The following is a 72,089-nucleotide window of genomic DNA, read 5'->3' as shown; positions in this document are numbered from 1 at the left end:
TTGGTCTCTGGTTAGTCCAGAATTTATTTATACAGGAATCCAACCTGTAAATGCCACGGGTTTAACATAAAATTATAATAAATTGTCATAAATCAGCTAATGGTGCAATGTTGGGTAATGATTAACTGAAAAGCTGAAATAATAGAACTTAAAAAATGATCGCATTAGGGTATAAAAAAACCCCACCGAAACCTTTCTTTTCAAACATAAAGGACTACGGATGAGCCCTCACAGACAGTAACAGAAACTTCAGGTTCGTTGTCTGGCAGCTGGAACTGTTCTTCTTACATACTACATGGAACTAATGGTTTTCCAAAAATAATCAGTCTCTGTGACCTTGAGTAACAAATATGTAGCTTTCGAGGGTGGTAAAAGTCCTTAACTTTTCAGGCTTCTTCTATCTAATTCAGTAATGACCTGCTAGTGCCTTTCAAAGGATAAATATAACATAAAAATCAATACCGAGTTACAGAAATTTTTGGTACCTTTCCCATTATCGATTAAACTCTTCTTAGAATTTAAGGCAATGAAACATTTATTACTTTTTCAAACTTTTTTTTTTTCCCCCGGAAAAATTCTTACTCCAGTTTTGCTGTCCTGTCCTTACATTGACTGATTTCACTTTGCTTCAGGCAATTCTGTATTTCAAGGAGTCTGTGATGTGAGACACGCACCAAGATGTTCCCCACTTAAATTTGCTCTATCTATTTTACTACATCTCCTAAAAGGACAATCGTTTAAAAAGACCGCTGTACTTGATCTGCGTATTCGTCGTTCTCACCCATCCAGGAACCCTGACCCCTGCCCCTACTGGGGAGAAGGATTAAGCACGCAAATTGTTCAAAGTTGATTTCTTATTCTGGAAGCACACAACTACTTCTTTCTCACCGAAGCTGACGATAACATTAAAATAGAGTTAAACACCTTTTCTGAATGGAGATATTTCTCCGGACTGGGGCTATTACACCCAGTACTTTGTCCTGGGTAGTATTTTTTTTTTTTTGCATTTGCCTGTCCTGAAAACACAAAGAAGAAATGCACCGTCAGCGGAAACTAAAATCCCTTCCTGCCCTTCAACTAAAAGATGGGAAAAGCACAAGAGCAAATACAAAAGTAATGACTAGACATCTTCTGATTTACAGATATTCATTCATCTTAAATCAGGTTTCAGTTATAAATAAAATAGCAGTAAACTATTCCTTCATTGTTTTTTTTATGAGGCTTTTAAGCTATCAGATGGCAACATGCATCAATAGTTCTGTTTAGTTGCAAAATCCAGGTGCCGTGTATGCACGACTCATAAAGACTTCTTATGATATCTGCTCTAATTTTTATACTTCACCTTTTAAATACTTCTACAAAAATCAGTTTACGTTGACAAAAAACCCCACTCAGAGCTCAGGCTATGTTTTGCGCTTTACATACTCATTTTTGGGTTTATATGAAACAGTACCAAGGATCCGTACAAATTTCAAATGAGAGGCACCACATCTACCGCTACCCCAGCACACCCGCCTGTACGCTCCAAGCAATTTCACGCTGAGATTTTTGTAGCAGATCCCAGCAAATTGATGCATTGGCTTTAAACTCCAGCTACATTCCACAGAAAAGACGCAGCCACGTATCAGCGCTGGGTGAAAGGAGCTTACAAATCGTCTGGAAAGAATTGACATATCTTGCAGAATTTAAAGGCAATTTTCTTAAAAATCAAAGTACGAATCCTTCCTCATTGCATTACTAGGCACATAGCAAGCATCAAAATAAAAGCTGCTTTAAGATGGGTTGAAAAGTTTTCCCTGTGCAAGTTAATACAAGAACAAAAGTATTGCTTGATATAGGCAGAATTTGTAGCAACTGTTTGAGGCTTGTGCTTGGGGAGGAACAGAGTAAATTACGCACGCACGGCTGCGGTGAGAGGTCTTTCTCAGGGAGAAAAGGCGACTGGAGCAAGGGACTGACTGTTTCTCCTTCGTTTCATAGTCATCAACTCATAAAATCATAGAATGGTTCGGGTTGGAAGGGACCTTAAAGATCATCTAGTTCCAACCCCCCTGCCCTGGGCAGGGACACCTCCCACTAGACCAGGCTGCTCAAAGCCCCATCCAGCCTGGCCTTGAACACTTCCAGGGATGGGGCATCCACAGCTTCTCTGGACAACCTGTTCCAGTGCCTCACCACCCTCACAGGAAAGAATTTCTTCCTCATATCCAATCTAAATCTACCCTCTTTCAGTTTGAGGCCATTACCCCGTGTCCTATCATTACACTCCCTGATAAAGAGTCCCTCCCCATCTTTCCTGTAGGCCCCCTTTAGGTACTGGAAGGCCGCTATAAGGTCTCCCCAGTCTTCTCTTCTCCAGGCTGAATCATCATCATCCTCTCACCAGCAGCGCTCAGCACCCCTCCACCAACACTCCCAAGGCAAACGGTGAAAAGCACACCCCAGTGACACCCCACCGCCTGCTCTCCTCAGCCGACTGACATCTGTGGGGCGACTGGGAAAACGTTGCCGAGTGGTGGGAAGTACCACCGGAGTCAGCCATGGTCAGCAGCTCCCCAGGTCTCCGGCAGCCCAGATGTGACCCCTGCGCTGGTAAGTCACACAGAAACTCTTGTGCCAGTGGCCACTGCACAAGATTTTCTGGCAAAAGCTGCCCTTGAGCTACTAAAAACCCCAGTGAATGGTCAGGTCACTTTTATTCCCATTATTTGCACTTAATTATGGGAAGGATAAAAAAGATGTCCTTGGGCACTGGTGAATGACTTCTACTGAAGAAAATAAGGAGAAAGTATCCTGTCTTCTCTGGACCCCAATTCATTGTCTTGGTAACTGCTGGAGTAAACCACCTCTTTAGATGTGGTCACAGTCCAGTCAATGTGTAGGTGTGTGTCCACATCCCTATACCTTCTTCCTGCTCTCTGTGATGAAGTTGAAGTGTTTGAAAATGTTATTAATTGCAAACAAGACCCAATCAGACCCATAGACATATAGAGACCCGGTCAACAACCCACTATATAACATTTATCCTGGAGGAGCTACGTAAACATCACTTGGCTGATTTAAAATGACTAATCATGGCTTGCAAGAGCAATGTTCTTATCAAAAAATGTTTCTTACCAGCAATTCAGTTTTGCGTTTTTAACTGCCTTTGGGGTCTTTTACATAAGCACTGCTCATTAGCCCCTTCAGGAACAGTGGTAAGAGAATAAATGTTATTTTGAAACTAAAATGATCATGCAAGGAAACAAGCACTCTGGCTCAAAACTTAATCTGGAGCTGATGGGTCATCATGGTTATTATGTAATAGATCTATCATACAATATAAATAATACAAGTCACACCATGGAGTCTGGAATGCACAATAATTACGAGGATTTTACATATTCATCCACCTACTCACATTTTGATTCTAGAGTAGTCTGTGAACTTCTTGCATGCTAATAATAAACCCCCCACCAGAAAAAAAAGTCAGACTACAATTAAGACAATTATTCATTACGTTACAGATTAAATCCTAAAAAGCAGAAAATACCATTTAATTAAAAATAAAGAGTCAGGAAAATAAAACTCAGCTATTTGACATATTACAACTTTATGAAGCACTATAGTGTAAATTCCTCTTTTAAGAAAGAGAGGTAATGGAAAAATAATAAACTTCAAGTACAATATTCCTGATGTCCTCACACTGCTCCACATATAGAAAAAATAAAAGGCACATAGTAATAAAGAGAAGCTCTAGTAGATCCAACAGACCTTCTATCTAAGCTGTTTTCCAAAGCCCAGTTAGAGGACAGAAATATGCCGCTAAGTCCAACAACTTAAACGCTAAATGGTTTGAAAAATAGAATTATTTTTGTCTTCTTCTTGATCTTGAGAGAGAGAGAAAAGATTGAAAAGGTGAAAACTAGAAATTTTAAAATCCGTGCCTGCAAGTAATAATTTTAATCCACAACTCTAAGTACTGTGAAACTTGTATTAAAATAATTAAAGTTAACAATTGCAATCCCATTAGGTGGAAAAGTGATCCCTAGGGAGGGAGAAAGAGGAAAAGCAAAGAATTTATGGCCAGAAAACCAGCTGTAGCCCCTTGGAGGAGGGGAATAAATCCTGTATATTGCCTGTGCTCCTTAGGGTGTATATACATCTACCTCCATTTGGTAACTACGTTGTCCCTCGGGCAGTGCTGAGTCATGACTTTCCTCACCAGTTAGAAGGCTGACAGCAACAGCGAGGCTGGTGGCAGTGAAAAACATCCACCCCTGCCCCGCTGGGACGAGTAACTTCCTAATGAAGAGCTTTACCTTCCATCCCAGAAACACGGATGTATCTTTGAAACCCGTTTTGGATGTAGCTGTAAAGAATCAAATGCCACTGGCTGTAACTCATTTATTGACCGTCTAGGAGTGCCACCGGGGCTCTTCCTAAATCATGAATAAAGAGCGGTGGAGTCTCCCCTATCGCCAAATGGGTGAGCAGCAATCAGGGGAAACGCGTGTGCATCGCGTGAAGGAGTAGGGCAGAACAGCTAAGTTCATCTTTCGTATAATACTGGATATAATATCCAGATAATACAGGATCCTGACTATATGCAGGAACAAAAAGCAGCAGGCTGACAATCCTGTTTGAGTTTTGTGACCTTTTCCAGATGCATCCTCAGTAATGGCACTTTGGCTCCCACTGGAGCTAATCCTGCAAAAGCCGATCTCCGTATATTGGACTGCCCCAAAGAAATGCCTCTCTGCCTGACAGCATCTCTTCCATAGAATCACAGAATCATAGAATGGTTCGGGTTGGAAGGGACCTTAAAGATCACCTCGTTCCACAGGCAGGGACACCTCCCACTGGACCTGGGGAGAGCAACGAACAGCAGCTGTTACAAAAGGCAGAGCCCTTTTCCCACCCCTTATTTCTCAGAAGCCATCGGACCTTCTTTATGTGCAGAAACAAACCCAGAAAAACAGCAGGGAGAAAGGCTGGACCACATGAAACCCATTTCTATTTGTCCTTCCTCCTGCCAACGGAGCGCAGGAGGGAAGACACAGGAGCAGATTTGGGATAACCGGAGGAATATATTCCCTTGGATTTTTTGAACCACTCTTGTAATTGAGACGGAAAAGCTGCTGGCAAGGAAGAAGGGGGTCTGGGCTGGAGGGCAGCCAGCCTTGTGTCTCGTAGCCCAGAGCCCTGGAGCTCGGCTGTCCCCACGGGCCCCACTGCAGCTGGACGGGGGTGACCACCTGCCCCATCACACCTACCTTCTCCCCCCACACCTCGGGGAGGGGTGAGTGGGTGGTAGGTTACTCCAACACAGAGATACCAGCATGGCCAGGCTCTTTGCCTAGAAATAAATGATTGCCAGTCTTGTACGAAGGGTGCATGACATAGGAAGCATTAAAGAGGGGTTGTTAAACTCAACCTGTTGAAGGGGGAGATTCTTCCTCCCTTTGCCTGCCCTCTATGTAAAGGGACCAGGCGCTTGACAAAATATGGAAGGAAAACTCAGAAAATCCAGCTTCATTTTGCCAGAAAGCTGTAATTCGGGGTCAGTTAAGCCAGAACGGGGAAAATGAAGCTGTGGCTCTGAAAGGGGTAGAGAAGGGAGGAGGGAGGGAAAGTGGAAGTGATGAAAGCACCGCCTCCACTCTCACGCTTTTAATGATATCCAGCTGTTTTTTACCACTGAGAATATTACTTTCCTCCCTCTGAAAGTTAAGGTAATGCATTCTATTAAACAGGAAAGAGAGTCTGAAGTGACTAATAGCCACTCTTGTGCAGAGAGGTTTCGGCACGGTATTTTTATTCTTCTCCTTCCTACTCCATCAGTAAAACAGCAGAGAAAGCCATGTTGAGTAGCGTTACACAATTAATACCATTGACGCACTGGCATTTTCCATTAAAATCCTTTTGCCGAGATTTAATTATAAAACATGGTGGACTCCTTTTACACGCTGAAATAAATTTTAATTAAAACTTTTGTCATGTTTTAAGTCAATCTGCTTTACACAATTTACTTGATAAATTCGATAAGTATGTGCAATTACGGTACTCTGCATTTTTAAATTGGTTTTATTTTTGTCAGGAAGCCCTTGGTGGGTTTCCAAATGTCACTCGGGCAAAGCTGACAGGATGTGAATGGCTGAGTGGGAGCTGCCCTGGGCTGCCGTCCTGGTTAAGGACTTGCTCTTTGATCAAACTACGCGTGTCTGTCTAGGACCTGTCACTTGAGAGTGATGGCCCTGAGTGAAAGCATCCCAGACTCCTGGTGTGACCCCAGGTGAATTATGTAGTCCTATTACGAGCACAGTGACTCACTGTCTTTGAAGGTCCAGAATTAATCCTCAAAGTCCCCGAAGTCCCCACAAAAGTACCACCTTGTGCTGCACACAGAATCACAGAATCACAGAACGGTGGGGTTTGGAAGGGGCCTCTGGAGATCATCTAGTCCCACCCCCCTGCCAGAGCAGGGTCACCCAGAGCAGGTTGCACAGGAACGCATCCAGGCGGGTTTTGAATGTCTCCAGAGACGGAGACTCCACCACCTCTCTGGGCAGCCTGTGCCAGTGCTCTGCCATCCTCAGTGTAAAGAAGTTCCTTCTCATGTTTAGGTGGAACTTCCTATGCTCAAGTTTGTGCCCATTACCTCTTGTCCTGTCACGGCACCACTGAAAAGAGCCTGGCCCCATCATGGGGCACGAGCTTAGGGCAAGCTGCCGGTCCCCCTGCTGTGGTGCCCAGACACGAAGGGGTGGGGGAGGCAGCCCCAGCGGGCAAGGAGTCGATGGGGGACGGGTCATACCCTGCCTGCCGGCTGCTTCCCACCGCGTCCACCTCCTCCTGCTGCTCTCTGGAAGGTCAGACGGCAGCCGATGCAGAGGGAGAGGGGCACCCATAGCCCCACTGTCATCTCTGCTGGGGCACTGAAACCGTGTGGCTTCAGCTCATCTGCTTAGTTTTTAGGGGAAGCAAGGAGAACGGCACACCGTTAGATGTAACGAATAACCGAGGTGAGATTCTTTTTATTTTTTTTTGTGTTGCAGTTGTTTATAAACTACATAATCGTTTACAATTTTCTCTCAAGTAACTTGTGGCATTAATTTAATGCCAACCTAAGTGGTACTAGGAAAGGATGAAAATGTCAAAGAGGCAGAACAAATGTATGTTTGTTTAAAATGAACATAATAAATAACATAATAAATATCTGTGCAAATGGTCTTTGAGTAGAAAAGATGCCTCACTTAAATAATAAGAGTCCCATGCATAGGGCCACCAATGTCTAGTTACTTGGCTGATCAAACAGGAGTCTTATTTTTACAGTTAGGACCATATTTCCTTAACGTCTGCTCTGGTAGGAAAATGACAGTTGTGACAATTCTGACATTTTGTTCTTTGGAAAATTTCCACCATATGGGATGCTAGCAAAGGTCAATCTAAGGAACAAAGGGCACTGGTGAATCAATCAATCTTACCTGTGCATATATCCAAGTGAAGTGATATCATCACTTGAGGGCTTTTTTTTAAAATTCTTGCCCTTAATTCTTTTCTCATATTCTTTAAAATTTTGTCTTCATTGAAGAACGCTTACTTTCAAATAGACTATATTTATTCTGCTTGGTTTAAATTAGAAGCATTATGTGACTTGGCCTGAAAAACAAGCTATTAAAATTGTTCTGATAACAGTCTGGTTTAGCTCAAGCCCAAGACGCCAAGGTTATGTCTGCAAAAGCATTTCTTAATGCAGAGAAGGAAGACAGCAGCAAAGCAATTTTGCTGTGGTAATAGAGAGGTTTTAGATCAGTCCCCGCCTAAAATGCCAATGAAGCCAGTAAAAGCACAGCATTGCCACTACGTCTAATGTATATGGGCGCTAAGATCTCAACCAAGCAAAGTGTCCTTATACCCCTATATATATATATATCTCCTTATACCCAGGGGTAGCACAGCTGGGCTGGCAAAGGATTACACCAGTGGCCTGACTTCAGCACTGAAGTTGGGGTGGGGAGGGAGTATTTGAATTTATACAAATGCAAACATACAGTGCATCCAATACTTTTCTTTTGTCCTCTCCTGAATGCTGTTTTCCAGAAGCAGCACTCTGTTCTTGTCGTGCCACAAGCATCCATAAAACCCCCTATAAGATACTACCCTGAATCCCAACAAACACCCAATGCATGGACTTCAGGGTGACTCTCATTTAGCCCGTCCCTCTCTATAGTGTTTTCTCTTGGACTGTAGTCACATGGCTGCCTGTCAAGATGCGAGAAGAAGGATGAGCTCTAGAAAGGTGGATAAGGAGTGTATGCTCTGAAGAATGTATCTGTAAAGTATGATGTTGTCTGGCATCTAGACGTGTGATTACATGTGCCCTAAGACTGTCAGAAATTATCTCACTACAGAAGCAGGGCGAGGGGACAGATGGAGAAACCCAGCTTCTTGTTCCTGTTCTGAAATGGGAATGCTTGGAGTCCAGACTCAAAGTGATGGAGCAGATAAGCAAACCCAAAATAATAAACCAACAGCTCTTAGCAGCCTTCTGAATAGATATAAAATGTTCGAGGCTTTTTTTCATGGCCAGAGGAGAGAGAGAGGTATGTTACACCACTACACACAGCATGGGGAATAAGCAGGAAGAACTACAGATCTGTGTGTGGTCACAGGGCCATGACCTCATTGCAATTGCAGAGACGTGGTGGGGTAGCTTGCATGACTGGAATGCTGTAGTGAATGGCTATGTACTTTTAAGGAAAGACATCCCTGGAAAGGTGATGGAACAGCTCATTCTGGATGTCATCTCTGAGCATGTAGAGGAAAAGGTTATCAGGAGTGGTCAACATGGATTCACCAAGGGGAAATCATGCTTGACCAATCTGATAGCCTTCTGTGATGACATGGCTGACTGGGTAGATGACAGGAGAGCAGTGAACATCGTCCACATTGAATTCATCAAGATTTTTGACACTGTCTCCCATAACATCCTCATAGGTAAGCTTGGGAAGTGCGGGTTAGATGAGTGGACAGGGAGGTGGATTGAGAATGGAATGAATGGCAGAGCTCAGAGGGTTGTGATCAGTGGTGCAGAGTCCAGTAGGAGTCCTGTAACTAGTGGTGCTCCCCAGGGGTCAGTACTGGGTCCAGTCTTGTTCAACATATCCGTCAACAACCTGGATGAGGGGACAGAGTGTACCATCAGCAAGTTTGCTGATGACACAAAACTGTGAGGAGTGCTGACACACCAGAAGGCTGTGCCACCATACAGAGAGACCTGGACAGGCTGGAGAGTTGGGGGGAGAGGAACATAATGAAGATCAACAAGGGCAAGTGTAGGGTCCTGCACCTGGGGAGGAATAACCCCATGCACCAGTACAGGTTAGGGGTTGACCTGCTGGAGAGCGGCTCTGCAGAGAGGGACCTGGGGATCCTGGTGGTCAACAAGTTGAGCATGAGGCAGTAATGGGAGGATGGGGCCAGACTCTTTTCAGTGGTGCCCAGCGACGGGACAAGGGGCAGTGGGCACAAACTGGAACACAGGAAATGCCATCTGAACATGAGGAAAATTTCTTTACTTTGAGGGTGGCAGAGACTGGAACAGGCTGCCCAGAGAGGTGGTGGAGTCTCCATCCCTGGAGACATTCAAAACCCGCCTGGATGCACCAACCTGCTCTAGGTGACCCTGCTCTGGCAAGGGGGTTGGACTAGATGGTCTCCAAAGGTCTTTTCCAACCCCTGTCATTCTGTGATTCTTTATCTTGGAGGTGCCTGTGAAAAGGTCATAGTTCCGTAATTTCAAGCCTCACAATAATGAGAACCCATGCCCTATGCACTACAAAACCTCTAAATTTAAAATAAAAGAAAAAAAAAAAGAGACATGGATTATACTTACATCTGGTTTCGTCACTACGGAACATCAGTTCATTTCAAACTCTGGGCAGTGTCCAAGATTAAATATCCATAGAAAGAAACAAATTACCTAATTATACTTTATGACTACTTTGTGGATATGGACTATTAGGTCTGTGTGTAATGTCGGTACGGGAACTTCATGACTTTTTGGGTGAAAATTCATAATGTTAGCCATCTCAGAGGAACTTCTGTAAACAAGAATTACCACACCTCTTGGTTTTTATTTTATTATGAAAGAGCTCACCGTCTTTCCTCATATGTGTTTAGCACTACACATTCACTGCAAACTCGTTTGGCAGTACTGCGTTACAGCCTGTCAATGAACTGCTCATACGCTGATGTTATCTTTGTTTCTATTGTAAGGTAGTACAGCTGTGACTCATGATTTTGCAAAAATATTTAAATTGTGATTTCAACATTTTCATTTTGAGCGTACTGTGCCAAGTGCTGCTGTGACAGCTTCAACAGATGCTACTTTGACAAGCAAGTGGGAATAACTGATTTCTTTTCTTTTTAAATGAAGCTATAACAAAGCCTTCCAACAATTTCAGATCTTCAAGGATATTCTGGAAACCAGTATCATCCTGCTGTTATGACCTTCAACCACTTTGTTGCTTGTTATATTGATTTACTATTGTATTACACTGGGTTCCGAACTGCTTAAATTCTGGGGTTTTTTTTCTACCTTTCCTAAGTGCTGACCTCAGACACCAAATAATAAGACTGTACCTGCACGTTCCAATATACAACGTGCCTCATTTGCACATCAATTGGGACCGGAGATTTCACATAGTCATGAATAAACAAATAACCTACTTCAAGATTAGCAAATAAAATCTTTCAGCGCTATTATAACATGTTTAATTTAATTAATTAGTTCAATTAATATGAATTTGACTTATTACTTAACATTACTTAACGTTTAGAAGTTTGACAAACCTTGCATCATATGAGCTTGTTGGTTGGTGTAATATCAGCAGTCAAACAGGAGGACCGGTACCAAGCAAAGAAATGGTGGCGCGATCTGAAATCTGTTGGTGGCTACGACAGCCCTTGATGACTCTTGAGTCGGAAGTTCATCACTGAGCTGATGCCCAAACCAGGGTAAGGTGCAGTTTGTTTTCTTTAAGATTTATGTAGGTCACAGATGAGAGCCATTGTGCTGAACATGAAGAGGTTTGTACCTTGTGGAAGACTAACTAGAGCCCAAATAAGAATAGCTTGTGTTGGTAACACAAACCTATTCCCTGGGGGGAAGTGTCTTAAAGAGACCTAATAATATGTGTCTTAAAGTTTAACTGAGACACAACTACCATTATGTAGAAAACAATATTGAAATTACCATCTCGTATTTTGCTTCATGATGAAGACAGGGTTCTTGCATGTTCCAGGTAAGTCACCCCCCCGCCCCTTTTCCCCTTCCTCCTTAAAACAAAAGCAAAAAACTTGGAGAATATCTGACGCCTCCAGTATTTGTAGTGTGAGAGCTCTTGAAGCTTTTCTTCTTGTTAAAGCGGTTTCTTCTGCTGAGGAGTCAATTCTTCAGAATCGTACAATTGAAGAATCAATTCTCCCTGAAAAATCAAGGCTGACAAGCAGCACTGGCACATTGATTTCCAGAAAACGCTCTCCACCAAAGACTTGGAGTTAGAGTCTAGTTATAAGCAGAGAGAGATTAGAAGCCATTTACATAGTTTTTCAAGTAAAAATTGGAAGTTTTCCTTCATAATGTGGCAGCACTCGGCTTCAGTGTTTGTGGAAGAAGGTGATGTTGATACTGAAACATCACACAGGGGAGGGCATCACTACTTGTGTTATGCATCCTCTCAGGTGTAAGCTGAATCCTGTTGTTGGACATGGAGTAGTAATACAGAAGGGATTTCTGTGCTCATGAACGTTGATGAATCCCGAGTCCCTCTGTACCAGGCAGTAAGCTCTAGGGCAGGTTGTCAGTAATCTGTTCATCTGCAAGACAAGATAGGCAAGAGAGACAGAGAGGACTGATGTAGTGGGGAAACCTAGCGAAAAATCAGTAGCTGAAGTGATACACTCCGAACTCCTGAAGCTGCTTCTGAAGTAGCATAGGAAATGCGGGTGCTGTTGGGCATGCTGACTAACCCATCCTCTTGCCAAAACAAACAGAAGACAACTCCAGCAGCTTTAGAGCTGGGAGGCAAAACGCTTGTTCTAGACGGTGACAACTGATCCCCAAAGCTGTCCTGTCTGCAAGCTCTTTTCCAGTTGCACAAAAGCCCACAAGGGTGTTGGGCAGTGGGGAGCGAGAGCTGCTGGCTCTTCAGTTCACAGAGCTCTCCATCCCTGCAGAACTGAAAAGTAACGACACAGGAGATCCTTCCAACTGGAGCGAGTGTACTTTCAAGGATAATCAGAGAAGGAACCCTCACATCAGCAGCCCATGGATTCAAAGGAAAAAATGCTACAGACAAAAAGAAGCAATTCCCAAACCAGTATCTTCCCATTACAAAAATTTTACTAACCCATATTTTTAGGTTTTGCTAACTACAATATAACTGTGGTCTCTTAGGAAGCGCGTTATCCCATGCTTGTCTTTTGGGCTGCTTTGAAGAACCTGGTGGCATAATTCCTTGTGAAAAATGGGGTGTTAGACTAAAGCAATCGCATATCCAGAAAAACAGTTATTTTGCTTAAAATCCCACTAGCAACTACTTAAAAGATTCTCTCTCCAAAACTAAAACAAAGGAGATAATAAGCCCACACAATGGGCTGGATGAGCGTACGATCTGCTGGATCAAGCACTGTCTGGGTGGGCGGTCCCAAAGAGTGGTGGTCAATGGAGTTAAATCCAGCTGGCGGCTGGTCACAAGTGGTGTTCCTCAGGGCTCAGTGTTGGGACCATTTCTGTTTAACGTCTTTATTGATGACCTTGATAAGGACATAGAGTGTATCATCAGCAAGTTTGCAGATGACACGAAGCTAAGCGGGAGTGTTGATCTGCATGAGGATAGGGAGGCTCTACAGAGAGACTTAGACAGATTGGACTGATGGGCCAACGCTAACGGAATGAGCTTCAACAAGGCCAAGCACCAGGTCCTGCACTTGGGCCACAACAACCCCATGCATTGCCACAGGCTTGGGGAAGTGTGGCTGGAGAGCTGCCTGGCAGAAAAGGACCTGGGGGTTCTAATTGACAAGCGGCTGAACATGAGCCAGCAGTGTGCCCAGGTGGCCAAGAAAGCCAATGCCATCCTGGTTTGTGTTAGAAATAGTGTGACCAGCAGAAGGAGGGAGGTGATTGTCCCCCTGTACTCAGCACTGGTGAGGCCACACCTTGAGTATTGTGTCCAGTTCTGGGCACCTCAATATGAGAGAGATATCGAGGTGCTGGAGCGAGTCCAGAGGAGGGCAACGAAGCTGGTGAAGGGTCTGGAGAATAAATCTTATGAGGAGCGATTGAAGGAGCTGGGACTGTTTAGTTTGAGGAAGAGGAGGCTGAGGGGAGACCTCATCACTCTCTACAACTACTTGAAAGGCCATTGTAGAGAGGTTGGTGCTGGTCTCTTCTCACAGGTAATTAGCGATAGAACAAGAGGGAATGGCTTCAAGCTGCAGCAGGGTAGGTTTAGGCTGGACATTAGGAAAAAATTCTTCACAGAAAGAGTGGTCAGACACTGGAATAGGCTGCCCGGGGAGGTGGTGGAGTCACCATCCCTGGATGTGTTTAGGAGTCGTTTAGATGTGGTGTTAAGGGATATGGTGTAAGGGAGAACTTTGTAGAGTGGAGTTGATGGTTGGACTCGATGATCCCAAGGGTCTTTTCCAACCTAAATGATTCTATGATTCAATAGGGCTGACTCTTCCAAAACAAATGCGTACATAGGGTGACACAGTAATAATTCCAGTGAATAATGTTGAAATACATCATGGGTGAAAACTGACTCATATAAAGTGAACTGGTTTTGTCCAAATAAACCAGCATTTCCTTTTCCCTGGCCTTTATTATTAGGTGGCTCGAGCCTTCAGCCTGTGCTGGAGACAAGCTGTGACTGACCTAATCACAGACCGGCGGAGGCAGGAGGGCACCTCTGATGGTGTCTCGTCCAAGCCCCTGCTCAGAGCAGGGTCAGCAAAAGCAGGGTTCCAAGTATCTTGAGCCCCATCAGGTTTTGAGTATCTTGAGGGATGGAAACTCCACAGCCTCTCTGAGCAACCTGCTCCCATGTGTGACTACCTTCAGGGTAAAAAATTGTTTTCTTTTGTTGGAATGGAATTTCCTGTGTTTCAGTTTGTGCCCGTTGCCTCTCGTCCTGTCACTGGGCACCACTGAGAAGGGTCTGGCTCCATCGCCTTCACGCCCTGCATCAGGTGTTTATACCCGAGCTCCCTCCAAGCTGAGCAGTCCCAGATCTCACAGCTTCTCCCATATGACGGATGCTCCAGTCCTTTAACCATCTTTGTAGCCTGTCACAGGACTCACTCTGGTATGTCTGTGTCCCTCTCGCACTGGACCCAGCGCTCCAGATGTGTCTCACCAGGGCTGATTAGAGGGGAAGGATCTCCTCCCTTGACCTGCTGGTGATGCTCTGCTTGACGCAGGCCAGGGTGCTCTTGGCCTTCTTTTGTGCAATTGCTGCCTCATGGTCAACTTGGTGCCCACAGGATACCCAGGACCTTTCCTGCAATGCCGCTTCCCAGCAGGCTGCCCCCCAGCATGTCCCGGTGCATGGGGTTGATCCTCCCCAGATGCAGGACTTGGCACTTCCTCGTTGAACCTCAAGAGGTTCCTGCCAGCACATTTCTCCAGCCTGTCGAGATCCCCTCTGGACAGCACAGGAAAATCAGTCCAGCAATGTTCCTGTGTCATTTCCGGGCTTTAAAGGGATGCTACTCATTTGCCTGCCTTATCTCCAGGACTGATGACTACTACTTACATAAATGCCAGTCAATTACAATAATTAAAAAAAAACCCAACATACTGGGTTTGTGTTACAGCTCTTAATGGGATGGCATTCCAACAGCTACAGATCTAGGATTCTTCAGATGGACAGATTACGGCTTGGAGCTGATACGGATATTAAGAAGCTTGTTTGTATAAAGTTCCAGTAATAGACTAGACATTGTACTAGCTTACATTGAACAAAAATTCTTTATACATGTAAATTTCCGGTACTAATTACATTAATAAGGTTCTCATCTTATAATATTCCAGCTTGATGAATCACGAAATTTGAGTACGCTCTTGTGCTGCGCAGCTACACGCAAGGCTATAATTTTGCCGTGTGAAAGGGAGACTCAAGAGTCTCAGGAGCAGAAGGAGAAGTCTGATACTGAGTAATAACATGTTACCTAAGGTTTCTGTGCTGATATGATATTTAAATGAGGGTTTCTGACTCACACAACTGATTTCGATAGAGGACTAAAGGCTTTGTATGACTACGGATGAAGGCTGTATCCTAGGTATAATCAGGCAGCACCAGATGTGCACAACACAATGGGGAGCGATGTGGAAACGGAACAAACAAGCGCCCGGCAGGCACACTGCACACAGGTACCCTCCGCATAGGCACGTGTCCCCACGCTTCTTTCTTAAAACAACAGAAATACCTTACGCTCCTGCCTAGAGCCCCCAGCCACATTTTTTATCCCATGAACATTTCTTCCCCCAACTCATGGCAGCTTTTTAACCCGTAGCAATTACCAGACCATGGTATAAGAGCAGAAACCGTTTGGCCTGTTGGCCCCACCAAGCAACATTGATCAAGACCTTTGGATCAAACCTGTATTACAACCGTGTTCCTTTTCACCATTTTACTTCTGTTTTCCTGCTTTCTTCTGAATAGGGAGGGACCTGTGGAAACGTAATTTCTAATCCAGTCCTTGAAACCGAATATATCACTGAAAAGCAGAACACAATGATCTGAAAGGTCCTTTCCAACCCAGACAATTCTACAATTCTATGTACTCGAGCCGTATGTCTGAGCAAGTTAAAGCACGTCTGTGACACTTAACGAGGGCGTTCTGTTGTTTAATATGCATCAGTGTATACTAATGCCTCATGTAAAAAACATGAATGAAAATGTGTCTGAAAGATACTGTGCAAGAATAAACTGACAGCTTACGTTAATTTATTTATGGTATTTTAATACCAAGTTAATGCATTTCTCAAGTAAGAATTTATAAATCTGGTAATTTATAGAAAAAATAAATCACAGCTTCACAAAAAGCTAACTTTCAACATTTTGTCCCCTCCCCCCCAACATGCAGTTTACAATATATTTCAACTATGTTGGTAGAAAGTTAACAGTGATGTGAAATTCTTAAAAAATATTTGCAACAGCAATTGAAAATAAAATAACGATTTTTACTCAGTGAAAAAGTAATAGGAACTGTGTTTCCCAGTAAAAGATAAGTCAGAAAAGCAGCAAAAAATTCCACCTCCTTCTTATTATGTGCTACCTTTCCCCCGCCGCATACATCACTGGCAAAGGCAACACTTCAACATTAATCGTTCCCAGGTTCAGTGCTTCAGTGTTTTTGGCAAGAAGTCGTACTCAGAAGTCCCGTGTTGGAGGTGTGTGCTGCCCTCACCCTGTGTGCTCCAAAGGCTGCTGGTATTCCTCTTCCTTGGGGTAAAGTGGGATCAGCAACAGCTCCAAGTAAAGGTAAGGAGTATGAAGATTTTTCTATGGGTTTGTGTTCTTTTTTCACCCTTTCTTCACCTCTCCAATACAAACTGGAAAACCCAGAAATTTTAGTTGTCACACCTCACATTTGAGTATTTATAGGAGATACGGGATTTGAATGATGATGTTGTATTTTCACCTGCGCACAGAAATCTCCTCTGTTGAATTTATACATGCAACCACAGGACAAAAAATGTTCCTCCTCTAACTTCTTAATTAAAAGTCACATTTTCAAAGGTCATTGCACTTGACAATAAAAAGGCAATTAATATGCATTCAATATTAAATACATTGTACAGACCTGAACTTCTGTGCAATCCATTGCTTCAGACACACACATATTTAACACCTTTTTAAAAACTAAGCCTCTAATCATAGTTTAATGAAGAAAACCAAACTTTGCTAAAGACTACTTTTTTAAAGACAAAAATCTTTAAAAACAAGTGCACCCAAAAAACTGCTCCCTTTAACTCCTAGTGCATTTAAACGCATCTTTGAAATTCTCCGTGTTGTTCCCACATTTAACCTCGCTATTATTCTATACTGATCTAGTGACACTATACAAGCACACATTTTCTCCGACCCAACCAACAAGGCTGTCATTTGTCATGCTGTTGGTACAAACAGGAAAGCTGAAGATAAGATTATTGCCTCACTCCTTTACCTGTGGAGGACAAAAAGTTTCAAAGTGGACGCAACTCAGTTGTCACATAAATTGGCTGTGAATTACAGTGGCCCATTTCAGATGCCAAGTGCTTACTCTTCCAAGTCAGGGTTTTGGGTTGTCCCAGCATATTTTGTGACAACTTGCTGTTAAAACTATGGACATGGAAACTGAAAGGGAGATTTTGGTCCCTGAGATATACTAAATGAGATCAAGAACTAAAGCATTAGTATTTAATTTGGAGTGGACCCTCTTTAAGGAAAACTAAGGTAGCTTCAACTTTCAAAATGTTAACAAATATCCTTATGCAGGATGACAGAATACATGCAGTATTGGTCAAGAAAAGTGCATTGTACACAGTAGTTTTAAGAGTTATCAGTTGCTGAGGACCAAGAAGCTGTCCTGTCAATAGCATGCTGTATCAAGTTTGTCCTTCCAAACTAACACAAAAGCACAAGAACATGAAACACGGCCTTAGCCAAAACACCTGTCATCTCTCTCACAGGACTTAGTGTCTTGAATACTTATAATGGGCAAACTGACTACATAACCAAACGTTTTAACTTTGTAACTGTACTCTGTGGACCACATCAGCAACCTCTTCATTGCCAAACTGGTGGCAATGTGTGCTACTGATGATAATAGATTTTGAGCTAGTGTTTAAAAGGTTTGTACCAATGAATGTGTTTCAGACCAGTGGCCACTACAGTAAAAGATCTTTGGCAACCATAGACATATCAAAGGTAATTCACAGCAGCTGGAAGAATTGTAAGATGTTTACAAAGTTCTATAGTGCATTATTAACTTCCTACAGTGTGTTGTATAAAGTACCAAAACCTTGAAAGGGTAGCTAAACATCTGACATAATTACCTCAGAAATTGCAGCGTTTTGTCATACCAACTTTCTCAAACAAAGCTAGGGCTTGTGAAATTTAAGAGGATGATGTGAGATGGTCCATGCAAGGGCCTCCAGTGCAGTTGGAGTTGATGGGGAAGGGAGCAGAGTAATGAAGGGCTGAAGAGTCAGGGACTGGCAACAGACAGGTTCAAGAAAGGATTTAGTCACACAAGTAGTATGATCACATTGGTGGTGGAATCTCTTCAGACAACAAAACAAAACGAAACAAAAAAAAAAAAATCAGCTGCATCCAGAGAGTCCACTAAGTAGTCTCATTTACCAGCACCTTAAATGAGAAAAAACGTGCATTAGTAACATAGACTTTACTCTAAACCATTAATAACACTCTACTCCACAACTGAGCTATGAGAAGAATTCAGTATAACCATCTTTTGTTTTCAATTAATACAGTTATAAATTAGATGTATCTTGTGACACCAGATAAGCCAGCACTTAAGTGTGTGGGTAGGAGAGAATAGACCACACTATTAAGATGGGTAAATTTTTAACAAGTAGAAGAATTGAAGGAAGGTACTCTAAGCTTATCTTTTTCTGAATATGAGCTCAGCTTTCAGAAATCTGGGAAATATTATTGCAACTAACTTGCAGAACTGCATAGTGATCCCTGTATTGGTATGCAATTTGGCAGCAACTATCACAACACAAGAAACTAAAATAGAAAAAGAGAATCTTAAAAAAAACCCCAAAGGATATTTAAGCAGGAAGAATACAGTAATACTATCAGCACTGACACCTTACTCTGTGAAAATAAAGTCAGAGAATTTTATACCCCAGATGTCACATAAGATCCCATATATAGCCAATCCCCACTTATACCTCACTTGAGAGGTGCCAATAGAAGAATGCAAAGTCATTTCTTTAAATTTGAGTCTAGTAAAATATAGTATCACTTTCAGTTAACTTCCACCCCCCAAAAAAGTACAGCTACAGAATATATTGAAGTCTCTCAGATGTCTACTTCCAGAAGTACTGTGAAAAACCTAACAGAATCTTAGCGTAAGGACTCCAGCTGCTTTGATAGTGAAATAAACCAAAACATTGTCCCTTTCTCCCCTGGGATGCAAGAAGAATGAAGATCATAGAATAAGGTACAAGTAATTGACCTGATTTTGAGAAAATTATGAAATGATATAATGAAATACAGTATTGTTGTTCACATTCAGTCATCAGGTGCTGCATGAAAAGGCAATTAGTTTAGCAGTTCCATAAATGGGTTTTTGCCACGTTAGTGTTCTCTATTCTGCCACAGCAGATTTTTCCTTCGCATTTCAGTAGTTGTAAAATCATGGCCCTGCCTTACAGAGACATGTTCAACAACAGCACTGTTGCCGTGCAAGACTTACTGCTGCTTCAGCACATGAAGAATGAATTCAATCCTCAGTAGATTCAGTCCTCAAACCTACTATACTGATGACTGCGTTGGGGTTCCAGTATTTCATTAAAAGATAAAATGTAACAAATTAATTAATGGAGTTCTTGTACTGAATTACAAGGAAAGTCTGGTCAGCTAGTTCCGGCTTTTAAAAGCAAAAGGATAAGGGGGAAGCAGCCCTACTCCAATCAGCAACTCAAATTCTGTATATCATGTTCTACCCTAACACACAGCTGAGTAAAACTACAATCCGTACATATAATCACTGATGCTATTTGTTTTTAGACATCATCATTTTTAAAACAAATAAAAGCTGGAAATTTCTTGTAACTTCTCCTGTCCCCAAGCATATCATGTAAATGACATACCAACATACTGGTATCTAAAGTAACTATACTGGTATATATAGTATATATATACATTATAGTAACAGTAACTATATCAATAGTTACTGTTATCCGAAAACAACGGTAAAAATGGGTTCTGAAGGCCAAAGTGAGTTGAGATGAGTATGTTTTTCACTTGTGTGTCAGAAAGGTACCGGCAAGCTTAGGGAAAGGAGAAAAAAACCATAATTTTTTTAATGAGTTCCAGCAGTGCAAGTTTAGATATTTATATGCAGGTTACTGATTAGTTGTTTTTAAAAAGCAATAAAGCCAGAATTTAAGTTGCTTATCTACCCACTTAACATCGATCTTCATATTATTTCAGGTATCATCCATGTGGTGAAGAACCTGACCTGGAATTAATATTCAAATTGCTTAGTTCAGCTTGTTAAAAATTTACCCACTTATTTGCAGCTGGTTTTATTTTATTCTTCATCATCAAGATTGTTCTCATTCACAGATACATTCCAGAGTTAGTAAATCAATGTCAATCCATTCGTTCAGTTTGATTTTTGCCTAGCATTTGTTTAGTTGGATTTTCATTCTCCTACAAGCTCAGACAGTCTCTTCCATGCAAGGAAAATTACAATTGAATAGTTAATGCAGGCTGAATGAGTATAAACAAAATAGAAACACATCATCACAGGAGTATGCTAGAGTCCTCAATTGTCTGTTTAATTAATACCCCCGCCCATCCCGCCAAAACCAAAACAAAGAAAGAAAACGGCAACAACCACCCCCAAAAAGCTTACTAAGCAGCAATAACAGCTATACTGTAAAATATCTTCTTTGAAATGAAATTATGAAACACAGCAACAAAGAACAAATGACGTCACCATATACTTCTTTTTCTTACCATAAGAATATCTTAATGAAATGTCTTACTTCTGGCATAAGTAACTAACACCGTCATGCATACTAAGAACTTTCTTTTAAAATAGAATATACATTAATAGGTTGAAGATGCATCTTCATTGCATATGCACACAGTCCCTTTCCCCAGTCTTGCAGACAGGCCTTTTAGGGTCTCTTCTCTTTATACAAAATTAATTCACTTATCCATCAAGAGCAAAGTACAAAAAGAATATTCTACAGATTTAGTAGATGAAGTTTTCTAACCATGTAATAGTTCCAAGGGGACCAGAAAAATGAAAGGGGTGCATGAAGCCTTTCAGGGACAGAAGAAAAGTCTTCACTTTATTTAAACAAGATCCTCAAAATAATTATAAACGTTGTGAGAAGAAATACAGGACGAAGGATGGAACCTTATTCTAACTGCAAGGCACACTGTAATGTAGGCAATGCAAAACTCTGCTAGGCTGCTCCAACCCAGATCCATCTTATAAACTGTGTAAAGTCTGCATAGCTAGACAAGGGAAGGGGAGAGTTCAAGGTTTCATGTGCATCTAACAACTATGAATTTCATGGCACATGAGGATGAATTTGAGATGGCATTCACTTGGTTCCCTTAGGTACCATATGTCTAATTCACACCCTCAAACACTCGTGTGCATGAACAACAAAAAGCATCAGTCATTTTTGCTAAAAATAAACAGATGGAATAAAAAAAACCCCAACACTTAGACTAGTGTAGAGAGATTTTAAAGTGATCTAGTTCAAATAATAACTAACCTGAGACGTACTTTGCTCCGATTAACATTATCATGCTACTCATAATAAAAAAACCCAAAGGCAGACTACAGAAGATACTAGGGTCACCTGATGTCATCCAGGGGAGGGTGTTTCCAGTCAAGCAAATCAAAAGAGAAATATATATATAAATTGCAATATATTTGTTAAAAATCATATGAACAGCAAAAAGTAACAAATGTAGTGACATTTGCAGAAAAACTAAAAAAGATTATGCATAACCCCCACATAATTCAAAACAGGTTCTCAATATAAGAGTTCAAATCCAAAATCCACTATTAGCACTATCTAGGTTGAGCCTATTTCTAGCATTCTTCAATCTTAAATACTCCAAGCAGGCAGAAGACAAAGTTTCAAAGCAAGAGCTAAGGAAAATAACATTTCCCCCTGCAGTGTTAAACCAGAGGGTAAGTTTTGATAAACATATCCCTTTTCACATGAACTGAAGAACAAGATCTAGTTTTATTTTCTGTTAGGCAAAATTTTCTATCCTTCAAAAGGAAATAAAGATAAATTAAGTAAGAAACACATCAAGCACTTGGGATTTTAGGATACATAACAGAAAGTTTAGATGTAAGGCTACCAAGTCATAATGGACAACACTGAAGTGAAATTTGTTACTCATGCTAAGTTACCTATTTCCCTTCTGAATAGTCTTGACAGAATTGTTTGTATAACGCTGGTGTTAAATAAATTATGTACGCTAGCATATAGGATGGTAAAAGGAAAATTTTAGCTTTAGCTTTCAAGAACAAAATAAGAGACTTCAGGCAGCTTGAGGGCTGCAACTGTTGCCTGTGGGAGGAATTAACATTATGAGGATTCTTTACTTAATACTTTTCATTCTAATAGGTTTTCCAACAAATGAGAAATCAAATGAAGATAAAGCCCATAAATGATGTATTGTAGGGTGTCAGGACTAAGAACTTACCCTGAAATTGTGCTGAAATATAAATTCAAATTATAGATCATAGAAGACTGCAGGTTTTATTTAATTCAAACCTGACAGATGAAAAAGCCCTCTACTTCAAAAGAGAGATCTTGTTCAGTCCCCCAAAAGTGTTTATATATTCCCTGTGTGTGAACAACATGTCTATGCAATTCTTCACTTTATGATAACTTCTTGCTCTTAGCCCTTGTGGGTCAAACAGATTTTGATGTGGCTGTCAATCTCTCCTTCCTATGCAGCAAATAATAAAGGCAAGATATAGCAAGAAAAATCACAGGATGAAACTTTTCTCCTTTGCAACATGAGGTTATTGTATAAGAAAGTTTACGAAATCCCTGCACTGTCTTAGAATTGTGCTGTATCTCTTCTAGGTAAGACTAATCTGCAGTTAGTCTTGATTTCGTGTCTTCTGTTTTCAGAGCCCTACAAGATATTGCTTGTGTTCTCCTTTCAAGAGGAAGACCTATCTATCTGTTTTCCTGCTTTGTTTCCACAGTGGTTTTAAGTAGTAGTTTTTAAGTCATTGGAATAGTCCAGAGAGGAACAGAAAAAGGTCACCAAACTCAAGATTAACTACCTAGGGAAACTGGCTAATTAATAATATTGACCTGCATTAATTTCTGATTTACCGTTTGAAGGAGCTTCAGATGTCTCCCAGCCCATAGATTTCATTACAGCTTTCTTCCATCTAGCATAGCGAAATTCACTTTCTGAAATCAAGAAATCAGCAAACAGAAAGGCCTATCAATGCATATGAATACAAGTATTCAAGAAGCAAAGACAAAAATATTAGCTTTCCACTCTTTTGCACAGTATAGTTTGTCTGCACAGAACAAGCATTATAAAATGCTGTTTTGCATACACAAAAAGAAGTCCAAGCAACCCCAAAACAAAACAACCCAAAACTCCACAGTTATGCACAGTAAGGAGAAATAAACCTTAAAGACAATTTTCTGCATGTTCACCAATAAGAAATTTACAAGTAGGGCAAAATGAAACAATTGTTATCACGTAGAAGCCCTTCAGTGTTGAAAATACAGTCTTGAAGTAGGGATTATAGCAGTAATTTTAATCAAAATGCTAACACAAAATTCTGTACCAAAAAAAAGAAATAATTGAAAAGAAAAAAATGCTTTTCTAATTATGTCAAGTACATGCTTTCCATCTCTAGAAGCACTTAAGAACTGATGAAAAGATAGTTAGCTAAAAAACAATAATTAATGTAGGCTTTTTAAAGCCAAAAGAAAAGTCTTCCAAAAACAGTCAGCCTGTCCTTTCTACGTTTGTGAAAACTCACAAATGCACAGGACCTTTAGGAAACATCTTTCTCAACAAAACCTTTCTCTGATTTTACTTGCTATAAATCAAAAGCTACTAACTGCAATGCCCAGTGCCAAGCTTCTTTCAAAAAGAAGAAAAAGAAACCCAACACATTCCCCTGTGGAGTTATGTTGTTTTAATCATTTTCCAATCTTACTAGTCAATACATGGACAAAACGGCAAGTGAAATGCATTTTTATCGAAACCAAACACTCCAAAGCTGATCTTCAATGTTTGTGAGGATATTTATATGTAGCTGCTTTTATATCAGTATGTTAAGTCTGAAAGGAAGAAAAAAACCCATCTGTTGGACATAAAATATTAAGTTTGCAACTTCTTAGATAATATGAAAGGGTTTTACCCTCTGGGTTGATCTGTGGTTCAAATCGTTCACATGTCACTGCTGTCAAGTCTCCAGGATTCAGACTCCAAATTCCAACTCCTTCTGCAGCTCCTGCTGCCATAGCAGCTCCTAGAGCTGTTGTTTCAGGCATTGATGGCTTTACTAAGTAAATCACAGAGAAGGCAGTCATTATGATTTTTAATGAAAGTCACCTTGACATCAGAACTAAAGATTTACATATATAGCTAGAATGATATATATTTTCTACAACTGCTATATGCTTCCTTTAAGTTTACCAACTGCAAACCTCATTTTATTGTCATTCATATGGTTATGAGGCTAACTTCACCAATGAGTCTTCCAAGTCTTTGAAATACCTCAGATCACTACTTCCTACAAGACTGAATCGTGCAATTGCCCATTTTCATACCCCGTGCAGGGCTGCTGTCCTCAACCATCCATTTCCTTAGAGTAGTCCTATTTTTTTAAAACTATTGCTTTGTCTTCTCTCTCCCTCCTCAAAGCAGTGATCACTAGCTAAGTTATCAGTCTTATTCCCATGCTGTAGATACTGTGTTATTAAACGCATTTATATTTAGAAAAGACATCTTAAAAGAGGCTACACATCTGCTAATTATGCATCTGCACTGACAGTATGAGCCTTGTGTATTATGTATTATTAAAGGCAAGCTATAATATCTCTAGAGTTAAAAACTTTCCACTGAAGTGTCTCACGTTTATGCATGAGACAACACAATGTTTTTCTAAATGATTTTCTAGAAGCTGCATATTAGGCAAGATTATTTGTTACTCCATGACATGCTGCATCCTTAAGAATGTTAATGTATAGCTTACAATACTCAGCAACTTGGGATCTGCTACAGGAGTTAAAACATGTCTTCAGAAGGATGCACCTTTTTCACTGACACTGAAATGTTCCAGGTTTCAAGTGAGGTCCTTAAAGAGCTTTAGTGTATCCTTCAAAAGCTAAAAAACCTTTTTATCATTCTAGGGGGCTTCTGTGAAAGAAGTGTTACGCGATCATTTCTAAAATGGCTGCATTGCTGTTGGATCAGAATACTGGTGTTGTAAACTTTCACTTGCTTTAGAGAGGAACAACCTCATTTGGGTTTGTTTTTCATATCATGCATGCCAAGAAAACTGGTTGCACAATTCCCACTTTTGTTGTAACTTCTATTCCCTTCTTCATTGCTGCTGTCAGAGGAAACTGAAGGGACAATGTGTTTTGTGGGTCTTCTTTTACATTGTAAATTAAATCAAAGGTCTCTGCAGGCAAAGGGAACAGAAAAAAGGGTATCTGCTTTTTGCTGAAATGCAAGTGCAAAACATGAGCAGTGGAGGTGTAAAGTTCTGATTTATCTCTCAGCAAGATTCTCAGGGCCAATATGTTGCAGAACAGAATTAATTTCACTGATTTTAAAATTGTTAGATCTTTAGAAATTGATATGACAGCTTTAAAGTCCAATACCATCACAGTGCTGTAATATTTCGACACAAGCAATAAGTCACTGATTTCTATGGAAGTGAACCTCAAAACTGGATGCAAGATCGAAAACCTTTTTGTGAAAAAAATCCCAACATTCTCAAGTAGTAGCAAAAGACCAGCAACAACAACAAAGCAAGCAATCCAAATTGCCCTCATTAGCCATTACAAACCAACATTGTTTTCAGCTTTAAAAACAAAATAGGAGTTGTAATTTCATCTTACCTACTGGAATACAGAGAATGTCTGATTGGAGTTGCATGAGGACTTTGTTGTTGGTCATTCCTCCGTCTACTTGTAACTGATTTAGTGGTATTCCACAGTCCTTGTTTATGGCATCTAAAATCTTAAGTAAGAGTAATATATGTTATGATTTAATGTAGGGAAATCCATGATACCCTCTGAGTGTAAAGTACTGGTAATTCAGCACCTCTCCCCCCTGTATATCAAGAGGGCAAAACAGAGGTAGTGACAATACAGTTTTGTTTAATACACAGCAAATGCATTCTATTTATTACAGAAATCCTACTGTAGGAAGTGCTTCTCCTCTGATGCTCTCTATTTAGCCTGTGTGTTGCTTATATGGCCTGAGAAGAAGAATTTTGGAGAAAAGCTGATGACAGCTACAACATTTATCAAAGCTAAACAAAGGAAGAAGTAATACTTAGTAATACTTAGCTCATTACAGTTTGTCTAGATACTTTCTCTAATTTGATGCATTAAAGAACTGAAAAATTAAAACATTTTAACTGGCAATCTGGAAGACACCTCAATAGCAACTGCTGAACATTGAACTCCTTTGAAAAAGCAGCCTCTTAAAATATTTTCACTTAGCTGTTGAAAATTGAGATTTTTACATTACACAAGACAGATTGCAAAAATAAACTATTAGTGCAATTTCTTGTAAAATTATGTTTCCTTCTTTTGAGCACAGTGGATAGCTGAAAATAAATGAAAAGTGTTGAAGTGTTTGCAAGGGATAATTAACTAAGAGTGGAGCATTTAATTCACCAATACCTATCAATATGCTTTTTAGAGAATTTCCTAAAAATGTAAAATTTACCTCAAACCTTAGCTACTGATAACACCGCAGCATTATCCTACAAGCACCTTTTAATTGCAGAATAGTGGGTTTTCTAGAGTTTTGTAAAAGCAGTCAATTAAATGCCTCATTTACATTTTTTAAGGATAGTGCATAATTTTTGTTGACGAAGTTAGGAATTAGCTAGTGCAGACTGATATTCTCTTTATATTTTTTCAGTTTATTTGAATAAAAAAGAGGTGTACTATCCTCAGCTTTAAATGACAAAGCAACATAGACCACATAAAAGACCAAAACTACAACACATTCTGTGCTGTTCTGTAGTTCATAAAGTACTCAGTTATACAATCCTTATAGGGAAAAGTCAACATGTTTTTGTTTAAAAAAGAACCAAAAAATTGTAGGTTTGTAAAGTAGTAAAAACTATATAGACATGAGTTGTCCAGTAATTCTACCAGTGCCCAGAAAGTAAGTCAGCAAGGTCCCTTACCAGAAAATCTTTAAAGGAACTAAAAGAACTGCCACGGGATAAAGAGTGGTTAAAAACTGGAAGGTAAGAGTAAAAGGCCAATTTTCAAGGTGGCAACATCTGTCCACGGGCCTGCACTGTTCCATTCATTAGAAATAACCTGGAAAAGAGGGTTCATAGCACAGCAGCAAAGTTTGCTGGCAGTACTAAGCTAGTACTGCTCCCCACCACTTACTTCCTTCACGTGTATCATTTTACATTTGTCTATTCAGATTTCACCTGCCTTTTTTACCATTCAGAACTTCAGCAGTGCCTTGTGATCTCAGCTTTACATACACATATTGTTGGAGGCTCTGGCCTTGTTTACCACTGTGCAAGAGCATGTTGGATCATACTATGTACTCAGCAGAGATCAAAAAATTGAAAAGAATTCTAGAAATCAGGAAGGGATGAAGGAGCAAAACAAATAATGACCATTCTGCTGCTCTCTCTATTGTACTGACATTGGATGAAGAGCAAGGTAATCAAGTATGAAAGTTTTGCTGAATGACAGCATTGTGCAGCTCTTACTTATTTTTCCATAATGCCTTCTGGAAGGAAAAAACATAAGAAGTGTCATCTGTCTGGACAAGGAAGAAGCTTTTTGGATAATCAGGAAGAGTGACTTAGAAGGATTGGATGGCACAATAAAAACAAGCAAAAACTCCAGTGCATGTGAAATTACTGAAGGATACAAAAGAGTTCCATTTTAACTGGAATTAAAACAAATGAACTTTGTTTCTGACAAGCCAGAACTAACAATGTATCTTTGAAAAATGTACATATATTTTATCTGTGTCACTAGGACTTAATCTGTTAATTTAATTGTGTCCAGAGACCTAATCAGGCACTCCTGTCATTGTGATAAAAGCACGTTGACTAAAGTATGAGGAAGTATTAGATCTGTTCAAACAGTCAACTTCACCCTCACTCAGTCTGAGAGTTTTATTTCCTTCTCTTCTACTCCCAGCCACATAACCTGTCTCTTGTTCTGATGTTGGCTACACTCCTCTGCGAGGCAGCTGAGGTCATTAATCCAGCAGAAAAATAGCCCAGCAAAAAGAGGGATAATTTTCTGCTGGAAAGTTCATTGAGCTGTCACATGAGAGGGAATGGATGGGAGGAGGGACAAGGAAAGAGAGGAGCAGACAACGAACTAGACCATCAGTTCAGTTCCCTGTAACTTTACCCTGACTTCTAGTACCAGAATTAGAGATATGTGCTACTTCCAAGCTCCTTCACAGCTTTCTCAGGACTCAGAGGCTGTTAGCACCATTTCAAAAGCAGACATCTGGGTGAAATTTCTGGCTGTCTTTTTCCAAATGAGTACTTCATACTCTATTCTGTGTCACCACAGAATCAGCAAGCTGCTTTCCTCCTCTCATACAGTTCTAGCTGGCTGTTATTTTAAAACTCAGTATGTTTAAATAACAGCAGTTTAAAAACATGCAATCAAATTAAGGTTTGACTGTTACCCTTTGGGGTCTTGGGATTTCTTTTTCTCCTGTATTTGTATGGAACAGAGAGAGCATCAATTAATAGTAGGTGGTGATGTAAAGACTCTAATGCTCAGAACATGCTGATATCAGCCCCTTTGATTTGGTTGGAAGATTCATTTCCTGTGTAAGAATTTAGTTTTGCTGTTGCAGAGTGCCAGTTAAGGCAATACAAGATGTAATCGGCAGGAAGTGAATCCAGATTTCTCTTGGTATGTTTGCAGCTGTCTTGCTTTATCTCATTTTTGCTTTTGTGTACTGAAAACAACATAAGCCATCTCCATCACAACAGACAACATAAAATGTAGTCTCCTACACTAATGCAACTTTTTAGCTATGGCACTGACCTTGTCATTTTAATGTTTCTACATTCTGCCTCTCAAAATAGTTACAAAATACGTATGCCTTATTTTAAGTGCTGATAAAAAGCAGCATTTCTACCCCAAAATAATGTACTGCCCAATGACATCATTGTACCTAAGCCCACAGGAACAATTTTTCAACATTAGCACCAGGTAAAGAGAAGAACAGCATCCAAGTACAATTTAAAGCATATGATTAACCTTCGTTATATCTTTTCAATCCTCTCTCTTCCTGAAGAGCTACAGTCCCTGTTATCATATTAATTTACAATGAATTTAGGAGCCAATTTGCCTTTACCTCTCGTGTTTGAAAGCAGACGGCTTCTAGTGCAGCAAAGGCGATGTGGTTTTTATTTGTAAACTGAGTAAGGCCACAGATAATACTGTTGAAGAAAAAAAAACCAAAACAGTTAGGACATAGACATACTTCTTTACCAGACATACATCGTTACTTCAGACCTAGGCCTTCTAATTCAAAGATCATTCAGTTCCATTATATGAGGACTGCTTTTTAATATTAAAAAGCTTGTTTCTCTTTAATCTAAGCTTTCATCCCTGTTTTCCTGACATGCTTTACGTGTCCAATCAATACGATTGCCATAAATTATAATTTTATTGCAAATCTGCATGCAAATGAGCGCATATTCCCTCTTACACACACAAACACACAAATTTTAGTCTTCCTTTAAGAAAAGGAAATGTATGATTGAGGATGATTTTTCTTTAAAAAATAATATCACCTATCAATAAAGTCTTAAAAAATTCTCCAGTGCTTTCGGTACTTAAGGAAAAGCCCAGCTGGGTCAGTGCTGCGCTCTAAATGCTTAAAATTGTTTTCAGATCTATTATGATCATTAGTTGCTTCTGCACCTTCAAAGAGATTTTTGGATATGGAAATTATGCTACACCTAATGATGAGTAAGCTAAATTCTGTCACTGAACTGCAGAGCAAATATTTATCCTCTTATTCTATTCCAACAGCTGAGGAATAGTAAGTAGTGTACTACACAGAAATGCTGCTATATTTGGTGCTGGATACATGCAAGTTCAAAGATATTAAAGGACATTTTTAGTTGTTACCATTCCAAAGATCAGCTTTTAACAGTTAAAAAGTTAAGCAATGTGATCTGAAAAACTGTGAAAACATTGAACTCAAAGATTTTATTTTCTTCCTTACCTACAAAAAGTATCTAAATTCTAAAGATGCAACTACTTGAAACCTTGGGAAGTAGATATTTTTTAAGATTTCTTTTCTCACTTTAGGAAAGGTATTTTGTATTTAAATTTTTTATGGTTCTGTGACTCCCATGGCATGTTATGATTCCCCAACAGTAGGCAAGCAGAAATGACAAATATAAGATTATTGTTTGAACTAGTAGTTCTAACTAATACCAGCTAGTTAAGCCTTAACAACCACAAAAAGGACTGGAAGGAGAGAAGTGTTCAATAGAGTAGAAAGAAAGCTGGACATAAGGGGGAAGGAAAGGGAGGAGAAGCGGGGAGGAATTAAGTAGCTTATATCACTTAAGATAGCGAATGCAGCAGCCATGGGAAATTGAGCTCAAAAAAACCTAATCAGTACTAAATTCTTTACTTTCTACTTTTGTTGCTTGACAGCTCAAAAGTATGAAGACCTCCTCTTTCTCCTTGGTGAGATGAAAATCCTTTCAGAATCGGAAATGCGTGAAGAAAAAAAGCTGGCCACACTAATGGCAAGAATGATGGAACTGTCTTTTACCTGTCCTCTGAAATGCACAACCAACCCAAATGTTTTCCCTGACCCCCGCCTCCTTTTTTTTTTGGAGGGAGGGGAGGGTGAGTAGCTGAGATCGTTCTTTTTCTCCCAGTAGCAGTTGCTGTTTTGAACAGATTAAATACAATAGAGAAACATGGTAGTTGCTTGAAGATACCACAGTGAATGATGTATCCAGACACATCAAAGGAACAAAAAGAACACTTTCACATACCTGGAAGGACTAGTGATAGTATTTGCAAAATCCTTAAATCTCCCTGTAAATGCAGTATTTAGCCAGATCCTTACCCCCTTGCACTGGGCTCCCAGTATGGTGCATACAGTCCTGAAAATGCTGGCACAAAGTAGCAGCCATAAGAAGTCCCCGCTTCGGCAGCCAGTTTTTCTAATGCACACACACAAACAGTCTTCACTTAGCTTTCCACAACTGTACTAACACTTAAAATATGACACTTAAAGGTGTTATTATTTAAATAGGAAAAATATTCAGAATATGTTAGATTGCTACAAAAATAACCAATCCACATACAATTGGAAAATACAACTGGCACTGTGTTCCTCATTAACTAGTTGTCCATTTGAACCAATATGAATGTTGTGGGAAATGTAAAATGAAAAATTAAAACTGAAAACCAAAATCATGTACTCAATATTCTGACCTAAATTCCATGAGGTTTTCAAAGGATATCTGTGGATAAAGAATGCAACCTTCAAAGCAGTCCAAAAGGTCACAATTTACTTGCATTTAAGTCAAGGCAAGCAAGTGAAACTGGATCAAGACCAAAGGGAGTTCAGAACTAAATTCCCATTAATTTCAAATGGATTTAGAGGTCTAAATTCTCAGTTTACGTATATAATCACAAGGCCAGCTACAAGAAATCTCAAGTTTCTTAATATCTAAGCAATAACTTTGGATATCTGAACTCCTCAATATTAAAACATCTGTAAGTTTTTTAAGTTATATTAAAACACCTAGAACTGCAAAGGGAGTAATGCTAACGTGCAGCTCCTTCCTATAACAAGAAAGTATTTTTTTCTGCTTTTGTAAATGTCTTCTGTTTACATTGATCAGAAAAGCAGCAACAGAGAAAAGAAAGAGCAAAACTTATTCAAAAAGTCTTTTTTTTTTTTAAATGAAGGCTCTGCTTAAAAAAGGAGTGAAGGGAGAAGGAAGTACATGGTCAGGGAAACAGGAAGAGATAATGAAGTCCGACATGACTTTAACAACACTGACAAGATTAAAGTTCTTGAAACTCAAACCTTCCAAAGGTCTAGTCAAACTTGTGAAGCTAAGAGGTACTGTAGTGTTTCAACAGCTGGCTAATTCACGTGACAGTAGTTTATATTCTTCTGTACGATCTGCTATGATCTGCGAAGCTTTCTTACAGAAAAACAGACTGACGTTTTATGTTTTTGCTTAATCTTTGAAGTTTTACATAAAATTTGAATTCTAAATTTTTCCACCTTTGAATAAGATATCAAATTACTAAAAATATGTAATGAATTGCTTTTTAATCCTAAATCTCATTAAATCAGTCACTTTCAAACTGTTACACTTGCATACTTCTGACATTTTATCCTTTTTTCAAAGTTGGATATATTCCTAGTTTCTATGTCACACAGCACCTTGTTACAGTTCAGTTCAAGCAGAAGACATCAGCTACCCAAACGCTGGAGGATTACTGTATTCTTACCCAAAACAAATTACGACCCTCCAGAGGCAGCTTTGCAAACTGAGGTCCCTAACAAAATGGATATGAAGCTTTCCACATAAATCGTTGTACATGTAGGGCCTCAGGTTCTCATATTTATGACAGGAATGAATATGGATCAAATATGCTCTGGCTTCTGTAATAAACACTTAAATACTCTTGGCTCTGGAAAATTTAATATTGTATAAAACTAGAAAATACACTGTAAGTATAATATCTTCCTGAATTTCCTTGCTAGGAAAACTACTAAAAAGTACAGATTGCAATACAAAGCTGACAAACGGTTTCAAAGACTGTATTGATATGCTGTATGCAATACATATATAAATAAACATTGATTTTACGGATGCAAAACAAATTGTTCAAAACCCGCAAAATATATACATCTTCCAGCTTTTCTTTACTTGAATATTTTGAGCTTTCATTCAACATTAGACACATCAAGACATTTGAAAACTTAAAAAACTGAACAGCTGCAAACTGTGAATACTCACCAACTTCCTGTGAAGTCTTAACGATACCTAGATTGTCCCTCAGCCAACGAACAACAGCACCAGCTATTGCAACAGATCCCTGAAGGAAACAAAATCACTACAACATTAGGACACAACAACCGTTAGCTTTGTTTTCCTTTTTACAAGACTGGAGAGGAGGGATAGCTGTGGCCTCCAACTGCAGGCTTACAGTCACAGCTTAAAGCACTTCCAAGAATGCTCACAAACAAACCACAAGCTTCTTGGCAGCTGGAGACTGCCATGTAAAAATGGCAGCCTGTTACGCAGGCTCCATGTGGAAAAGGTGCATCTTGCACCATTTTTTCCACGGAGGGGAGTTACCATGACATTTCTTAAGCAGTCTTCTTGTCTCTCTGATTTAGTCATGAGGTCCAGTAGCCTCAGCCTTCTTTCTTCCAACAAATTAAGATTTTTATGCTTTGATTTAAAAACCCAAGACTGATTATGTCTAGAGTCTAAACACAAATGTCCAGACAGACGGAAAATTTAGGCACTTGCATTTGCCAGCAAAATTCCTCTGCTGCCTCAGGAAACAGCCCTGAATATCTCCATCACATTGCAGATGAATGGCATGGCTCCCATCTCACTCCAAAGTCCAAATGGATTTCTCTACACAACAGCCTCAAGTCTACCAGACTAAGCTTCAAGCAAAATGGGAGCAGCATCATATTTTCATTCAAAGCCATTGCTAGAAGGAGCAGGGGTGTTTTCTAATGAGCTAGCTATTATGGTTACATGATATGGGTTTGATTAAAAGAAAAGACTGAATCCACATTTTTTGCCTCTCTGGAAGATTGTAGATGATTCTAGCATGGGTACAGGAGAAAGAACACTGAATATCTTTTGTTGAAGCTCTTTATTCTGAGAATATCATTAAAGACTTGGAGATGAGGAAGAAGCAAAGTACACACACATGTGTTTCAGCATGCATAAATACAAATCACTCTCAAGACAGTTCCAGTTCTTGCTTTAAGAACAAGGATTGAAAATAAAACAAAACTTTCACAGAACTGCACAAAATGAAAACCCCAAAATTTGCCAGAACGTGACAAACGCAAGATCAACTTTCCTTAGGGAGGGAAAAGGAAATGAACACAGCCTCCCACATCCTAGTACAGTACTGCAAGCCACAAACTATTCTCCCAGTGAAGAAAATCCTGTGTGTTGTCTTTGCCTGTTTCACATGAAAAACATTAGTGGCAGCAGAGAATTCGTTATGTATGTTTTGAGAATAATTATTAGATCAAGCCCACTAAGCAACAGAGATGGAAGAATAATAATTCTATTGATCCTGATGAAGCTTTGGTGCCAAACAGGTGTTCAGATGATGTGTGCTTCAGAAGCAGAGCTTTAGAACAATGAACTTACAGTAAAACAATGAAGTTACAGTAAAAATACAATTTTCTACAGAATTTGGACGCCCTCAGAGTTGTGTGGAGAACTGAGGAACTAAATTCTGGAAGTAGGCACCTAAGCCTTAGTAGGTAAAAAAAGTTCAATTATTAGAAGATTCCTGTCCCAGGAATTTGATTCAGATTTTTAAAAATTAGAAGGAAAATTAATCATAAATAAAAACCAAAGACATTTAGTCATGCCTTTTATTATGAGAGGATAACTCAAACACTAGTACTTTTTTCTCTCTTTTTTAAACCAAATTTTAGTGTAAAGTTTTTTCTTTTTTATTTATTTATAACATTTATTAAGTATTTGAAAAACTTGTAACAAAAAAAATGTTTTAGCCATCATGCCCTGAAAATATAAATGACGCAATGTAGAAATATTTTTCTTAGATTACATAATATGGATTGGAGATAGGGATAACCAAAACCACACATAACCCTTGAGGCACACAAGCTATAACACAAAGCTATTTTGATTTCCATGCAACTGAAGATAACATAAGGATACTAGAAAACAGAAGTAAACAAGAACACGTATCACTACACAAAGAAAGAAATTACTGGACCTACCTCTAGTGCGTAACAAACAGGTTTGTCTCTACCCAGTTTGTAAGCTATTGTGGTTAGAAGACCATGCTCTGAAAACACAGACTAAATGGGGAAAGGGGAAAGAAAAGGTAAAGCATGAACAGAGGAAGAAAATATTTAAATAAAAATATTGAAGTGATAATAAACAAGAGTCAAAACCTTCACTGGAAAAAAAATGAACTACAGAAAGTTTAAACAAAGCAAATTATCAATCACTCTAAATAAAAACCTAAGATAGAACCCTCAGATTGCTGGTGTTAATTCTCATTTCCACAAGATGCTTCAGATCTTTCCAGCCTCCTTATAGCAAAGAATTGTGGGTCTTTGAAGATGTGAATGAGAAGGAACTCAAAGCTTTGCATTATTTATTAACTACAACTACAAAGACACAATGGGAGAAAAAATGAAGGAAAGAAATAAAATAGCAAAGACAAGGAGAAAAGCACGTGGTTATATACTCAGTACTTCTGGGTGAGGTTAAGAAACACATAAAAGGAAAGAGCAAGAAACTTGATATGAAAAGTTCTTTCTGGAATTTAATGAGCTAGGAAATGAGGTCTTACTGAAACACCTTTAACAAATTATTACTTTCTATTCTTTCAGATTTCGGTATGTACTTTTCCTTATCTCTAGCAATATAATTGTTGCTAATAAGTTTAAGAAAAGCTAATATATAGTTGTACTCAAGAACTTAAATAAAGACTGTAAATAAAAAGTGAACATCTAAAAAAATGCAACTGACCTTCTGACCTGTATTGCACAGCAGGAAACAGCCTGTTCCATACCTAGCATGAAAGCAAGGGAAAGTTAAAACCAGGTTGCTTAAAAGATAACCTGTTACTGCAATTCATGAACCCGTGACTCCCCTGTGGAGAATCAGGACACCACATTTTGCCCCTTGAAGGTTAGGTTACCATTAACTGATGATAAAACCATCCCCAAAAAGTTGATTAATTGCAGCCTGCAGAGTTCCCACACCCCTCTCTCTGGCTATTTCTTGTACAATAATTGATCAAGGAGCAGATACCGCTGAAAACTAAATGTGAATTCCTCTTTGGTGGCAGTATTTACCTACTTCAATTTAAGCTGATTATGAAAGCTCCTTTATAAAATAAATACTTCACAATGTTAAATTCTTGCTTTTAAAGGGGAATATTTAAGAAACTTTGCTCCTTAACAGTAAGCCACAAAGAGGAGGGTTTTCTTTAAACATATACAGTTCAAAAATTTCTAAAAATGGCATGTTTCTCATTTGAAGACTACATGTATATGTGCACACACACACATATAAGGACACAGTTTAATAAAAGGACTACAAAATACTTATAATCCACTCTAACTTATTCTAAGAAATTATGAGTTTCCTACCTTTTTAATACCCTGAAAACTAATAGCTTAAAATAGTACTGAGAAAGTCTTCAGTTACATTTGGAGAGAAAAAGGGTAAAACAATAACACAAATAGGTTAAAAAAAAAAAAATCTCACTTTTACCTTTTGGTTTAGCTGGATTTTTTTCAAAAATTCTCTTGTGTTATAAAGTATTTCTTATAAAAATATATTGTGAAATTATTACTTAGAACCATGTTTGTTTTACTAAAATATAAGGCCATTAATCATTAAATTTGTGTATAAATTTAAAAGATAAAGTGAAGGTTAATTAGCAACAAGTATAGATTAATGTGTAATTAAATCCATGAAAGTCCAATATTGTGTATGTACCTACATGCTCAGTTAAGCACATGGTTGTAAATGGAACAGTAAGTCATTTAAGCAGAGAGCTTTTCCTCAAATGAATGTTTGATTACACCAGTTGCCTGATTTAACTGATCAGCTATTTTAAACAAGGGACACTAAGAGGTTGAGAAATAGAAAGAAAAAAAAGTAAAATTCTCCACACTGAGCTAGGTACAGAAGTAAAACTAAGGACTGCAACTGAAATAAACCTTTCCCATCTAGCAATGCTGTGTGGTTTTTTTGTCATTCCAGTCTATGCAATCTAATTTACATGGCCTGTATTTGTTTAACTTTAGGTCACAATGTAAATGATACTGCAACTGTTTAATCTGTGTTTTGGAGAATTTAAAAATGAAAAACCTCCTGTCACACAGAGATATTGCCTCACAGTGACTTTGTTCCAAAATATACCTCACAAACCATTTAACTTTAGTATCTCCACTATTTTGTATAAAAGTCAGGACACTGTTTACTTTGTAGGTCACTACAGTCAAAAGGTAGAGCTGTAGTCATGCGGTAATTACAAAAGCATTTGGCTGATAGCTTGAAAGAGAACATAATACTTAATTCAAAACAGAACAGTGATGTACTGTTTATCTTACAACTTTTCATAATAACTTACGTATTTTTTGCCTGCCCATCTTGAAAACACATTTGCCCAACAAGAGCAGCAGACTGGTCACCCAGGCACTTAAAAGAGAATCACAGGCATGAAAAAGGTACATGAACAGATATATTTAACTGTAACTCTAACCTATTAGGAGCATGTGGGTAATTGAAAGTGAAGAGGAAGATCTACAGAGACAACCTGTGCTTTTTATTACTCTTCCCTTTGTAAGAACTGCAAATGAAATGTGTCATGCTACTTATGGTGAACAATTTTTAGAAATCAAAATTAAAATTTACTGTCTTTATGCATGCTGTATTGGAAGAAGCTGAGAATCTGCCCAACATTTCTGGATTATGTATATACTGAACTCCTTTTATATATAAAGCAGAACTTGCTTCCATTTTGTAATGTTACCCATTTACTTAAGAGATCCTAAATTTCCAACAGCACTACACATATGCACTAAAGCTGTCAGCTGTATTTCCACAGCCAAACCTTAACTTAATGAAGAATCCAGGCAATTAATAATTCAACTTCAAAAGTTTACTTCACGTTTAGCATGAAGTAAAAAACCATTATCTTAATTTGCAGCACGATTCACCCATCTTAAAGCTTTGTCCAGTGAAGATATATTCATGCAGTATCACGTTCTCATGCTAGAATCTGAGCTGAAGTAGGACTTACCCCGGAAATTGGTACACCTGTCAAAGCTCCAGATTTCTGATTCACAAGAAGAGAAAGAAAAGCTCCAAATTAGCTTTCCACGGCTACAATTTAAGGCAATGAAAAAGCAGCTAAAATTGTAATGCTCAAAGGAAAACAAAGAAGGGTCATGTAAGCAACATGGTTCAGTTCAGGTGTACATTGGACTTCAGCTTAATGTGGCTCATACCTAAACCACTAAAAAATAGAGAGCGGCAAATTTACATGTATACCTTATGACACCTCAACTGTTCTTAACATAAATTTGGTCGAAATCATAGCGTGCAGAGAACTAGGTTCAGTGTAAACTGTGCAGTCAGTGTCAAGTATAACACATAAAAGTGCAACATGGTCAAGTGACTAGAAAAAAAAACGTGATTGTGATGACACACTAAGCAAAGACAGATGCCTCATTTTAAGATGCAGTATTTTAAGTTTTAAGTCTCATATAAAATTTATTCCAAACACTACCAGGCAATTTTTCAGTTGCATTCTTGCAATACGTATAAGAAATTTATATCCCGATAATTTTTACTTCTTTCTTTGAACTGTTTCTTTGTGCAATTGTGAAAATTCAGTGAAGCCATACAAGTGCATTTCCAATATGAATATTATTTTTCTTTAATTCTCATTTTAATTAACTGGATTTAAGGTAATCGAATTTGTAAATGCACTAAAAAACGCTGCATGAATCGGATGGTTCACTATAATAGAATGAATATTTGTACACAGAATGGTCTGCTTTTCTCATTTATAAAATGAGACAGCCAACACTTATTAGCCAGTAGCTGCATTTTTTACCTCACTATAAAAAGAAATATCCAACAGCCTGAAAATTAAGGCAAACGCATACATCAAGACTGTATTTTAGAAACAACTTTGGCATGAATTCTAATTGTAATATCTCACATTTGGAAATAACCACCAAATTTATTGTCTAGAAAGTGTGCTTTTACTAATCCTTAAACCAATGGAAATGCACAGTATCTGAACAGAATGGGTAAGATATAGGTGGTCAGGCTAATGGAAGCCTCTACTCACCAGGCTAGGACAGATTTTCTACAGTCAGCAAAAGGAAGAAAAAGAAAAAAAATGGAAGGAAAGGGGAAGAGAAACAAAAGTTCACATTTAAAGTGACCAGCTATTCTGTTTCAGTTGCCAGGTAGTATCATCAGCTCAGTCATTCAGCTTAATACAACTCACTCTTATCTGACCTTCACATTAATAAAAGTCAACAATGACTTCTGGTGGCATCTCCATTAACAGATTAGCAAAAATACTTCCATTTCAGGCAAGTTAGAATTATATTTTAAATAAAAATCTCATAACTTGTCTTAGTTACAAAATGCCTGTATGTTCTTAGTAAGCAATAGGGCAAACTACCAGGAAAAAGAATACAAAATCACAGCATTCAGTTTATCCGCTTCTAAAGCTAATAAATCAGATGCCACTGTACCAGAAGAGTTGGTGCTGCATCAAAGTAAACTTGAAAACTCAGCCCCATGATAACAATTAATGATTTACTCATAAGTAACATTCAGAGCTGCACTGGAAGCAGTGTGATTAAAAAGACATCACAATATTCCAAAGTATTTTTTTTTTTACTAAGTGCTATGTAAATACACATGGCAAGAGAAGTTTATTTTTCAAAAAGAAGGCAATCTAAGGTGTCACCTGTGATTTTCCAGTTCACAGAAACTGACTAACCTTGTCTTCAGTTATGTGGAAATAAGACATTATGTGTCTTGTCCAGTCTTCTTAGATCACAAAGACTTCCATAGCGACTTTCATCTTTTCAATTGTACAAGTAAAAATATTGTGCTCTAATACCATCAATCTCATTCTTTTAACTTACTGATTATACATTGCATTCTGATGGGTAGTTTCTAAATCACTAAGTTACGGTAATAAAAAAATCAAATTTTTATCCTAATCAAAAAACCTCTCCCATCTTGCTTTGTCTATTTAACACTTAAAAGAGAAAACAACAAATATTCAACTTCATATATTATTATACAACAACAGATAATGACATACTAATCATAAATCAAATAATACTGGTCTAGAAAAAGCCATCAGTCTTAATCTATGGAAATTCTGTCAAATCTATATTGATATAGTTATATTTTTACAACATTAACTTCACACACACACAAGAAAACATACCATCAGGCCATAAATCTCAGAGGAGCTTCGTACTTTTGGGAGTATTTCCATAGGAATATCAAAGAATCTGAACACAATACAAAATAATTTATATATATGGTCAGTGCTAAATCAGAAAGTATTTTGCATTTATTTTCTTAAATAAGCTTAAGCTGTACAGAAAAAAAAAAAAAACCACTATAAAAGGAACTTGATTTCTAAGGTTTAACATATCACTGTGGTTTTCCACTTGTTACAGTACGTGACACAGAATTATGGAGTAAAACAGCATATATTTGAATATTTTGAAGACATATCCAACTGTTTCATGTGGGAAGTCGTTCCTCTTCCAACAATATCTTTATGATACTGTTTTTAATAAATTTACATTTAAAATAGAAATGCTATCATTGTAACTGCCTTACCAATTTTATTAAGGAATACAGAAACAATTAAATGTCATTGTTTCCGTAAACCAGTCTTTCACTTACACACCTACAGAAAAAATCTGCTACTTTTAATTAATCCAGACAGTTGTAATTTGGACATCTGGAGAACAATGAATCTTAATTACTAATGTTAACAGTAAATACAACAGTAATTGCTGATCTTAGTCTAGATAGGAGATTCTTACTATGAAATCAATTTCTTCACGCATCGCTTTATAGAATTTATTTAAATAACCGTATTACTGAAAAACTGAGCTTACTGGCAGAGCTCAGGATCCCATTCCAAGGAATGAATGTTAAACAACATTGTTCTACTGGCATTGGTTACATCTGTACAGTGAACGCCTCCGTTCTTTCCACCTGTCAAACTCTGAACAAAAAAAAATATCAACGGTATTCACCAAGAAAAGATGTAGGTTTACTTCAACAAATTACAAAAAAAAGTTCTAAATTCAGAAAGCTTTCAGCTTGGGACTGGGAATGCTGTTATTTCTTCAAGAACTAAAGTGGCAGACCTGATAAAGTGGAACAAAGGCATGAGAGAGTTAATAAGGGTACAGCAGCACCTCCTGGATTTTTATATTGTGAAGGTGGCTAATACACCTTCCTAAAGTCCAAGATTTTTCCAAAAGCATGAACAAAATTTTAGAGCAACATATACATAAGCACCTACAAACAACAAAAAAAAAGTAGTGGTACAGGGACAGTAAAAGTTCATCTTGTAAGAACTTTAATGGAATTTCTTTAGTGGCTTGTACTGACATCATTGTGTGATCAGTAGGCATCATGTGTCACAGTATTTTGCACAGGAATTTGCATGATATGAATATTCGTGATAATAAATTCACAAATACATACCCATATAAGCCATGAATCAATAGTCCCAAACATAGCTCTTCCATCATCAACTGCTTGCCTAATCTCTTCCACGTTATCCAAAAGCCAGCGAAGTTTCACTGCACTAAAATAAGTGCTAAGTGGAAGACCGGTCCTAAACTGTAAAATAATTGAAAAAAAATAATTTAAACACCATGCAAGTATTTTTTCCATTAATACTGTAGTTATATTTAAAAATGGTGATACTAAGTGAAAAACTGAAGACACAAAACTCAGAAATTACACAAACTTATTTAAATAAGTACTAAGCATATAATACACAGGTCTGAAAATACCAAAACCAAATGACCAGTGCGTTAATGGACAAAGATCAAAGCTGATCTAAATACAGTTCAAAGACCATTTACGTGGAAATAGTTGTTTGCAGAAGTCCTGTCTTATCTAGGATATCTCCATATGACTAGACAGCAAGTAAAGACAAACAAAAATGAGAAGCATGACACAGTAAAGACAGAACTTGTATTCTACTAGACTTAAAAAATCAAATAAGTTTATAATGCTTTTCGACATTCATTTCCTGCCTATAGGAAAACATATAATGTATAACATACATAATAGTTATACAATCAATCAAGGAAAATATAAATCAAAGATTTATGACACCTTTTTGCAAGCATTTATTTTCCAAATTGTTATATATGTACCCATATTAGAAAAAATAATTGATTTGCTCTTTACAAACTATCTTCCCAGTTCTCAGATTGTTTGCAGTTAATTTCAATATTAAGGCATAAGATGAGATAGGCTAGTATATTTCACATCGATAAAGTATTTTCCAAACTGTTTTATTCTACTTGCTCCTAATATTTGTGTGTAGTGTTTACTTATCATTGGATAGGCAGCACAGGATTAAGTCTCACTAACAACTACTCATTTATCTTCCTTAATGAGACATGTAAGGAGTGTTAACCCCTCATTTTGAGGAAAATAAACATTTTCCAGTCTCAGATCGATGTGTAGTATTATGCACATATTTTTTATTATTTGACAAGCTAAGAAAGAACTACAAGCTACAATGGACTTGCTTTGTTCTGTGGAATTTTAAGAACACATCTGTAGCAATAAGAGTTCAGCTACTACTTACGTGTTCTGGAATATCTCTTACCTTAAAAAAGGCTTTGTTTTTTCCTGGAATTCTTTTAAGAAGCCGTTCAACTGTTGACTGGGTTCTCAGGTCAAGCCACACTAAAAATATGAATAAAATTAACTGATTAACTGATCTAATACACAAAAAGTGACGCGTACAAGCTGCTTCTACAAAACTAGAGCTCTTGCCAGTAAATTCCTGTCTCTATTTTTAGCTTTTCATGTAGTTGAAAAAATATTGTAGTGCCATTGTATTTTAAACACACTGTTGTAAAAATTAAAAATGGTTAGACAAACTCATTTGGTTTAGAAGAACAAATGATTTGAGAAATCAAACAGGATTTTCCACTTAATAGGATATATACTTTTCTCTATTAAAGCATAAACGAATGACTAATACTACTTTGTTTACAGCAGATGATTGTTAGTAAACTAAGAGGTTAAAACAAATAGCAGGTTGATTATTTACTATTCCTATGAAAACTTTGAACTAAGCACTATGTCAGAGTTATCAAGGTACAGCTGGGCTTAAGATAAAGCCTTAAACAACATATATTTGAAAACAGAAGAGTCCTGTTTTTTCAGTGATACTATGCTAAACTACATCTGGCACTTGACGTGGCCTAAAAGAGCAAATCTAGACAGTTACCATTTCTCAGATGACATATTCTGAAAAGCTAAGGTAAGTTAAAAATAAAACTCCAATTCAATAAGTATTCATTAAACCTACTTTACACATTTTTCCTTTAAAGTTAAATCAAAAGCATCCTGAAAACGTAGTAAGCTTCTTCATTTAAAAGGAAGTGACTGGGCATAAATCAGAGCCTCATTACATGCCAGGGATCTACAAAATCCCTCAGGAACATTGCTTTTTGTTAAGAGCCCATGCCCATAAAATGATTTATTAAATATTGAGTAATAATTTTAGCAGAATAGGGTGTTTTTAATTGCACTGGTGTATAACAAACACACAGTTTGTAACACAGGTATCAAAAAATCAAAGAAGTTAGTAGGCTAGGCCACAATGAGAGCTGCACAGGAAAATAGGAAAGCATTTTTCTACAACACTGTCATTTTATGATATTACATATTCAGAAAATATAGTAGTTACCAATAGCATTATAAAGAGGTTCTCCAGTTGTCTTGTCCCAAACCACTGTTGTTTCTCTCTGATTGCTGACTCCAATGGCTTCAGGACAAAATAGAAAGAAGTATCCTTTTCAGAAGGTTTGTTTTCCCCTTTTGAGGGGTGAGGGAGGGAAGGGAGAGGTGGAGACGAGGGAGGAACAGGTTAAGGAGAAGAGGAAAGTAAATGGGAAATAAAAAGCTTCCAACTTTTTCATGTTATAGTCTAGAAATAGTACTTCTAAAAACTCATTCAACTTTCGCTGATTAACCTATGTACTCTTTTATTGTTTTTGCCACAGAGACAGCAACAACACTGACGGGGAAACTAGCTTTTCCCAATAAGCTCTAATTTAAATTTCGGAATTTCTTCATTCATCACTTGTCTCTGTGTTTTTGTAAGATTAAGTTGACTTTGTAGATTTTGCATTGCTAATATACACAAAGGACATGTTTTCTCATTATTCCTCCCAAAAAACCTGCTCTCAATTCCAATTTCATATCCTTTTTTTTTTGAGGCCAGTACATGCTGCCACCTTTCTATTTATTGACTTAAAAACTAGTGAATCTGACTTGCTCAACCATGAGTATGTTAAAGCCCTCAGTTACCCTTAAGTACTAGGAATACCTTTTATGTTAGTGATGTCTATGTTCAGTTGTTGCAATTTCTCACAGGTCCTTTCCACACATTCATGGACAGACTTTAATATTTCCTTTGGATCTTGTTCCACCCATCTTTAACAAACAGTAAACACCAGTTAATAAAAAGACAAAATATTACATTTAGGAAAAAAAAGAAATTCTAGTCTGAAAAACCAGCAGAGCGTTTTCATACAATCCTAACTACAAAGTGTTTTACGTATCTAGAAAAAGTGTAATGAATTTCAAATGCTTTTTAAACAGAAGATGTATTTTCACAACAAAACCATCTGCAGAAAAGGAAAAACTCTGTTTTGTTTTATTCTATACAGAGGGCTTTGGCAGCAAATGTAGGTCATTTAAGAAAAAACAAAACCACCTCAGACAACAAACTAAACAATTCCTATGGACTAAGCTGAAGACTATGATTAAACTGTAAAAATTACCAGCTTTACCACTTCAAATGAGACTTTAAGTCTCATTTAAACTTTAATTTTAAAATTTAATATTTAAACTTTAAATATATTAATGAGTGGTCAGAGTAACACACTAAGGATTTTAGTTTACATAACTCAGAGCACATACCAGACACTGAACTGGGGGGGGAGGTGGTATGCCATTTTTTCTACCACATAGTCTTTTATAGCAAATACTATGTTCTTACTAATTATTAATCAACTTCAGTTTTGATCATTCATAGATACAAATACATAACCTCTACCAAAATGTACACAAACAAATAAAAAACCACAGAAAATTCATACCCTTCTTTAGGGAATTTCTGTTGTATCTCAACTTGATGGTGACTCAAGAGCTCTGCTGTTTTTGCATTAAAAACCTGCAAAGAAATTACACAATTGAATTTTCTATGAACACACAAGTTTAAATGACAATAAATTAACATTTATTCTTTTGAACAAATACAGTGTCTTGATAACTGAAAGTCATTTTCTATAATCAACCCAAATATCAATATAAGCTGGGTTCAGATATATATTAATTTTTGTTATTAAGGTGAGCAAAGAATATTTTGGTATGCTTTGCTGTCAATTATAACTGCTTTTTTTTTTCTTGATGGATTGGGAAAGAACCACATTTTTTTGTTGTGGAGGTTGTAGAAATTAAACTAACGATGCATTTTAGAACATACCTCTCAGTAAAATACCCACTGCTAGTCATAACATTTCTTTAGTTCTGCTCTGATACTGTAGTGCCAGAGCTATGCCTTTTTTGGGTTAGTTCACTTTTAGGAGAGAGACAATCACACGTAGTTTAGAAATCACAGAAGGGACTAAACTATGAAGAAAGAAAGAGCTCCTAGGCAGCACCCAGTTTGTTTCAAAACAAACTACAAATACAAAGCTCATAAACAATCTGACAAGAAAAGAACAGTACTGCAGCAACACAATACATTAAAAAAGAGAACATGCAGAAAAATTACTTAGATTTGGTTGGATATACTACAATAAAAACCATCAGAGTAGAAAATCCTGAGTACTATACTCATGGCTGTTCTTAAGGAATTACAAGTTAGAGGCTCTGCCTTGCAGTAGGAGCTCAGCTAGAATACACAGCGATCCTCATTAACCATCAGTGTCCTGCTTCCAAAAGTAATCTACTATGGCCAAGCTAAGATGACATCTAGTAAAACATCTAACTTAATTGCACAATTAGTAAGCCAGCATAACTGACTGCACAATGATGACGTTCCTGTGAAAATGGCTCCTTCTCACTAGCACCATTCAGAATCTTTTGCTCGAAGAACATTCAGGAACCTACAAAGTAAAATCTTACAGCAGACAGGTGAATTGCAGAACATGCCAGAACACCACCATCCTATCTTTTTACGGCAAGCAGAGGAGGGTCAGATTTAGAAACCACTCCCGTGCTAAGAGTACAAAATTCAGTTATAGCCACTTACTCTCTAGGACACAACTGAATCTTTTCTAGGCTTCCTTGGTAATGCTCTGTTCTCATTCCACAAATTTTAGGAATTTCTCTTAAAGCTTTTAATCCATAAACTCTTGATTTCATTTAGATAGTACAGTTTACTCTGAAACTATTAGAACCGTTCTGACAAAGAGCAGATGAAGTTCTGATTCTACAGTTTCTTTGAAACCTTAAAGTGTATCTTTAGAGTGAAACTTTGAGGTTTAGAAACATTCTACTTAGATATTAGAATCATAGATTAATTCAGCTGAAAAGGACCCTGAGAGATCTTTAGTACAACCTTCTGCTCAAAGCAGGGTCAGCTATGAGATTAGACCAGGTTGCTCAAGGACTTCTACACAGGTCTTGAAAACCTCCAAGAATGGAAACAGCATAACCTCTCTGGAAAATACTAAAAGCTAATTTTTCACCTTTACTGCCCATAAAAGAAGTCTTAAAAAGGTACATGTTCGTTGTTTTCTGTTATCAGTTGGAAAGATTACATAGAAAAAGCACCACTCTATTCTTTTTACTATATTTACTTATCTGTGTTTCATCTACCAGCTCAGGCTTGACATGAAGCTATCCTAGTAAAAGGGTAATCTCTGTCAGTACTACATGTTTGGAAGGAACTAGTAAAATGGCATACAGGTCTTAAAACATAATTAATAAGAGAGATTAAGTTTTGCCGTATGGAGCAAGATTTTTTTACTTGAAATTGCCTTTCTGCCAAAAGCATAGTAACATTTACTAAGTTTTTATAATAAAGATAGAAAGATAGAAGACTTTTTATTGAACCTCTATGTATCTTACCTAATAACAATGTTAAATATCACTTGGTAATCTTTCCCCATTAATCATTCAGTATTCCTTGAAACAGAAGGCAGTGCATACGGATCCCTACTGTTAGCAAGGAATAAATATGGATTCAATTAGACAAGGTCATTCATTGAACCTGGAGTGTGTGACCTGCAGATAATAAACGGTGAAGCCCTAGCACAGCAAGACTTTTTGCCACCTTCTAAGCAAGCTGTTCTAACAGCAATAAATTCTCAACACAAGCAATAACACTACAAATGCATAGATTTTTTCATGCCCATAGAGAAGAACTAGGTAAACACGCTCTCCTAATCCATCACCAACAAAACCACAAGCTTCTGACATCCTCAACAAAAGCAGCAGACACTCCCTGTAAGTCCGGGCAAGGGATTAAAAAGTTTCACTGAGAACAATACCATGTTCTACAGCGATAAATAGAATTCTGATACATGAAAGGATGCCAAACATAAATGAGTCATTACATTTAAACGCAGAAGATGATAAACAAAGTAAGTAATAAATAGAACAAATGGGATGCCCCCCTCCGCAAAAAAAAAACCCAACCAAAACAAAACACCACCACCCCCCCCCAAAACAACAAAAACCAAACTGTTGCCAAAAAAACCCCAAACATTCCTTGTTTTTCTCTGACAGTGGTGAGAGAAAGAAATAGGTGACAAGTATGGGTAATTCGGATAAGGTAATACATTCCTGTTGAAACAGGTTTGAAGTGTATTACTGTCACTGCTTTCCTTCCTTTCATATTCATTAAGAACTGGTTCCAGTTTATGATACTGATCTCTCACTTCTTGTACGGGGGAAAAAAAGTAAAAGTCAGTTTTGTCCTAATTGTGTCAGCAGTAGTCACAAACGAATTGTCTAGGCTATTTGGACGTGTAGAGCTATCTTGAACAGAGATGATTTGATGAAAGACAGTGAAAACCACCAGATAGGTACTGAATTCTCTGGTAAGCGATTAAAGAAAAGGAATAAATATCATTCTCCTTCTACTCCCAATAAATTATCATACAGAGAATTACAGCTTGAGCCTTGAATCTCAGAGAAGAAAGACTTAGCAATGCTGTATGTAAACAAGCAGACAAGGACAAGGGCTGATCGCTTAATTCAAGCTCTTTATAGGGTCTCTAACATAATACATGACATCATATGAAGGGGTGCAAACAGTTACATGGTTTTACATTAAGTCTTTATCATCTTAGTGGAAAAGATCAATCAGTTGTAACAATTTTCAAAGAATGAAAAGAAAATATGAGACAAACATAAACATGAGGCTCATGGAAATGACTGAAGAAATTGCACAACTGAAAACACAATAGTGAAAACAGACTTCAGAAGTAACTTTTCAGTGACTCTCAAGCTTTGCTACGTAACTCTGCCTGCAGAAAAGCTAATTCTGTTAGTCTATGCTGTATCTTCATGAGTTTCTATTAAGCTGGAACAGTTACGGATCTGCAGGCAAACAAGCTCAGAGACAGAGTTCTGAAATTGCATTGAAATCAACCCAACGGGGGGCAGGATGACATATGAACAATAATTCCACCTTTAGCATTTAACTAGGATTAGCAGGCAGTCAGAAGTTATGACTAAGCACAGTTTAACAAGTCCCTAGAAATTATCTTGCTGGGAAGGCTCCTGATGAACAGACCTCCCTCCCCTCTCAAAGAGGTGCTTATGATTATGGAAATAAAAAGCAAAAATACCACATATTTTAAGTGATAAAAGCTAAGAAAGGAAAATGGAAGTATTCGCAACATTTTTAACCCTTCTTGATAGCTATACAACCAGGTTTTGCTTTTTCACAAAAGATCATGTTACTTCAGTAGAGGGGTGAAATGAATTCCCCTCTGAAGTAACAAAATGTACCCAAAAATTGAGAGTACCCCTCAATGGGTACTGAATTTTTCCTTATCTAAAACCAGTTTTTGTTTACTGAAAAGAATGCTTACAGTGGGATATAGCTTTATTTGAATGTTTCTTCTGAAAATAAAGTAAGAAAGAAAAAGTAAGAAAATAAAGGCAGAAAGAAATATTCCACTGAGGTGGAAAAAAAAAAGTCTGTGGCTGACTGACAAACCTAGAACTTGATGTATATGTACTATATGTATTCCTCTGCATGTGTACTTCACTGAATATTTCTATTCTTGCTGTTCCTGGATAAAATGCCAAAAAGACTTTACCCAGCAAATACCTCTCAAAAGATCAGGCAGTGGTTCAGCTGGCCATTAGCTCCTGCTCCCAAGACTTTCAGCAAAAGAAGTTACGGTGGATTTTTTTGATATGATTCTTGAATAAAATAAAATGGAACACAAGAGACACAAGTATTTGATGAAAATATTTGGCAAAACATCTAGAACAGAATTTAATCATCTGGGTACACTTGTTTAGCCCACTCCATTTATTTTCCTCCTTGATATCTTTAAGAAAATGAGCCTTAAACAATTGTAGTGGTACTCAAAGCACTAGGCTCTCCATAGTACCTCTGAATCTGCTATCCAGATTCAATCCAACTGAACGGAAATTATTTTTGAGATCTCAAAAATAATTACAGTTTATTTTGCATAAGCAAGTAGCTTAGCAATAAAAAAGATCCAAATTAGGGTCCCCCGTGGGTAAAACTACAGCATAAGCTAAAACTCTACGTGTATTGGCTGTGAGAGGCAAGGATAAATAAGGAGTGACAGTAACAGAAATGCACCAAAGTTCTGGTGCTTCTTTATTGTCTATGCTCATAAATCCTCATTCACGTAAGCAAGAGAATCTCTCAAAACTTGGTGTCCATACACAGAATAATTAATTCTGGAAGGAATCCCTGGAGATCGTCTAGCTCAACCCACTGCTCAGGTGAACTTAAATTTAAAGTTAGACCAGGTTGTTCAGGGCCTTTTCGAGTCAGGTGTTGAGTATACGCAAGGATGGAAATTCCACAGGCTTTCTGGGCCGCTGATCCAGAGCCCCTCATAGTGAAACATTTCTTCTGACATCTTTTTGAAACTTCACTTGCTGCGACTTGTGTTCATTGTTTGCTGGTTTTTTTTTTTCTGTGCACTTCTGAGAAAAGGCTGGTTCTGTCTTTTCTACAAACTGTGGTTAGACAGCTGAAGATACCCCCTCGAGACTTCACTGATGAAACAACCCCTGATCTCCCAGCTTCTCATTGCATGCCTTGTGCTGCAGCACACTGATCATGTTAGTGACCATCTGTTGGATGAAATCCAGTTCCTCAGACTCTCTCTTCCTCTGCGGGGACCAAAACCAGACACAGTGTTCTCCATGCTGCCCCTTAAGTGCCACACAGAGGCTAATAATTATTTCCTCTGATCTGCAGTCTGCACTTTTCTTAATGTGGTTAATCTTCACCACCACAAGGACACACTGCTTACTTATATTCAACTTGCTGTCCAGCACGAATCTGGGTCCTTTTTCACTAAGCTGCTTCTTAGCCTTCTGTCCCAAGTGCTAAACTTTGTTGAACTTCATGAAGCTTCTGCCAGGTCCTTTCTCCAACTGTAATTCCAGTCAGCTCCTCCCCCTGGTCTGTGGTCATCTGCAAACTTGAGAGGGCATTCCAACCTATTGCACAGGCTGCTGATGAAAATACTACAGGGTTTCAGCCCTCACTACTGACTGCTATGGAACACCACTTGTAAACTGGCCACCTGTAGTTGTAAATTTAGACTCTGAACTGTTGACACTACCCTTTGGCCCCAAAGGACCAGCCAGTTTTTCACCCAGGCATGTTTAGCCTGATCAAAATCATATGGCTTCCATCTAAAAAAACCCAGGTAACAGTTGCACTGTACTACTGAACAGACATGTGCAAAGTAACCAACAATTTGATTTGGACTGGTGACTTGGTGAAAATGAAAATTGTTGGAAGAACTAGAGAAGAAAAAAAATAACATAGATGAGTGAGACAAGTACACAAAACAACTAACACACTAAAAGACTGAGGGGTGGCAAGAGAGCCAACAAAAGAATACCACATTACATTTTGGCATAAAATATTTCTAAGTAGAGTCTCTCTTCTAACTGTGGCAATCTCTTTCCAACACAGAATTCTTCAGATACATGTGTTACTATCTGAATGACCGATGCGGCTTGCAGCAGATCCCTGCACGCTTTGCCCTCTTCTTACCCCCTACCCCATGTTCTGATTTAATTCAGTGATGATGTACCTTTTTTGCTCAAATTCACATAACTATTATCGAAATAGTTTGATCACACTGCCAAGTTTAAGACAACACTGCATTTTGAAATGACTTGACAGAAACTGAGATGGATACAAGAACTGAAGAGTGACAGACACAGTACACTTTTTAAAAAAATTAAGGAAAAAGTTTTGGCCTCTTATTTATTTGTGTGAGCACTTGAATCCTCAAACAAGGGAAAACATACCTCATGTAGACAGAAAAAACCTCCAACTATATACAAACCATAAATGCATTCATCTACTGCAAGAAATTCCTTGTTAGAAGAACTTGTAAACATACTTGTAAAAAGAGCTTGAGTATAAATAAAAGCTTTCAGTGTCTCTTTTAGTTCTACTAGTGTTATCCTTTTAGGCTAAGAAAAAAGTTAACTTGGTGTACAGGTAAAAGAGATAGAATTTATCTTCAGGTGCTGCAAGGAACTCTTCCAGATTCTTTTCTGAAAAGGACTCCTGACTGGCATTCAAGATAACCCGCTGGTGTCATTTGTCAGTTTGAAGTTTCTCTCCACCCCTAGATCTGTGTTTTGTCATTTGACAATCCCATGAAGGTCATGATATTAAGTAATAACACTAACACAGGTCAAGAAGATACTCCAGTCTCCTGCTTCATGAAAGAAAGTTGCACATGGGGGAAGCATTAAAAATAAAAAAAAAGCAAGGACAAGCATATTTGACAACATTTTGTATCTAGCCATTATCTATCTCTATAGATAGATATAGAGCCACTTCTGTGGTGCCAATTATCACCGGGATCTAAGTCAAATTACCGTGACTTACTGACTAGGCAACATGACATTTGTAAAGAGTTGCAAGCAGGAAGTTTATATAGTAAATTTCATATATAGTAACAACATCAGTTACTCTCTATTGCATAATATGAAAATAACTAGATCTTTAAACTAAAGGGCATATATATATTTATATGAATGATTAATATATTAATCATCCCAACCTTAAACAAACTATCTTCCTCCAGTGTTTAAACAGGCCTATCTTTCATAAGGTGTACAAGTTCAGTCACCTCAATAACTACAGTGCATGGGATGCACTGACACTAGGGTTGTAGCCTCTGAGACTGCAGCAGTCACTCCAACAGGCCCGAGTATGTTTTAGAGGGGAACGCAGCAGCCATTGAACAAGCAGTTTGAACAGCAGCTAGTTGCAGTCACTGAACTCGCACGGATCTATTTCTCCAGTGCCTGAGCACCGTGTACACTTGACTTCATTCAGGGCGAGATACCTGACAGATGTAAAGCACAACCAACTCGAAGCAGCAGGATTTTGCAGCCCCACAAGAAGCAGCCAGAAACGCTGGCCTCGGGCTTGCTCTGGAGCCGGGCGGGCACTGTTAGCACCGCGGCCCGGCTCGCTCCCCCCTGTTCTCCGCGAGACGGGCAGCCCTGCTCGCCTCACAGCGCGGCGGGAAGGCGACGGCGGTCTGATCCCCGGGTGACACCGCCGGGGACACCGTCGCTCCGCCACACCCGCGTTCCCCTGCCGCCCGCTTCTCCTTGCAGCGCGGCAGCCCCGGACCGCCGGCGGGCAGAGAGATGCCGGCCCCGGGCAGGAGACGTGAGTCGGGACAGCGGCAGCACGGCCCGCTCCCCCTGCCCTTCCCCAAGGGCACAGCGGAGGCCGGAGGCACCCCCGCGAGGATGTGGGAGAAGGAAGGCGCCGAAGCAGCGGCTTCCTCAGGCCGCGGGGCCACCGCCTGCCCCCCGCACGCCTCAGCGCCCGGGGCCGCCCCAAGCCCCCCACGATGCTCTCACCAGGAAGCGAGTGGAGCTGGTGCCCTGATCGATGGCGCCCACCAGCGGCCCCAGCACCATGCGGTCCGACGCGGCCATGAGCCCCGCTCCGCCACCCGCCGGCTCCCCTCAGCGACGCCTCAGCCAGCGGGTAACGGCTGCCCCGGCACTCCGCAGGCAGCTCGCGGCCGGCGGCGCGTGGCTGCCGGGTGAAGCCAGGGGGGCGGGGGAAGGCGGGGCGGGGCGGGGGGCGCTGCCGCCCGTATTGTCAGCCGGCAGCCAATCAGCGCCCGGGGCGCGGCGGGGGCGGAGGGGCGGGGGGCGGGGCCGGGCAGCGGCAGGAAGTGGGCCAGAGGCGGGGAGGGGGGTCACGTGAATTCGCCCGGCAGCCGTTGGCGTGAGGGAGGGGCAGCCGTTGGGCTGAGGAGAGGCGCGGGAAGGCTGAGGTGTTCCCTCAGGGGGGTCCCATGCCGCCTGGCGACGGCTGTGCGAGGCGCCCGGGGTCACCTGCTGAACGAGGTCCCGGGGTCGTGCCTGTCCTGCGGCGGCGTTGTTAACCCGCGGCGAAACCTGTTTCGCTTGTAGTTGGGGAGAGCGGCCGGTTTTCCCCGGTGCTGCCGCTCTGAAGTGGGATAGGTGCTCGGGAGGTGGCATTCCGGGATCTCCGATGGAAATTTTCTGTCCAGGGCGCATATTGCCGAGGAGGAGTTCAAAACTGAGTCACCACAACCATGGCTGGAAAACGTTAGCAACCCCAAGGGGGCTTGTTTCATCTTTCAAAGCTTTACCCTACATCAAGCAAAAATATTCATTAACTTTAAAAAATGGGATCTTCATCCTTCTTCCTTACTATGTGTTGGTAACTAGTGCTTCAAGAAAAACTGCTCGTGTTGCAAGACCCGTGGTAGAATTGCAAAAGCTAATAATGCTGACTAAAGCACATGAGAAGTTACCTAGTGATACACATTGCCAGTAAGTCAGCCCTCACAGATGCCAGTAAAAACGTAACTCCCCGTTAGTGGTGGTTGTCCAAACTCATGGCGTTTTGTCAGCATTGCTGCCTGATAAGCAAAATCTGATTGCTGCCGCTTGGTAATGTTTTGCGTGACATCTTACCCAGTGCTTCTGACATACACTTTTTTTGTTTGTTAGTACTTCAGATGGCATCTAGGAGCCTTGCTTGGGATGCGGACAGCCCTATCTGCTAGTGTGTAAGAAATAGCAAGGAATGTAGTTGTGGCCCATAATTACAAAATCTGAAATGAGGCAAATTAATACTAAGATTCATATTTTCAAGAGTGAGGGTAATGAAACACTGCAACCACTTACCAAATATCGAAAAGGATTCTCTGCTATTCTAAAATTTTGTGACCGACTGGTATTTTTTCTTAGAGCTTAAGCTGTAGTTCAGGGATCAATTTGCTCGGGGATGTGTTGCAACCCATAGGGAAGGATCCACAGCAGGTCATACTAAAAGGTCATAACGATCCCTCCTGGCTTTGCAAGAGACCTCCCCCGCTACTTCGTCCATTTGTCACGGTGTATGTTGCAGGCAGCACGGGCAACAACCGCAGTTGACTTGAAAAGCTTATGCAAGACTACAGCATCTCTGTGTAGATTCAAGGAGTTAATCTCATGGGATCTTAGTTAAGTCTGAATTCATTAGTATAATTGCTAGGAAAAGTGTGGGGTTTGTGTTATTTCTTTTGTTTCTTTTAAAAACTGCCATATGGTGTTCTGAACATATTTTAACTCAAGATAAGACATGACTATTTTCAGCAGAGGTTGGGGTCTCTCAGGATCCGAAAAGGGAGGAAGCAATATCATGGCTGATATTTATACAAAACATTAAATACTACTGCACCTATGTAAAATTTATAAAGATCACTGAGTTACAGAAATTTTCTAGGAGGTGCAGATCTACCATTTTCTTGTGTGCTCTTTAGCAGTGCCTGTGTATTTGCATAAACCGGGAATGGGAGGGGTGGCAACGATAACCTATGCCATTTCTTTAACCTGCAACAGACACACAAACAAGACAAACAGAAGTGGGAAGATTTTTGTCCAAAACTAGAAAATACGGAGTCAGGGAGAATAGCTTATTCAACAGTCTACTCTCCCTTCTTTTACATTTCTCTTCAGTATTCGAAGAGAACATGATGTTTTTCCCTCTGATATTTATTGTACAATACATGAGCATTACTATTTGCAAAGTTATTAGTACAGATACTGGGCACTGTCCCAAGGAAGCTGCCTGTAGGGGAAGGAAGGGTGGAGCTGTGGCCGTACCTTTATGGTAAAATGGTGTGAGGCCATACTCTGCCAAGACAGTTTTAAAGGAATTAGCTTGGAATTAGCTTCCTTTAAAGGAAGGAGCATGGATATCTCTGTGGACTAATTTCTTCTGCTTCTCACTGAGATCTTGCTGAGGCAAGTCTACACAATGCAGCTTAAGTTGTTAGTTATTCTGTTCCCCAACTGAAGAACATATAAAATGGGAAAAAAAAAATCAAGCTCATATCTAGCAGGTACTAGTTGGGAGCCTTGTATATGTTATTCATGACGGAGGGAGAGATTTTGAAAGTTAGATATACTTACTGTAACCATCTCGAGCCTGGCAGAAATAACGGGGGCTCCCATTGATTTTGGAGAACTTAATTACAACAGAGTTGAATTTCATTCCCCAAAATACTACATTTATGAAGATGGTGCTTGTTTTCAACTGTCTGTGTAATGCGGGTTCCTGCAAATGGTGCTGCTGTTCCACATGCGGCTTTTTGGCCTCTTGTTCTGCAGACTGAACTTGAATGCAACTTTTTGCCACGTCTGAATATAGCCCCACTGGCTTTTTTTGGGTATTTTAAGGTAGTGAACACATTTGAAACACATTCATTAAGCACATAAATACTTACCATATATTTTTCAGAGACAAAATAATTTGGATCCTAAAGAACTATTTTCAATAGCAAATAAACCCATTAAACCCATTTTCCTTTTGGTTTAGGTTTTTTGCTTTTGGTTTTGTGTTTTTTTTTTTTTTGTTTTTTTTTTCCATTTCAGCAGACTGGAAGGATGTTGGTAATTACATTCTGCTCTTTCTGGCTGATTCTTTTTTACTGACCTCAAGTTAAGGACAAAATGTGACTGTGTCAGGCCACTCCAAGCATGTGATACAATGTGAATGAATGAGTGGATGCCAGAGGTCCCCTCTTAGCGGCGGAGAGGGCTTGGCAGTTGAATCCTTACTGAGGTCCGATCTTGCTGTTCCCCCAGGAAGAGCTGAAGGCAAATATTTTAAAGTAGCCTGGAACAGGTGTAGGTATAAAGTGTACAGTGTTCCGGGATAACGAGTCACACTGTCACACCCTTTTGCCTACTGGGAAGATGAGTGATATGTGTGAAAGTGTATATGCCTTCACCCGTGGATAAATTCAGTCTCTCTCACTGGCTCAGAGAACAAACACAAACAGATCATGACCTTGGCTGCCAGTGCCCTTACATTTATATAGATCGCCCGCAGCCGCCGCATGCAGGGAACCTTTTCATAGATCCAGAGGAAGGCCATTAGAACGAAGAATTCTACGTTCTGTCTCCTCAGTTTATTTTGGAAGGTGTCCACGTGTAGTACTCTGTCACCATTTGGCAAGAACAGTTTTATTGTGAAGCCATGGCTGTGGTGATGCAATGAGTGTCTCGCAGGATGTGTTTTACTTCTGACCTGGTATTAGACAATAGTTTTCCCTGAATGACATTTTATATTTAGAATCACTCTCACACTGTGCACACTCAACCCTGAGCAATCATAGTTGCAGTTACTGCCTTTCTGGTGGACAAAAATAAAACTTAGACAAAATAAATTCACATTTTAAAGACAACTAATACTGAGTACTTTGAAAAGCAGTTATTAAGCCAATAAGTATTTACAGGCATAGTATTATTCAAATCAGAATGGGAAAATCAGAAAAAAATCCCAAGAATTTTATATAGATAAAAGTAAGGATTCTTGGGAATTAAAATGAGTAATTCAGAGAAATATAAATATTCACTAGTCGCATAGTAGATACTCCGTGCTTCAAAATCCTTAACTCAGACACTTGTTCTTCTAGCTTCCATACAAAAATATGACAACTTACTGCAAAATTTACTCCTGAAGGAAAATGTACACTACATCGAAGGGAAGCATTAAAAATGAGTTACTTTTCTACTGATTTCATAGCAGCTGTATTTTGCTAGCTTTTTTTTTTCCCCCCCCACTTGTTTTTATCAAATGAGTTAATCTAGTTCATGCTCTATAAACAGATGATAGGACCAATTCTCACAGGGTCGTTCTGTTCTCTACTTTCACTTTCAAGTTAGCAGAGGCAAGGCAACTGCTGCTCATACAGGCCATATTTTCACATGTATCTTTTTTTTTTTTGCACTGGATGTTTCAAAAAATAAGATTAAAGTGAAATTTCTATGTATGATAGTAGGACTAGAAGAAAGGTGAATTGCTCTAAATAATGTTACTTGACCCTTTTGCCGCTAAATCCTAGCTCAGGATTGAAAATTTAGTGATACACACTCCAGGCTCTGGATTCCATATGTGGTGAACATATTAAAACCGAGAAGCAGCAGTGGAATCATATGAGAACCCTGAGACTGACACCACACTGGATTTAAACAAATTCTGTTAATCCTGCACTAACCTGAGCTCTTACATCATGCAGAAGAACTAAAGCAAAGCAGAAAAAAATAAAGTGTCAAGAGAGAGGTGCCATATGTTCACAGAGAGTACAGAAAAATAGTGTTTATTAAAACACACCATCAAATATATGTTAATTATTAGAAATTAGTAATTAGAAATATATTTAACTATATCAAGGGAAATACATATTTAGTATACTGAAGACAATATATCCCGTGCTTTATGTTTTCTGTTTCAGTTTGGTTACTGTATGCTGAATTGCTGTGCAACATCCGCAGAAGAGGCATTGAGAATTTAGTACTGATTATTATGTAGTGGTCTAGTCATTTACTCTAGGTAATTAAATGGCCCCAGGATCTGAACATTTCTTTGTCTATGATCTTCAAAAGCTTTTGATGTATTATCTCCACAAAACCTCTTGCAGAAGTGTAACGCTTGGAGAAAGGCTCAGAGCAGCTAAATTACTGGGCAGTGGTCACGTAGCAAGTCCTCAGCAGAGCAGAGTAAAAGGAGAGCTTTCCATCAGGTCCAAAGGCGCTGCATTCCTGATCCACTGCATTTCTCGGGAACCAGTAACTGCATTCCTGCTGACCTCAAAGAGAACAGGACTGAATAATCTAATAATCACCAGCAGAGGCAGGATTCCGTAGGGTGAACGGAGCTAGCTGCACACAGGTCCTAAAAGATGATCTTTTTACCCCTGCCATCCTGATCCTGGCTGTGCACAGTTTCTGCTTATTGTGCAACGGGTCTGGTTTTTGTTGGATCCTTTCTTGAGTTGTCTGAGCTCATTAATATGGCAGAAAACATACCCGGACCAAATAAAAGCAGATTGTTTTCTGCCAAGAAGCTGAATTGACTCACTTGCTGTAATAAGTGCCAGAGCTGGTGCAAAAGCAGAGCTTTCCACAGCTAGGAGCATGGGAAAGGTTAAGAATAAGTAGGAGATGATGTGGAGGAGACTTGGGACAGCATGAAATATTCAGCAACTGCAACCTCTTAGATTGCCTCAGCTGCTCACGGACCTTCAACCTCCATATCGTCAAATCAAATGTTAGCTATCTGTTGGTAAATTCTGGAGATATTAACGGCTACACTATTGTCATGAAGACTGAACTATACTGTCTGGTTTTGAGAATAACTTTAATACATTACTGTTTTCAGTTTTACATCACAAAACTAGTGTATCTCATGAAACTGATGGGAGAGCTCAGCTATACAGAGGTCTTCTGGAGATCCTTTATGCTCTGGTTATATCCTAAGGCAAAATTATCTTAGTTACCAGCAGCTGGAGTTCTTGGGGACTGGTAGATAATGTACAAAGAGTGTCTGAGAGAGCCTTGTTTGGTCAGCCATAAGAAGAGAAGGCGTAGGGGACATCTTACTGCTGCCTATAGCTACCTAGTGGGAGGATACAGAGGAGATGGATTCAGTCTCTTCTTGGAAGTGCATGGTGACAGGGCAGGAGGGAAGAGACACCAGTAGGAACATGTGTAATTCTGTTTAGATGTAAGGAATGGCTAGAAACAAGCACTTTTTTTTTTTAAACTTCCCCCTCCCCCCAGTCAGAGTTATCAAACACTGGAGCAGATGCCCAGAGAGGCTGTTCAATCTCCATTCTTCAGGATACTCAAAATGCAACTGGGCAAGGCCTGACCAACCTCTCTAACTGGGCCTGCTTTGAACAGGAGATAGGACCAGTTGACCTCCGGAGGTTCCTTCCAGCAGGCACGATTTTGTGGTTCTGTGACTTTTTTTGAGGGCAAGTGCAAAAAGCACTCAGTACCGAGTACCTGTAGCCATGCTCCAGCTGTACTCCCTTTGACTCCATTGCAAGCCTGTAGGTAGACATGCTTTCAGTTCCTCTCCATTTGTAATCTAAACAGAGACAAGTGGGAATATGAAATAGAGACAGAGGAGAGCATGAAGCTAGTGTACTAGTGGATTACAGTTCTCAAGAAATTTAAGCCGCGGCTAAGCAAACTCTTTTCTTTCCTTCGGAAGTACTCCATGCCAGTTTCCATGTGACACATCTCCAAGCAGAATCTGAAACAACAGAAATGCTTCAAGCTAACAATGACCTCAGGACTGCTGCCACTACCTGCACCATTTCCAAATGCTTTAGCAGTTGTGTAGTGCTTCATAGTCTATAGTAGTTTAATAAAGAAGCTATAGGGGGCCATCCTATAGATTTTGAAGATGGAGACAGTCCCAAGATTGTTCTAAGACAGCCATTCACTGATGTCACTTTTGCCCTAAATACCCAAATTTCAACATTTTCAAAGATACCTCTGTGGGGCTGGGTGTTAGCAATAGGGGTGAATGATATCAGAGAGCATCTGAAAGTTTTGAAATACAAAAAGGCAGAGCCCCGTGGGCATCTAAGGAGTACAGTGATTCTTCCATTTTAGAGACTGGAGAACTAGGAAAGCATACAATTTCAGCTAATCTGATAATAAATTTGGCTACATTCTCACGCACAAGGATGATATGTGTGTGAAAGAACAACCCATCAGAAAAACAGGCTTGTTAGAATGATCTTCTGTAAGTACCTAAATGTCACCTACAGTGCAAGTGGAACTGCTGATAACTGTGACGGTGACTTCCATAGCCAGCTCATCAGGGACAAGTAATGCAAATCCCAACCTCAGATTTCACAGTGTCAACAAATTTCTTGCCAGAAGAGGAGCATGGGACATGCCTTTGCTTCAGTTTTTAACTTTTGCATCAGTTTTTAACAGCTGAGGAATGGGTAGAAATTGCTACTAGATTAATAGTTAAACAGATACATAACCTACACAGATGGTTCAAAATAAAGAAATGAAGACCTAAGACCAAAGCTTGATATGGTAATTGGATAACCCAGACTCTAAGAGTTGCTGCCAGATTAAAACTTCCCCTGTTTTTAGGGCTCTAACCTTGTTATGTATTCTTGAGTTTTCCAGCTATTTCCCTAAATGAAAGAAGAGGGTGGGTGTTTACACAGAAATTCTGTAGTCCCAGCAAAGACCACTACTTCTGCAGATCACCAAGTAGGTGAGAAGAATCCAGCGGAGCCTGATTTATAGGTGAAGACATTCTGGAGAGATGGGGTGTTGGATATTGTCCTATAAACCTTGTTCAGTGTTGCTGACTCCTCCAGCAGTACCACAACATTTGCAAATACCTTCCACAAGAGATTATAAAAATACTCTGAATTTATGTTGTGAATTTAGGGGTTCTGTATGTAGGGTGAGAAATCCTTTCTGATTGATACTGGGGATAAATGGGCCATTTTAATGAAAAAAAAAAGGCAGTGTTTAGAAGTGCAGAAAAAGACAGCTTTGCAGAATCCAGGACTGATCAGCACCACTCTCAGGACAGAAGAGGCAGAACATCTTGTGTGAGAAGCATCCCTGCTCTGATGGAGTTTGGGTTCTAGGAAGAGGAGAACCCCAGCCAGTCCTAGCCCGGATGTCAGAAGTAGCCCTGCCCCATAGCCTTTCCTTTATGAAGGGAGCAGTGTCAGTATTTTCCTAAAAGGCTGGACTGAGAGATGTAAATTTCAAGTGTGATTCTAAAGGACTCCTGGAGACTGAGTCCTGTGGAAAACCTAAAAGGTTTTCTTCTTAATAACCTGTTTTTCAATTATTTCTTTCAGCAGTACTAGCTGGTGTGGCAGGAGCTGTAAGCAATTCTGGTACAGAATTCCAGTACAGGTTAGGGATTGACCTACTGGAAAGCAGCTCTGCAGAGAGGGACCTGGAAGTTCTGGTGGACAACAAGTTGACCATGAGCCAGCAATGTGGCCAAGAAGGCCAATGGTCTCCTGGGATGCATTAAAAAGAGCGTGGCCATCAGGTCGAGGGAGGTCGTCCTCCCCCTCTACTGTGCCCTGGTGAGGCACGACACACAAAAAGAAAATCGCTTGTCTGAAACAGTGACCGGTTCAACTACTCTTGCTCCTCTCCTGGAAGGCGAGGATGACCTGGTCATCACACAGTCCTGACCCAGCACAGGAACCAGCCTGCCACAGACCGGGCAACCTAGGGCAATGCTAGTGTTAATGCCTGCTTCTGTCAGAGCCAGCTGGATTACAACCAAGCCTGAAGGGCAGGATGCGAGACCAGAGGCAACATAAGTGGTGTGTTTCCTTGGGGTGACCATAAGGTAACACTTGCGTACGTAGCATTGCAGGCAACCAGAGTGGTCAGATTTGCATACTGGATTCTGAAGCACAGACACGTGTGCAAGAGGAGGTGTTTGTTACAGGCTTATATGTGAAACATAAAGATGGCTCCACTTATACTATCAGTTTATGGCTATTGCAATAGGTTATTATGCACTTCTGTACACGGTCAAATTATGTGAATCTTATACGCTGGCTGAATGGTTTTCCAATAGCAGGTTCCTGTTTTTCTTTAATATACCTCAAAGCATAATTTCCTGCTCACGTTTCCAGGGGTAAGTTCCTGATAAGTGCAGCACACCGCAGTCATGTTATTCCCTCATATTCCAGGGTCTTTGACATTTCAGTTTACCCAGAAGTGGTTCGTTAACAGAATGTACTTATATATTCATATTGCAGCTACTTGTTATTAACTTCTGTCTAATTCCAGTAATGCTCTTGGTCCATTATCAGAACAGCTTACTCACAGGCATTTGGTTCTCTCTGGCACAGCACTCTTCTGCAGGAGCAGAAGCTCCGTAGGGGCAGAGTTGAGAGCTAGTGTGGAAACTGCTCAAGCTGCCTTGTTGGTGAGTCATCCCTGTGAGTACATTAACTTCTAGAAGCTGAATTGATTCTTCTATGCAATTTAATAACAGTCTAATGACTACGAAAGAGAGATTTGCCTGTATATACTCTTTAGCGAGGCTATTAGGACAAGAGATAATAGGGGCATAGATAAAGTCATAAGGGTAGAAATTCAGATGATGAACATCTGTAGCAGTGGTAAGATTCATCTACTTATTGCAGAAGTAGAAAAATTACCTTTCTAATGACATTATAAGGTTCCTATTATTCTACAATAAATTCATAGCTTACTGTTCGTTCTGCACGAGATTATATTTTTGGTATAATAATACAAAGAAATTTAATTGCTAACTTTAGCCTCTTTTATACATTCATTTCTACCACATTGTTTGGGACAGGGAGTCAGCCTGAGGCAACACACTGCTCAGTTTGATTTCCTATGCTATAGATGTAGTTTATTCTTTCTATTTTATGTAGAAATATTTATCTGCCTAGTGACCAAGACACTCCACAGTGAGTGCACCACAACCGAATGTTTCAAAAATACTTTGGGAAAATTCTTGCTCCCCCTGCAGTCAAAGGACGTTTTTGCAGTGAATTTAAGAAGGAAAGGAGACACGCGTACCTCCTGTGGGTGCCCTAAAATGTGCCTGATGTTCGTGTGTGTGTGTCTCTGTGTTTGTTTGCTTTGCTTTGTCACCGCTTACTTAAGAAAGTAACTAGATTAAAATTTTAACATCAAAATACATTTCTTCTGGGTATGTTTGCATACTATCTTTGCTGTACTTTTGTAAACAAGATAAACAGTGAGTAAACAAAAACCTACTTCCATGGTGCATTTTGTACAAAGTGCTCGGGTGATTAATGGTGGAGCATGTGAGCCTGCTAAAACGAAAGAGGACAGAGAGTATTAGAAATCTCAGAGGCATTTGAAATATAGGGAAGTACAGTCCTAATTAATTCACAACAACATTTTAAAGCATGATGTGAACTTTGAAAATAAATAGTATTAACACTAAATAATTATAATTATTACATATGCATACAATATATATGATTTAGTAAATATCTTCTTATATATATGTAATACAAACATATATAATGTTTTGTATAATAATACAATATTTCCAGATACTATATTAAAATAATACCATGATATAAATCAAATAGCATTAAGTAGTAAGTGGTTTTCTAAGAGTTTAACGCCATTCATTTTCATAGACTATTTTAGGTCGGGAAGGAATGCAGAGGGTCACCTCATTACCGTCTTCTGAGACTAAAAAAAACCCCCCTTTTTTTTGTAGAGATTCAACTATTCCTTAAGTTCCCAGAGGACACAATATCCAAATAAAGGGATTTTTTTCTGTACCTTCTCTTGGAAGGACTGATTCTTATTTTCTTTTTGGCTCTTCCTTTTTCAAATTTTGTAATAATTAGAAGCCTGATATAAAACAAAGAGCTCTTCTGTGGCTGAAATGCTATGTTTTCCTTATACACGTCAGCAGAAGGTTTTCCTTTTTATCATTTTGACACCTGAGACAGTGTATGTGAAACAGGTGATCCCAGCTAACAAAGCATATTTCTCATGACAGCTTGCTGGGCAGGAGAGGAAGGATTTAAGAATTGCATAAGAGAATTAACCACTGATCATTTCAGCTCCCTTAAAGTCAGTTCAGAGCTATATATTTTGGCAAATAAAGGAGGGTTTTTTTCATCAAAATGGATTAACTCTGAGAAGTTATTTTTAGCTTGGAATATTAGTTTTTCTCCAGGCCAGTCCCATAAAATCTGAAGATGAGATTTGTACTGTTATACAGAAAACATCTGAAAGAAACACCCTGCACACTATCTTTTGGCTATGCAAAAAGCCCTCATCGGGTAAACTTTAAACAGCCAGCCTGCCAGAGAAATCTGATACGCAATCGCTTGTTGAAGAAGAGGCTGTTGTGGAAGAAAGGTGAGAAGCTATTTTCCCTGAATGTGGTGTGTCCTTCTGCATGTAGAGTGGCTGGTGTGTGGATATTGTATTTGTTAGAGAGTCGCTCTGCCACGCTTTTGTTGACTTGAGTTCAGGGACTATCTTTTCTATAACAAATTTCACTGGTCATGGGAAAGTTCATTCTATAATTTTATGAGCAATGCTCAGTTCATTTACCTCAGGAGGCAAAGAATGAGGAACTGGAATGTGCTCTTCCAAAGCAGCAGTTCAAGGGTGGAGTGTCCATTTCTTAGCAAGTCTTATAAAATATGTGATAGGACAAGAGGAAATGGCCTCAAATTGCGCCAGGGGAGGTTTAGATTGGTTATTAGGAAAAAGTTCTTCACCAAAAGGGTTATCAAGCTGCCCAGGGAAGTGGCTGAGTCACCATCCCTCAAGGTATTTAAAAGCCATGTAGATGTGGTGCTGAGGGACATGGTTTAGTGGTGGACTTGTCAGTGTTAGGTTTATGGTTGGACTCCATGATCTTAAAGGTCTTTTCCAACCTAAATGATTCTATGATTCTATGTCTTATCTCACTAATGCAAATCTCAAGAGGCACCTCCTCTCACCTTTGTGCCTTTTAACATGAGCCATGCCACCTGCAGCAGGTGGGTCCAATAACCTGTGGTTGTGGGCCTGAGGGCTGGAGAAGTCAAAAAAATGTTAAAGGGTGATTTTTTGTGGTCTACAGGTAAAAGAGCTTCTCAGTTCCCAAATGGTTTCATATCAATCATTTTTCTAGAGGACAGACAGGACAAAGTTCCCTCCCCCCGTGCTACAAAGACACCCACTGTTCCTCATTTCAGGCTGGTGTTCAGTGTGTTAACAAAAATTTCACCATTTAAGAGGTATGTCCAACCTCCTGATCATAAGGAATTCAGTTTATCACTTTAAACAGCAAAGGGGATAATTTAGACACTTTGAGGCAGATTCTCCTCCCCTCCCCGCTCCTCAGGACTGACAGCCTACCAGTACTGATTGGATCAATCTGTAGCTGCCAGGATTGTGAATCAGGGTGCTGGTAGTTTTTCTGCTTTCCTGGGCTGGTCTAAGAGTTTTGTATTTGATGGGATGTGCCCTTCAGTTGCTATGCAGAGCTGGTCAGACCTGCTTGGTTCATCCCCGAGGTCACATTGCTCAGCAGGAAAGCAAGCAACAGAATGAAGTTATCTCTTCTCTGTCCTCTCCTTAGCCACAGCTGAAAGGCAGCAAGGCAGTGACCAAGCAGCTTCTGCTCTTCAGGAGAGCTCATGCTTCATGCTGGAGATACACCTGTGTCTGTGGAGAAGTTTTGGGATGTCACTGGGGAGATATGGTGATATGGCCCCCTTCCCAGTCTTTTCTTTAGAGTGATGTGGCTGATTCAAACACTTCAGTTAAAAAAAGTCCAGTCCTTCAAGGTAGTTATCATAGACCATGTCTTCTGTTTACACACTTGAGCTCAGCAGTCATACTCTATAGTTCCGCGGGGCTACCAGAGAACACTGGGGGGTTGGACTAGAGGACCTTTAAACGTCCCTTCCAAACCAACACATTCTGTGATTCTATGATAATATGACCACTTTTCTCTGCAGTCCAGAGTCTGTGGGTGATAAGCAAACAACCTGCTTTCAGGCAGCTTGCAGCCTTAATGCTGAGTTTTGCCTAGGCATAATAATACAGGGTTCAAAGTGCTGTGTTCTGGTACAAGGCTAGATACAAATTTCTGCGACCATTGATTGCATCACGTATCACACCTGGGTGAGTCAGGGATGTTGTGAAATATTTCCTAGTTACTTGTAACAGTAAATCCATAGCAGAATGTGAATTATGCTCTGATACTAAATGTACCTTATCTTATCACGGCATCTGGGTGTGTATAATTATTTTACAAACTTCTATTATTATATTTTGCCCTGGCTGACTTAGCATGAATGGCTCCACAGATTGATGATGAAACAGATGTCTGTAAGGTCACTGTAATTTTAAAGTTACAATTTCTGTGTTGCAAATAGTGATGTTTGTGCGTCTTGGTGTGATACGAGACAAAAAAATCAGGAATGACACTAATGCTAAACATCTCTAATTTCTGATGATTTATCTAGTTCTTTCCTAATAAATATCTTTACCAAGTCATTCAAGATGCCAACTACTTAACACAAAGCCAAAGACAAACAATTTAAAAAAAAAATATTCTTGCATTTCAGTTTGTGTCCATTACCTCTCGTCCTGTCACTGGGCACCACTGAGAAGAGTCTTTTGTGTTTAGTCCCCGCCATCAGGTATTTATACACATGGATAAATCCCCCTGCACCTTCTCTTCTCCAGGCCGAGTAGTCCCAGCTCCCCCCGGCCCCCCTCTTACGTCAGGTACCCCAGTCCCTTGATCACCATTGGGTCCCTGTTCTGGCCTCACTCCAGTGTGTCCATATCTTGTAGTGGGGAGCCCAGTGCAGGACCCAGTACTCCAGACGTGTCTCACCAGGGGTGAGCGGAAGGGAAGGCTCAGCTCTCTCAATCTGCTCTGCCTAGTGCAGCACAAGATGGTATTTTCCTCCTTTCTACAAGGACACATTGGTGGCTCATAATTGTTTTCTTTTTTAATTTAAAATGTTCTACCTTATTCCTAAATTTTTGTATTTTTACTGTCCCAATCTTCCTGAATATTTATATGTATCTTCAGTAAATCCTCCAAGCGCCACATCAAGCGTGCACTTTTTGTTAACTCACTGAGTTCCACCTTAAAGCAATGTATTTGTTCTTTTCAGAAGCCACATTGGATCCGTTTTTCTTAAATTGATCTCCTCTCATTTGTGTAGCTAAGTAATTTTTTGCCATTAGTTTTCCTTGCAAAATCTGTTTCAGCCTCCATCTGAAAAAGCTTCCTCGGTTCTCTACGCCTGTATAATTGCTTGATTGAATGTTTTCCTGCCCCTTACCAGCAACCACTTCTTTCAAAAAATCGACTCAGTTACTCTTTGCTTTCTATTTGCTTTTCTGAAATTTGTCCATGGTCCCATTCCTCCCATTCCCCCCCTCTGACAGGGCTCATGGACCTGGATATTGCTTCAGCAGCAAACTGCGATGAGTATCATTTCTTTGTCAGCAGATGGAAATGATGATTTATCCGTGGTCATTCCAGCCTGTAACATTTCCTGGTTTTCCTTTTTTTTTCGTTTGTGCATGGCACGGTTGCCCAGGAGTACCTAGCTTACACAAAACCACGGGCGGTGGTTTGCTGGCATCTGGTTTGTACGGACAAAAGTGCAGGAGGGTTTTTTGTTATTAGCTTGTTAAAAGTACTCAGCGGATCAACTGCTTTTCCTGTTGCTGCTTCTAGATTTCCCCGATCAGCTCCCTTGTAAACCTCCTGAAGACAGTGCTTGAGTTCAGACACAATTTTCAATTGAATGCTACTGGCAGAGTGTGCTGGTTTTGGCTGGGGTGGAGTTAATTTTCTTCACAGTAGCTAGTGTGGGGCTGTGCTTTGGATTTGTGCTGGAAACAGTGTTGATAACACAGGGGTGTTTTATTGCTGAGCAGAGCCTCAGGAGGATCCCATGCTGGAGCAGGTGGATGCCCAAAGAACTGCAGCCCATGGAAAGGACATTTTGTGGACACTTGCGGACATTTTACAGACATTTGACAGGGGTGGTCCATAGACTAGAGCAATGATATCCGTGTATTGAATCAAAGGATGGAAAGGGAGGTGGTGGTTAATGAGCATGTATTAGATAGTGTGGGACCTGATCACGACCATATCAGTAAGTGGTGTAGAATAAGGGGTGGAGAACATGCTGTTTTTAGCTGGGATAGAGTTAATTTTCTTCATAGTAGCTGGTATAAGACTTCGTTTCGTATTTGTGGTCAAAACAGTGTTGATGACACAGGGATGTTTTAGCTATGGCTGAGCAGTGCTTACGCAGAGTCAAGGCCTTTTACGCTCCTCACACCACCCCACCCGTGAGTGGGCTGGGGGTGCACAAGAAGTTGGGAGGGGACACAGCTGGGACAGCTGACCCCAACTGACCAAAGGGCCATACCATACCATATGACGTCATGCTCAGCAATAAAAGCTGGGGGAATAAGAAGGAAGGGGATGTTTAGAGTTATGGTGTTTGTCTTCCTGTCATCATTATGTGTGATGGAGCCCAGCTTTCCTGGGGATAGCTGAACACCTGCCTGCCGAGGGAAAGCAGTGAATGAATTCCTTGTTTTGCTTTGCCTGCATGTGTGGCTTTAGCTTTACCTGTTAAACTGTCTTTATCTTAACCCACGAGTTTTCTCACTTTTACTCTTCTGATTGTCTCCCCCATCCCACTGTGTGTGGGGGGAGGTGGGAGAGCAGCTGCGTGGTGCTTGGTTACCAGCTGGCGTTAAGCCACGACACAGAGAATTTGGGATAGCTGAAAATGTTTGTTGCTGGTAAGATGAAAGTGTAAGAAGTGAGAGATGTAGAAATCAAAGTGAAAGTAAGAACCAGTACTTGAGAGAAAGATACATGAAATTCAGCCAGTTATTACTGGATGGCTCTACCTAGAAATTACAGACAAGTGCCAATACACCTAACATAACCAGACCTCTGTAATACCTCTCGGGTTTCTGCAATTTTTGTGGTATTTTGATACACTATAAAAAAAATAATCCCTTCTTAGTAGCCTGACTGCCTTAGATTTTATTATGTTACACTGAGGTGTAGTAAAAAACTAAAAAAGAAGAAAAACCACAGCTATTGCTCAACCTTGTTTTCCAGTTAAAAGCTCTTTGTCTGATCTTAAAGCCTCACCACTAGTGACTAGTTGTCACTGAACCAAGAAGTACATTAGCAGCGTGACGCATGATTTATTTTTAACAAAGACTCAGTGCAAGCATTGGAATTAGAGTATGTATCATATGGCAGGATTTTATACAGGTAGGCAGCGTTCCAGCCAATCTGTATTGCCTTTGGAAATAGCATTTCAAACTTTTATAATATAATTAACTAGTTCCTCCTTTGGAATTACACAGAAAATCCTGGCTTATCCCAGACAGTCTGTCTAGCCACAGTGGGAATCTGACGGAAAGATAGGAAGAAAACTACCGATATTGTAGTGAGCTAGTCCTACAGGGATGAATCGTTTTCCTTGTCCTCAAGATGCAGGCAAGTGAAACAAGCGGCTCCTCCTCTTATCAGCTGGGATTTGCTGAGGCTTAGAGCTCATTAAATCTGGAGAGATGCTGAGAAGGGCATCCAGAGCTCACCCAGAGGCAAAAAAAAAAAAAAAAAAAAGGCAGGAAAAGGTTCTTGGGGGAGGAAAGGCAAGGGGAGGAGAGAAAGGTAGGCTACATCCTGAGCTGGGAAGGTTGGTAAAACAACTGCAGGCTCTGCTGCCCTCTTCCTGGGAGGGTGGTGTGGGCTGGAGTCTCTGCTCCAAGCACTGTGTCTCTACAAAAGACTCCTTCAATAAAAGGTGAAACTACGTTCCAGGCCGCAAAAATATTTCCTCCCACATCTACCGGTTAGTCTTGTCACTATGTTGTGCCTTTCTCTCTGGTAAATAGGACGTAATTAGCTGCTATTTAATCAAGTGAGCATGTGTGAGTAATCATTTCAGACCTGTGAAGCAAAGAATGTGTTACAACATTCCTGAGGGATTCCTGCGGTAGGAAGTGATCTGACATAGAGGCTCAAGCACGTTTTCATGCTCCAGGAAATACTTTGAAATGCAGGGTTCTGGGATGGCCGCTTTATTTGTTTGCCACCTGAAATACCAATTTTGACCACTCCTATTTGCTACGCACACTCCGCTTTACAAACAAAAAATAACAATGAAGAATTTTTTTCACAGTTTGCTGAAATGATTTGTATGAATTTCAAGCATTTAAATAAGTTTTCAATGTATGAAAATCATTAAATAAAACTAAAACCATAAGAAACCACCAACCCTTCAGATTACATATACATGTTTTGACAGTTTGGATACTTTCAAAGGAATGATCTTGGTGAAAAATACAGAAAAAAAAAAGAAGTCACTGCTAAATTTCCTTTTTGAAAATGGACTTTTAAAGAAATGTACGAGGCCTACCGCAAAACGAGTTTGTGAAAGGAGCAGAACCGATGTCTTTGCATCCTGGAAAGCTTAAAAAATGACCCCAGAAGGCTCCTTAAAAAGATCTAGGAGGTGGAAACATAAGCAGAGCTATAGCTGCTGATAAACCCTTTAGCCGAGCTGGCCGCTGAGACGGGGAAGAGTACGCTTTGTTGCTTAACGAGCGGCTGTGGTTTGCACTCTACCCAGCACACTGCAGTTTCCAGCACCTCTCTGCTGCCGGCTGAAATGCATCGTACCCTGAGGTACTGCAGTCAGCAGCAGAGAGCAAGCTGTACATCAGTATTTATGGTGTACATCAGTATTTCAGTAAATATATATCTATATATCTATACGTTGTGGACCACCTTTTCTCCCCATTATTATTTGAGGCTGGAGGGGTGTTAATAAATAGGTGGCATTTAGATGGGTTTTTTTTTATTATTGTTTAAAACCGTCCATTCCTAAGTTATGATGTTACTGCTTAAAAAAAAAAACAACAAACCAAACCAAACCAAAAAAAAAAAAACCAAAAAAAGAAAAGTTTATGGCTCTCGGCCAGAGGTTGACAATGGAAAGAGGGCAGCCCGCCCAGCACACTGATGCTTGACAGGCCACTCGTGATTCACGCACTGCAGGCTAAGTAACAGTGCTTATATGCTTATGTGCCCATATGTGGTTATGCACGGAAACCACAGTATGCTCTCTGCCATCCATGGGATCACTTGTACAGTAAGGTACTTTATTCAGAATACATTGCTGCAGCAGTATTTATGACCTTCATTAAAAAAAAAAACAACTATGGGCAGAACAGTTTGACCAGTAAAGGTAAATGAAGGATTGTGAATGAAGAGAGGCTGAGATTGAAGGGAAAGATTTCTGAACAGTGACAAGACCTGGTTCGTGTAAATTAGTGAGAGGAGAAAAGAACATGCACTGAAAAGACTTCATTAACTGTCTGTTCATGACCAGAAAAGACTAATGCTGGGAACATAATGTAGAACAGCTTCAATATGCTACATCCAATAATGCTGTCTTTTCTCATAGAAAGCTCCATTTGGCCTTGGAGATTTTAGCAGAGTGTGCAATGGTCTTGATTATAATTTTCTCATAGCAAAGGCCTTGCTTTTTGGTCTTGATTTTCACATAGATTGAACCTGTAGAGATGGCTGGATATAACTAAAATATTTATGTCAGCCACAAAAGAGAAACGAAATCTAACACGAGAATAAATTGTATATTTTATTGACTAGAAGGATCATGTAAGGCAGCAAACGTTCCCTATTACATTGTCACTTGAAGTACAAAACGCATATTATAATGCAACAAGAAATCAGGAAATGCCTCTGTAGGTAACAAAAAGATTTAGTGGTAATTTGTATGATGAAATTGACTATTTCATTTTGAAGTATCAGACTCTGGGTGCACAACTTGATCGATTTAGCCACATGGAAGGTGCTGTGCTCCCTGACTCGGGTTCCT

The 72,089-nt window shown here is 39.5% G+C and overlaps 1 protein-coding gene across 5 annotated transcripts; it reads right to left on the bottom strand.

Moving 5' to 3' along the window:
* Window positions 1–15,996: 15,996 nt before the first annotated feature.
* Window positions 15,997–53,360, bottom strand: GK (glycerol kinase). 5 transcript variants are annotated; one of them, XR_008469790.1, is made up of 23 exons: window positions 53,179–53,360; window positions 45,195–45,268; window positions 44,420–44,526; window positions 43,778–43,855; window positions 42,686–42,765; window positions 41,542–41,679; window positions 40,944–41,053; window positions 40,256–40,322; window positions 39,131–39,148; window positions 38,072–38,107; window positions 37,400–37,467; window positions 35,785–35,827; window positions 35,025–35,105; window positions 33,034–33,112; window positions 31,116–31,212; window positions 29,373–29,457; window positions 25,892–26,012; window positions 24,181–24,324; window positions 23,129–23,209; window positions 21,533–21,619; window positions 19,486–19,556; window positions 18,095–18,407; window positions 15,997–16,698 (listed from the first exon to the last, which is right to left on the bottom strand). XR_008469790.1 is itself a non-coding variant. In XM_054223895.1 (22 exons), the coding sequence occupies exons 1-21, from the start codon at window positions 53,254–53,256 to the stop codon at window positions 19,513–19,515; spliced, it is 1,716 nt and encodes a 571-aa protein (XP_054079870.1). In that variant the 5' UTR covers window positions 53,257–53,360; the 3' UTR covers window positions 15,997–18,407; window positions 19,486–19,512. The 5 variants fall into 5 exon arrangements, 4 of the variants coding, with proteins under 4 accessions (XP_054079870.1, XP_054079889.1, XP_054079879.1 ...); XM_054223895.1 differs by having other exon boundaries at window positions 15,997–18,407; XM_054223914.1 differs by lacking the exon at window positions 19,486–19,556 and having other exon boundaries at window positions 15,997–18,407; window positions 53,179–53,359.
* Between the last annotated feature and the right edge of the window lie 18,729 nt (window positions 53,361–72,089).

The sequence above is a fragment of the Rissa tridactyla genome, chromosome 1 (genome assembly GCF_028500815.1).
Source record: "Rissa tridactyla isolate bRisTri1 chromosome 1, bRisTri1.patW.cur.20221130, whole genome shotgun sequence".
NCBI classification, from domain to species: domain Eukaryota; kingdom Metazoa; phylum Chordata; class Aves; order Charadriiformes; family Laridae; genus Rissa; species Rissa tridactyla.
Note: the sequence above shows the minus strand (reverse complement) of the source record. Positions and strands in the feature narration are given on the sequence as shown.

Coding starts and splice junctions, on each gene's coding strand:
- GK (XM_054223895.1), bottom strand. CDS start 53,256: ATGGCCGCGTCGGACCGCATGGTGCTGGGGCCGCTGGTGGGCGCCATC. Junction 44,527..45,194: donor CAGAAATTCCCTAAAGAAGG/GTATGAATTTTC, acceptor TGTTTGTTAAAG/ATGGGTGGAACAAGATCCAA. Junction 24,325..25,891: donor CATTCTCTGTATTCCAGTAG/GTAAGATGAAAT, acceptor TGATTTACTTAG/TAAAGCCATCAATGCCTGAA.